This window comes from Azolla caroliniana, unplaced genomic scaffold, assembly GCF_043228905.1.
Source record: "Azolla caroliniana isolate FFs.n. ecotype wild unplaced genomic scaffold, voAzoCaro1.0.p SCAF_3, whole genome shotgun sequence".
NCBI classification, from domain to species: domain Eukaryota; kingdom Viridiplantae; phylum Streptophyta; class Polypodiopsida; order Salviniales; family Salviniaceae; genus Azolla; species Azolla caroliniana.
In genome coordinates, this window is record NW_028230438.1 from 13841931 (window position 1) to 13914019 (window position 72089).

Here is a 72089-nt window from a genome sequence, read left to right on the forward strand (position 1 = left end):
GCGAAAATGTGAAAGGATGCTTGGGGAAATCTGAAAAAGATTTTCGCCGCAAGCACCACAGCCAGAAAAGCTCAAACTCCGACAGGAGTTGAGCAACTTGTGACAATGCGATTTGTCGGTGGCTGATTACACCTCGAAGATCAAAGAGATATGTGACTCCTTAGGCTCTATCAATGTGAACATCAAGGAAGGCGAGGTGGTGCAGATCTGTCTCGGGGGACTAGCGTCGAAGTTCAGAGCGTTCCGAACTGCTGTGTGTACACGGGAGAATACGCCGTCATTTTTCAACCTACAGTCGATGCTCCTTATAGAGGAGAACCATTCGGGTGTGTCGACGAGTATGCACGCCGATAGCAAGATGTTGTACATGGAGGGAGATAAGTCCCGTGCCGTTGTGGACGAGACGAGTCAGTGCGCAATGGAGGCGGCCCACGGGATCAAGGAAGAAAGCACCGAAATGATGCCGACAACAATTCCGGACCCTCCGGAAACAGGGCGAGTCAAGGAGACGAGAACTGACAGGGGAAATCAGCCGCGGAATGCTGGTACTGTGGCAAGAAAGGCCACAAGGAGAGTGAGTGCTAGAAGAAGCGCACTGATACGGAGAGGACCGGATCCGGATCAGGTTCCAGACAAACCGACAAGGGTAATCGGCAGCGATCAGACTACACCATAGGATCTGGAAAAGCCAGAAAAGGGTCAGCCTTCGTGATGAGACATGAAGCGAACTCGATGAAGAAGTCCACCCCTAAATCGGACGAGGTTTGGTACGTCGACTCCAGCGCATCAAACCACATGACATGCAACAAGGAGTTGTTCTCATACCTTGAGAACCGATGCAACATGGGAGTAGTCGCAACCGGAGACGACACTCCGCATCCGACCGCGAATGTCGGTGAAGTTCTCCTGAGCCATGTCGGGCAAAAAGGGAAACTCATGAACGTGTTACACGTTCCAACAATCACGAAGAACATGGTATCGGTCGGACAGATCGTCGACTAGGGGATGCAAGTTCGGTTTACGCATCTCGGGTGCTTCATCGAGGAAGAAGGCCGAGTTATTGCACAAGGGCGCAGAGACGGGAGGATGTTTATCCTCGACTCTAGTGACAGTGACACCGCAATGTTCGTGAAAGGACATAAAGTCGACTCAGATATCGACTTATGGCACAAGCGGGTAGGCCACGTCAACTATCAACGTCTTCAGGACCTGCAATTGAAATAGGTGGTGTTTGGATTGCCCAAAATTAGTGGCCGGAAGGCACAAATTTGTGAAGCCTTCTAGCTAGGGAAGCAACACCAACTTCCTTTCCCTAACGAGTGTAAAAGGAGCCGGAACAAGCTCGACTTCATACATTTCGATGTATGGGGGCCGGCATAGAACGTTAGTCTTGGCGGGAGTCGATATTTCGTCTCCTTCATCGACGACTATATGCGGCACACGTGGATCTACCTCGTTGAGAAGAAGAGTGAAGTCTTCGACTGTTTCCGGAACCTCAAGGGTCTCGTCGAAAGGGAAACAGGAAGAAAGATCAAGTGCATACGGTCGGATGGCGGAAAAGAGTACTTTTCCGGTCAATTCAACGAGTATCTGCAACAGATGGGACTTCAACGCGAATTCAGTTGTAGATATACACCGGAGCAAAATGGCGTGGCCGAAAGGAAATATCAGTCGATTGTAGAAGCGGCGCGGGCAATGTTGGAAGAAAAGAGCTTGCCCAAGTTCTATTGGGCCGAGGCGGTACGAACCGCGGTGTACATCTAGAATCATATCCGAGACAAAGTGTCGGCGGATGAGCAATATTTCGAAAGCAATATTTCGATCTCGTGTCGGTTAAGTGAACCGTACGAGCGACTGGGTCGGTTTGACCAGTCCGAAGAAGAGGTGGTGAGTAGTGGAGACTCGGCCATGCATTCCCTGCGTAGGAAGCCAAGGAGACGGCTTATGCACAAGGAAAAAGGGAAGAAGAAGGTGTCGGATTACGACATGGATAGGAACGAGTCAGATCGACGCGAGTCCAACTTCGAGGGAAATGATGACGGGTCTTCGAGAGCGAAGTTCTCGTCGGCCAAGAAAGCCGCAACATCGGCTAGTGAGCAATTACGCCGATCTACCCGCCAGAAGAACCCTGTTGTGCGGTTCGGATACAATGATTACATGGCGCATCACTTTGCGTACATAACCCGGGTAGCGGAAGTGCGTGAGCCAGAGAGCTACGCATAAGCGGCGAAGGACGCGAATTGGCGTGCCGCAATGGAGGAAGAGATGCACACATTGGAGGAAAATGAAACCTCGGACCTGGTTGACGCACCGAAAGGTGTGAAGCAAATCGGATGTAGGTGGGTGTACTAGGTCAAGTACAACACCGATGGCTCGGTTAACCGATACAAGGCCCGCTTAGTAGCGAAATGCTACACGCAACAACATGGCATTGACTACGATGAGACGTTTGCGACGGTCGCAAAGATGACGATCATCCGTGTTTGGCTTGCGGTAGCTCCGGCGAAGGGGTGGCACTTACATCAGATGGATGTAAGGAATGCATTCTTGCAATGTGAGCTTGAGGAATAGGTGTACATGGTACAACCCCCCGGATTTCACTCCGGAACGAACACCTCGGCGGTGTGCCAGTTGAAGAAGTCCCTTTACGGACTAAAGCAAGCCCCACGTGCCTGGAACGCGAAGATCACGCAACGATTGCGTCGGATGGGCTTTGTGACGTCAAAATCGGACTCCTCACTATTCATCCGGAAAGGTCGGCTCGGGCTGGTTAGTAGTTTACTTTATGTTGATGACTTGGTCATCACCGACGCCGACCTAGGTGAGATTGACCTTGGGGACCTTCACTACTTCCTCGGGATCGAAGTGATCGGCACCCCCGAAGGCATACTGATCAGCCAACGGCATTATGTGCTTAGTATGCTCTTCAAATTCGGGATGGCCGACTGTAAGTCCGTCTCGCCTCCTCTGGATAGAACCGTCAAGCTTCGCGCCGATTCTGGAAAGGTATGCGACCCGACGTGGTTCCCACAGATAGTCGGAAGCCTTATATACTTGACCATCACCCAACCAGATCTCAGCTACCCGGTCGGGGTGATTAGTCAGTTCATGGCGAGACCTACCAAGGAGCACCTTCAGTGTGCGCAATGCGTACTACGGTACGTAAGCAGCACTAAGGACCGGGGGCTACTATATCGGACCGGTACAGCCCCGTAGTTGGTCGGCTACACCGATGCCGACTGGGCCGGCAACGTCGCCAATCGCTGATCCACGTCCAGTTTCGCTTTCTCTCTTGGTTGTGTCGCGATCGTGTGGAGTAGCAAGAAGTAGCCGACAGTTGCACTGTCGAGCACTGAAGCAAGAGGAGCGGCTATTGCTACATGCAAAGGCATATGGTTGAAGCAACTACTTAAGGATCTGCAGGTGGAGGTATCCGATCCAACGACAATCTACTGCGACAACCTCTGCAGCATCTAGCTAGCAAAGAACCCCGTCTTCCACGCCCAGACTAAGCACATTGAGGTGCACTACTATTTCGTCCGTGAGTGGGTCCTCTCCGCTGAAGTCGAACTTCAGTATGTTCCAACGGATCGGTAGACCGCTAACATCTTCACCAAGCCTCTTGGTCTGGACAAGTTGCGGCAATTCTCGGGTGCGCTTGGGTTGCGTCACCACGACGTGCCAAACTTGAGGGGGAGAGACGTCTGGAATAACCACGGAAGGGGGAGAGAAGTTTCGGAAGACCGCGACGCCGAGTCAGATGACGAATTCGATTTCGGATCAGTTAAAGAAGCCGAGGGCGGATCCGTGAAAGATTCCAAAATCGGACATAAGGGGAGAAGTTGAAAGAAAGAGCCGAAGCCAACCAAGCGTGGGGAGACGAAGCCATCAAGGGCGAGAAGACCGAAGACGAGTTGGAGACAACCAACTCGGACAAAAGCGAAAACCAATCAAAGGAAGCCGAGTCGGTTCGGATGTTTGATTCGGATACGCCAAATCAACTGAGGGCCAAGCGGAAGAGAAGGCAACAGAAGAAGCGCCAACACCGCGACAGCAACGGAGCTGAGAAGGGCCGCACGAGCATGCAAGCCGACCGGAAGGGTCGAGGAGCGCGAGCAAGGCGTGAAGCCAGAAGGAACTGGAGCGTAGATCCGGAAGAGCGGATGGAACCTCAAGTTGAGCTTTAGGGGGAGTGTTGAGATACAAGCTCAACATTGGCTAGATCGGCTGTGCAAGCTTAGAACCAGATCGGTTGGGATCGATCGGTTAGGCCGGACTGGTGCGTAAACTGGTGCGCAGACCGGTGCACAACGAGAAGCCGTAGCAGTGCGTAAACCGCGAGGCCGTTGGAAAGATATTCCGACTAGGAATATATTTTGGGAGTTAGTGTAGAGCTCAGTTATGAGCATTGAAGTACGTGTCAGTACTTCTGTCAATCCGTATGGACTTGTATAAAAGTGCTCACTGAGTACATCCTATATACAGACTGAGTATTATTTTTTAATTGAGTTGTGTGTATTGACTCTCTCTCTCTCTCTCTCCCGCATATTGTGTATATTCAAGGTCTCCATTAAACCTGCGTTTCTCTGTTCGGTTTTCTACTGCTTCCACACACTATTCTTTTTACAAATCTATATGAGCATATGGTGGCTCACCGATTTACTTTCATTTGATTTATTTTTGAAGGTGTATAACCTTGGACAGAAATGGTGGCATACTTCATAAAGAAGAACGGAATTAAGCTTGGAAACATGAAGGTTGAAGCGAATTGGTGGAATGTAATTAATTCTGACATGGATGTCAAATGTGCAAGGTCTATGATAGTTAATCATTTGTTGACATCTTGGCAAAGTATATATGGATTTTGTGGAATGGCATCCCCCACAAGAAAGGGGATGTGCCAATTCATTACAAATGGAGGTTTTGGTGATATCAAGGTAGTTGAGGTGGGAAGGTAAACAAATTCTTAACCTTCAATTTAATCGGATTGCTAGATTGGGTTTGGTAACAATTAAGGATGCAATGATGGTTTCACAAAGAAGATTAATGTCTTTTCGAACAATAAGATCAACATTTCGTATTCCAAAAGGTTATAACTTTATTTGGGATAATTTGCAACAAATACTATCTTCGCATGAACCAATTCCTGATTTAGATCGGTGATCTCAAGAGATTGACTATGATGTCAGCAAATGTTGCTTATCACAAGTTGATTGAAGAACATAAGTGGTTGGAAGAAAGGGCTATAAAGATATGGGGTTTTCATAAGCCCATTACTTGGTGGCTTCATGTGATCAAGGCAGGTTGTTGTTCTCAATTGATGCTACAAGCCAAGGTATTTATTTGGAGAGTTATGGTTGGAGCTTTACCATTGAGGGATGCATTAAAAAAAAGAAACATTACTAAAGGACTGTGTTTCTTTTGTTCGGTAGAATTGGAACGTAGTAGGCATCGATTTATTTCATGCCTGATGGCAAGGATGGTTTGGAGATGTATCAGTTTAGTGTGGATGTCTCTAATAGGAGTAAGTCTATCTTCCTTCAGTTGGGTTTTTGCACATATGGAGAACAATGAACCAATGCCTCATTTTCAAATTATTTTTGAGTTCTTGAGGTATTTGGGGCTATGGTTCAATTAGAATATGCGAAATTCCTTCATTTTTTATTCGCAAGTTGGGGTGAGAAAATATTCTCTAAAGTTAAAGGACTTCTTTTGTGGCAATTGACAGTGCTAGAGAAGTCACGAAATCTCAACCAAGAAGAGAGAGAACTTTGCAAGGTCACATATCATCATATTCGCCATTTGAATTGGTGTGTAGGGTGGCATTGAGTTTGGTGTCGTAGTAGTCTTTGGATCCCTAGATACAAGGGCTCTATACTTTGTAGTAAGTTAGTCATGGTGGTGTTTTTTCTTTCGTAATGAAAGCCATTATTTACGGAGAGAGAGAGAGAGAGAGAGAGAGAGAGAGAGAGAGAGCAAACTTAGAGACGAAAAACAAGAAGTTGTATGAGACAAAATGAAATACATCCAACAGTAACTAAGTTACAAAAGGTTGGTTAAAATACCATCTAACCTAGGGCAAGTGCCCTTTCTACTATTTACAAAACTAGCCTAATGTGTCCACTAGTAGTGTGAAAGTCATTTCATTGGGAAGTTGGGTTTGATTCTCAACAGGAAGATTATTTACAAGCTCCTTAGAGCTACTTTAATTAAGCAGAGAGGTGGGGGAGAATTTATAAATCCGAGAATGATAAATAATGAGGAGAGACTCCTCCATATATAGGCCAAGGGGTGGTTGTTAGGCCAAGAGGTAGCTTTTGGGCTCCCTTGTGGCTGGTCGTTGGCACTGGAACGTTGTTGTTCTTGTAGGAAGGTGTGGGACTAGATATTTCCTAAGTCCCAACTCAGATTGGGACTCATAGTCCCAACCCTCTTTGGGACAGGGACATGGACTTCGTGATTTTTGAACTTGAAATACCCATATTATTAAGAGTCTATTACTAATAAATGGACCAAAGTAAAGTAAAAAGAAGGAAAATAGATTGGATAGAAAAACCCGTTCCACCCCCGAGTTATGATATAGACATAGACAACCTACCACCAACGTCCCATACCGCCGGATATTAGGATGACTAATACCTTGGAAGAGATAAACACGATCATCTAAGACAACAACCTTCTGATGTAATGTCCTTATGAGGGTAGCTACGCCTCATATTTATACATTTTCCTAGGCCCCTTGATTAGATGTGCCTTTCTAAAAGGCTCTCCATTCATTGGTTGTCCAAATCATGATAGTGCATGCACGTTTCATTCCTTCTATCCAATCACATTAGTCCCTTCTTTAACATTAGTGAACATACCCTTCACTTATGTAAATATTAGTGACTTACCCTCACCTACGTTATGTGTACATAACATACTCCCCTACTTCAAAAGATTGCACTCTTGCAATATAAAATGAGGAAATTGTGCCTTAACAGTATGCTCATGTTTCCATGTGGCATCATCAATATGTTTATCCATCCATTTGATCTTGAATTGTCGAATCTCTTTAGAATGTAAATGTTTAGTACGAGAATCAAGAATTCATTCAGGAACATGTGGTTTGTGAGAAAAATCCTCTAATGTTATAAGATCTTGGATTGTGATGGTGTTATCACCAAAGCCTAAAAATGGTTTTAAACTGCTGACGTGAAAAACAGGATGAATACCAACGTTACGGGGTAAGACAAGGTGATAAGCACATGACCCAACTCTCTTAAGGATTTCAAATGGGCCACAATATCGTGGGGCTAACTTAGCACACTTGCTCGTAGACAATGATGTAGAGTCAGTCGGGACACACAAAAAAACTTTTTGACCAATAGTAAATACACGAGGACGTCTATCTTGATCAACATAAAATCAGCACAATCTTGAACTGTCTTGACATTGTCTTTGGCAATATACAACATTTGGTTCATGTCTTGCAAAAAATTGTGTGTACTGTCTAATGTATCATGATGAATCGTGACATCGACTAAGGCACGTGCTGAAAACCATACATAAACATAAAAGGACTATATCCAGTGGATGTATGTTTACAACTATTATAGGAAAATTCTAAGATAGGAAGGTATTGCTCCCACTTAGAAGGGGATTTTGCTATCCTCAATAATTTAATTAGCTCGTTCAGTTTGTCCATTAGACTGAGGATGATCTACAGAACTCATGTTCAACGTAGTTTCTAGCTTCTTAAAGACCTGAGTTCAAATTGAAATCTCGATCACTAACAATATCCATCGGTAATCCATAAAAACAAAATAACTCATCAACAAATTGATAAGCCAATTGTTGAGTGGTTATCGTGGTTTTGGTAGGAATAAATCTAGCCAATTTTGTTAGTCGATCAACGACAACCCAAATGGCATCATTACCCCTCTGTGTACGAGGTAAACTAACAATAAAATCCATCGAGATACTTTCATATTTGTTGTTGGGAATATCTAAGGGAGGTAAAAGACCAACAACTTTACGTCGTTCTGAACTATTAAGCTGACATTGTAAGCATTGAGTTACATTGTTGTTCCTATTTGTTGTTGGGAATATCTAAGGGAGGTAAAAGATCAACAACTTTACGTCGTTCTGAACTATTAAGCTGACATTGTAAGCATTGAGTTACATTGTTGTTCCTATTTGTTGTTGGGAATATCTAAGGGAGGTAAAAGACCAACAACTTTAAGTCGTTCTAATGTATTAAGCTGACATTGTAAGCATTGAGTTACATTGTTGTAGTGTACTTTGTACACTACATAAAATATGTGTGGAGGACCTGATTGACTAAGTATAAAAGAATCCGGGAATCAATGTAATATGGGCCGGAAGTAATACAAGTTTGAGTTTTAATTTAAGATTACGGTATCCCTTGTCTACTTGCCGTTCTATGCTTCCATTCTATATTTGACACGTGTTCTACTAAAGCGGTTGTGCATTACCCCAATCCAGAATGTATCGAGAATCAGTCGGATTACATCATTTCCTTAACCACACCTGCAAATGAATTCGCGCCAAATTCCCATTTGTTGCAGATAACTATTGAATTGGCCGGAAAAGTACTCTTTTCCACCATCCGACCACATGCACTTGATCTTCCTCCCTGTTTCCCTTTTGACAAGATTTTTGAGGTTCCGGAAACAGTCGAAGACTTCACTCTTCTTTTCAATGAGGTAGATCCATGTGTGCCGGGTGTAGTCGTCGATGAAGGAGACGAAATATCGACTCCCACCAAGACTCACGTTCTGTGCCGGTCCCCATACATCTTAATGTGTCAAGTTGAGCTTATTTCGGCTCTGATTACGCTGGTTGGGGAAAGGAAGCCAGTGTTACTTCCCTAGCTGCCAGGTTTCACAAATTTGGGCCTTTCGACCACTGAATTTCGGAAATCCGAACACAACTTGTTTCGATTGTAGGTATGAAGCCTTTGGTAGTTGCATGGCCTATCCGCTTATGCCACAAGTCGATATCCGACTTGACTTTTTTCCCTTTCGCAAACATGGAGGTGCCTACATCATTGGTGTCGAGGATGAACATCTTCCCATATTTGCGCCCTTGCGCAATAACTTGGCCTTCTTCCTCGATGAAGCACCCGAGATACGTGAACCGGACATGCATCCCCTGGTCGACAATCTGTCTGACCGACGTGTAGCACGTTTATTAGCTTCCCTTTTTTCCCGACGTGCCTGAGGGGAACTTCACCGACATGTACGATCAGATGCGGAGTGTCGTGTCCTGTTGCGACTACTCCAGGTTGTGTTGTTGGGGTGGGGGGTGAAGCCTAGAATGGCTTCACCCCCCTCCCAAGGGGGTTACAATGGGGAGAGAGCTAGAGAGAGAGACAAATAGGAAATGACACAAATGTGAGAGGGAGAAATTTGTATCTCCATTAGATGCCCCATAAGGGGTTTATATAATACATAATGTAAAGGTAAATAATGACCGTTACAAAAGACACGACCATTACACTCTTTTCACATGCAAATAATTATGCATGTGCTCACACATATTCATCCTCACATATGAAAAGAGAGATGATGATAGAAAAGAGAGAGAAGAAAGATATAGAAACCCAAATCTACAAAGATATATTAATAAGGAGTGATGATCATAGAAACAAGAGAAAGAAGATACATAAACTCAAGCCTACAAGGATGAATTGATCACTAGAAAAAACGCACTACATGAATAGGCAAGAAAAACACCACAAGAAAAAAGCTCCCCTCACCACCTCACTCTTCTTGCTTTATATGAAGTTCTCCTCTAGTAGATAATTTTCGCTTGCTTTCTTTTCCACGCTTTTTTTACAGCTTTTCCATCTCCTATTCTTAGCTATGATACAACGATCTTCTAATCGTCATATCTCCCTCGTAGAAGCTCTAAATTTAGAGCTTTAAAAACCTATGGATAGCTCTCTTCACAAACTTTCCAACCCATATTTACACATTATATTTGGCTTCCAAACGAATGAGTTATGAGCGTTCGTTGTAGACTGCATTTTGGTGCCCGCTTTTTTCTTCTTTTACTTTTCTCCACGTGACTTGCTTTTTGTTTGACTTATCCTCAAGACCTTAGCTCGTGATCTTGCCTTCCGGATGTGAACGCACCATACCTTATATTCTTGTAGACTTCAATACCTTGAATTCTAAAAACACTTTCACATTTAGCCCTCCCCCTTGCTTTTTTGTGAACCATTTATGGTGAACCCTAAGCTACTAATAAAACTAAAGGTTCTCCTTCGCCTTATTCATGGCTATAGACAAAGAAGGAGAAAATAAATAGAAAAGAAACAAACTATGTGAGTAAAACCCCCGCTAGTCGATAGGAAAAACCTCACACTTCTAAACACACACACATACACATTGACAATTGCCATCACCATCTTTCTCCTTGTCAACACAAAGAAAGAGGTTACAACAATTAGTATATCTTCATCAACTTTCCAAACAGAAGTAGGTCTATGTGATACATAACTCTTGATAGAAGTAAGCATGTTAACATATGAATAAATCTTTCGAGCGAGCGAACCTTTTGTACAAATACCTTCAAAGCTTCGAGACTTGTCAGAATTGTCATATTTTGAATTATGTCAATCTTTGCTTCATCAACATGACTTTCTTCTTGGCACACCACATTCTCCACATTACCTTGTTTTTTATGTATGACCATTTCATCTAGAATCTCATCTCGAAAAGGAAGCAAAAATAAATCTCGTTTGGTTGAATCATTCAAGGATTGGAAGTTGACGTCTTTCTCCTTTGGAACAACCACAATAAGTGAGACAAACTTCAAATTCTCCAACTTGATGTGGTGCTTGATGCCTTCTACTCTTATCTGTGAATACTCATTTATGAATAACTTTGTAAACTTAAAAAAGAGAGAAATAAACCTTAGATCCTCTTCTCCTTGGACATCGTTTGAAATCATCTTCTTTTTCCCCTTTAGGGTGATAATACTTTTCTCTTCAATGACTTCTTCTTCCTCCTTAGACACCATGTGGAATGATTTGTTTTCCCTATCCCACGAATATTCATCAATTGTTATGCTTTCCTCTTCTTGCTTGCCAATGTCGATAGATGATTCCTTCTCCTTTATACATTTGATTAGTTGTGGTGGATCCTTTGATGGTGATAAGTTAATGATACTCCAATCATGCATTACAAGTAAATCTCTTGGCTCTTGGTCAAATTGTTGTTGAAGAGTTGATGCCCACATAACTTTGTTGCTACTCAATGCAAATCCAAAACATAAATCATGCACGAACACCTTCATACACTGCAACTTGGTACTTACCAATGCTTCCTTACACGCATTGATCTCCAAAAGCCAATCTCCAGCTATCACTTCTAGGTTACCTTCTTCATCTTGCAACTTCGTTGTGGGTACTTCACCATCAACAACTTCTTTTGTCATATCTTCCATTTCATCTTGCACATATTCATCATCAACTACCATATCACTTGTTGTATCAATAATGTCCTCAACATGATGTACATTGGCATCACCATCCATAACATCGCTTCTCATAACTATCTCCTTAGATTCGTCTTTCACATCATCATTCTTTATATCATGGTTGTCCTCATGAACTAGATGGGGGGACTCCACATTCATCACCTCTTCTTCATTGTCTCTGGAATCACCTTCATAGACATCATTATAACTCCAAAAATTAGAATAATGATATGAGGGAACATGTTGAATCGGACATTGCAAGTAGGCTGGTTGTTGGCTCATGACCGATCCACAATTATTATAGCTTGGATTTATGGTATATGACGCCGATAATCCATATGCTTCACCGAATAACAACTTCTTCAATTGTTGATCATAACTTTGACATACTCGAAGCAAATCATGAAAAGACCTTGGGTACTTCATATGCACTTCATATTGAAAATATGGATCTAGCCCTGCTTTGAATCTTTCCATCTTGAAGTATACATCTTCAACGCCTCCAACAAGTCCAATCCAAGTGGACCATATATCCAAAAACGTCTTCTCATACTCGAGGTAGCACATTGGTGAAACCATACGCAATTGGAAAAGTTCTCTTCGTAGATCTGTCGCATCGCGAACTCCATATCGTGCCATTAGTTTGATGATGAATCGGTAGATCCAACCATCAATTAGTGGACAACCGTTCCTCCCGTTATACAGAAAGGATCGGCCCTCCTTGGAGCGCCAAAAATGAAAAGAGAGATGATGATAGAAAAGAGAGAGAAGAAAGATATAGAAACCCAAATCTACAAAGATATATTAATAAGGAGTGATGATCATAGAAACAAGAGAAAGAAGATACATAAACTCAAGCCTACAAGGATGAATTGATCACTAGAAAAAACGCACTACATGAATAGGCAAGAAAAACACCACAAGAAAAAAGCTCCCCTCACCACCTCACTCTTCTTGCTTTATATGAAGTTCTCCTCTAGTAGATAATTTTCGCTTGCTTTCTTTTCCACGCTTTTTTTACAGCTTTTCCATCTCCTATTCTTAGCTATGATACAACGATCTTCTAATCGTCATATCTCCCTCGTAGAAGCTCTAAATTTAGAGCTTTAAAAACCTATGGATAGCTCTCTTCACAAACTTTCCAACCAATATTTACACATTATATTTGGCTTCCAAACGAATGAGTTATGAGCATTCGTTGTAGACTGCATTTTGGTGCCCGCTTTTTTCTTCTTTTACTTTTCTCCACGTGACTTGCTTTTTGTTTGACTTATCCTCAAGTCCTTAGCTCGTGATCTTGCCTTCCGGATGTGAACGCACCATACCTTATATTCTTGTAGACTTCAATACCTTGAATTCTAAAAACACTTTCACAACATACTCATTTACTTTACACATACACATCATTGCACATACCCTTATGCCTCCTTGTATATTCTTACGGGTAACAAATGGCACGCCTGTGGGACAATGCATTGCATGGCAACTCTTCTCGACCTGAACTCCATCGGTCGTCTCAACGGTCGGAAATCCCTCGACCGGATCACTGCTCTACGATCGATAACTTCGATCAGAGCTTTGCTTGACTCGAACCTTCTCGTTCGATCAACACAAGTGGTGATTGGATCATACACCAATCAACTAGTTCAATGTGGCATGGGCGTGAAATCGTGTTGTGCATTTGTGTATTCTTTCTTTCATCATGTGAAGTGAGTTTTATATTTTTTACCCTTTGGTCTTTAAAATTTTTACCCTCAAATTTTTTGAAATTTTATTTTCGGTCCTTGTGTTTTCGAAATTCTACATTCTGCCCTCAAAATTTTGAAATCTCATGTCATGCCCTTGAGCTTTTGAAATTTCATCTTCTCTGACCTTATGTTTATTGAATGCCCCTCTCTTCTTGCTTCCATTCATATTCTCGCCTTTCACTTCTAGCGGATTGCGGCGGCAGCGGCAACGATAGCAGTCTTCCTCATAGTGAATCCCGAGAAGCACATGATTGTCACCACCATATGATCATCACTACCATTATTATCATCATCATGGGCACTCTACTCATGGACACCATATCCCTCCTCTGACTGAAGCATCATGCAAGACCTCTATAGTCGACTCGAACGAGAAGGCTGGATTCAAGAGCATCCACGCCGATTTAATCACCCTCATGAACCCCTTACTCCTTGCACAATCAGACATGTCGATGATTCTAGGTCCTTGGTGCTTCCATGGCAGCAGTGTGAGTCCTTGCTGCTCTCATGGGGTTGTATCTCCTTGCTCACATGGAGTAGACGGTTCAGCTTCTCCATCATCACGGAAGCTTTCGACTCAAGGAAGCCGGAAACGTCTTGTTGCCCTTCTGCAAGTTCTCAGGCGTCATTTCCCTGCATGTTTCGTGCTCCTTGAACCACGCTCTCTTCATTTCCTTGGGCCCCTGGGACATCAGAGAAGCATGTAGTGATGAAAAAATCTCATACTCCGAGAAGAGGACCTCACAACAGAGCGATTGGAGGATGAGCTTGCAGAGAGCGGCCCGTGTACGTTGGTCCATCTTCTTCCATCGATCATTCAGCTTATTGCTTTTGCTTGTTCTTCTCTGCTACCATGTCTGCTGCTACCTCTTTCTTCTCCTTCTCCACGGATTTTCTTCTCACTTGCTCTTTTGGATCTTGACCAAGTTATCCTCACGTTCACCATGAGCTCATAACATCAATAGAGACCTTGTACCCCTTCGAACGGACCTCAATGTGGGCAATAGGGCGCAAAGACATGGCTATAGACAGATAGAGAGGGAGAGTGACTTTTTCTCAAGGGATCGTGATGAGGAGGGTAGGAGCTTCATGCACCATGGCCATGGACGTCTTTGCTTGACTGTAGTTTTTGCTTGCAACAACACACACCACCACACCGAGGCATACACGCAAATACAAACAATAGAGAAGGTATAGAGAGGGAGATAGAAATAGAGAGATACTTCCCTCTCAAGGGAGGGTCGATGAGTTAGGGGAGAGCGACGGAGAGAGAGACAAATAGGAAATGACACAAATGTGAGAGGGAGAAAATTGTATCTCCATTAGATGCCCCATAAGGGGTTCCCTTGCATCGATTATCTTGCCGGCAAGAAAAACCGAACCTCCTTCTAGTCGAGACCACCGATGAGACGGAATGCACCATTGGAGTTGGTGCATACCTCAAGTGGACACGAAGTCACATGCCGGATCGCAGTACTTCGTGACGTTCATAGATGACCATAGTCGGAAGTTGTGGGTCTCACCGTTGAAGACGAAGGATTAGGTGCTATCCGTCTTCAAGGAACTCCACGTGAGAGTGGAAAGAGAAACCGGCCGGAAGCTAAAGGTGGTTCAAGTAGATAATGGAGGAGAATACTAGGGGCAGTTCGCGGAGTACTGCCGGTCGAAGGGAATTCAGCTCGAATTTACCATTGTCGAGGTTATCCTCGCGGATGCGTAGAAGTTGGGCAGGACCACGGGGGTCTCGAACCAAGGAATCAGGAAAGGGAGGAGGGAGGAGTTTGGAGACCACGTAGGTCTTGAGATCATGGGAGAGCGGGTAAGTCTAGCAAACAAGAGAGAGTAAGAGAGTCACGCGTAGACACAGACACGGACCAAGACACTGAGACCAAAGTATGTTAGGTAGAAAAAGTTCTATTAAAACATAGGTGCATGGTGCTATGAGTGGTTACAGCCGGATCAGAGCCGGTGATGGAGCACGGAGCTTGGCAAATAGCCAAGTACAAAGAGACGTTGGTGTGCAGAAGGTCGATCCCCAGGTCGGGAGCACTCGGGCGTTTGACACGAGCAAGGGGAAGCACCTTCTTCCGCGGTCAGTCCTCGGTCTTTCTCTGTGTATCCTTTCCCCTAGATGGCATCACGAAGACAGTCAAAGGTCGCCCCTTTTATAGCACAAGGAGCGACCATTACAAGCATTCATGACCCATCACTTATTTTTCCTAGATTCTCTCCTCGTAATTCTCCCTACTTATGCAATGTCTATATCTTCTTTAATGCTCTAACTACCTAGTACCCCTCCTTATACTCATGCCTAGTACTTATCCTATTTAATTCCCTCGAGGCGTGCACTCATGTATACCTGTGTTCCTGTGTGTTTCACCTTGTTTCCGCTTATGGCCCGGAATCTTCACGACACCGTGCTGAAGACGCCAGAACTAAACGGGCTGGCCGAAAGGATGAACCGGACCATATTGGAGAGAGTCTTGAGCATGCTTGCACATGCCAAGTTACCCAAGACGTTTTGGGTTGAGGCATTGACGAAGACGACCTACGTGATAAATAGATCACCCTCAGTACCCTTGGGAGGAGACTCACCTCAGAAAGCATGGACCGGCAAAGATGTATCTTACCGGCATCTGAAGGTGTTCGGGTGTCTCGCATACGTGCATGTGGTGAAGGACAAGAGAGCAAAGCTAGATTCGAAGTCCCCATCATGGATATTCCTTGGATACGGTGACAATGAGTTTGGTTACCGGGTGTGGGATCTGGTCGACAAGAAGGTGTTCCGGAGTCGGGACATAGTCTTCATGGAAGACAGGACCATTGCCGTATGGGAGTCGGAGAAGAAGATGATGAACTCCAGATCATCCAATGAAAACCGGCTTGGACACAAGGATATACCCGGTTGAAAACCGGATGACACTGGACGAACCAGCCGGATACGAACAAGAAACCGAACTGACCGAAGAAGAAGAAGAAGAAGACACCGGAATTGGACAAGATCCCGAATTGGATTCGGATTCGGAACAAATGGAAGAACCGGTAGTAAAAAACCAAGGACAAAGATATCCTCTCAGAGAGAGAAGAGCCCCTCAGAGATTTCCGGATGCAGAGCACGTGTTGCTAACTGATGAGGGGGAGCCGGAAAGCTTCGAAGAAGCAAAGAGAGACACCCACATCCGCAAGTGGTTGAGTGTCATGCAAGATGAGATGGATTCCCTACATGAGAACCACATGTATGAACTGACAGAGTTGCCGAAAGGAAAGAGGGCACTCTGGAACAAGTGGGTGTACAAGCTGAAACCGGAAGATGCCGGAAATCCACCGATATACAAAGCTCGGATCGTGGTGAAGGGGTTCCTGTAGAAGAAAGGAGTGGGTATCGATGAGATCTTTTCCCCGGTAGTAAAGATGACATCCATCCGGACGGTATTGGGCATAGCGGCAAGCATGGACCTCGAGGTAGAGCAACTGGACATCAAGATGACATTCCTACATGGCGACCTCGAAGAAGAGATCTACATGCATCAACCAGAAGGATTTGAGAAGAAAGGTAAGGAGCACCTGGTGTGCCGGTTGAGGAAGAGCCTATACGGACTGAAGCAAGCTCCCCGGCAATGGTACCGGAAGTTCGACTCCTTCATGACCGACCAAGGGTACCACAAGACATAGGCCGATCACTGCGTGTTTGTGACGAAATTTGATGGAGGAGGTATCTTGATACTCCTCCTATATGTGGATGATATGTTGATCGTCAGACGAGACCAAGGCATGATTTAGATGTTGAAGAAAGCTCTGAACCGGACCTTATCAATGAAAGACTTGGGGCCGGCAAGACAGATATTGGGAATGCACATCATCAGGGACCGGTCGAAGAAGCTGTTGTAGTTGTCACAGAAGAAGTACGTGACAAAGGTGCTTTAAAGGTTCAACATGTCGGAGGTAAAACTGCAAGCTGTCTAGAAAACAAAGCCCGAGGACAAAGACGGAGAAGACGGATATGATGAAGATTCCATATGCCTCCGCCGTTAGAAGCTTGATGTACGCGATGGTATGTACCCGACCGGATATCGGATATGCAGTCAGAGTGATGAGCCGGTTCATGAGCAATCCCGGAAGAGAGCATTGGAACGCGGTCAAGTGGATACTCCAGTATTTGAAAGGCCCCTCAAGTATGTGCCTCTGGTTCGGCTCCGGTAATCCCCAACTTGATGGATTCACGGATTCGGATATGTCGGCTGATGCGGATACCAGGCGGTCTACGTCCGGATATGTCATGACTTATGCAGGGGGAGCTGTTTCATGGCAGTCGAGGCTGCAGAAGATGGTTGCGTTGTCAACCACGGAGGCAAAGTACATGGCAGCTGTAGAAGCCGACAAGGAGATAATCTGGATGAAGGACTTCATCGAAGAGCTAGGGATCCAATAGGAGGAATACCGGCTCTACTGTGACAGTCAAAGTGCAATTTACCTTGCAAAGAATGTGGCCTACCATTCCCGGATGAAACATATCCAGCGGAGGTACCACTGGATCCCGGAGAGAGTAGAAAATCAAGAGTTAGTGGTGACGAAGATCCACACGGAGGAGAACGGGTTGGATATGCTAACCAAGATGTTGACAACCGACAAGTTGGACGCGTACGGAAAGCCGATCGAGCTAATGAGACATCCCATGCCAGAGTGAAGGGGGAGATTGTTGGGAAATCGGTCCCTCTGGATAGGATCCGGTGATGAATGAAGAGGACCCGGTGAGAACCGGAAGAGAGGACATATTTGTAAATATGTTTTGAGTAAGCCTATTGAGGCTATATCTATAAATAGCCCTAAGTTCATATAAGTATAAATATGACTTGGGGCAATCACTTAGTATTGTGCATAGTGTTGTTGTCATACAGTTGTAACTGTTGTACAGAGAGCGACAAAGAGAGAGAGTGTGTGAGATATAGAGCGATACTCTGTTGTAACTGCCAGTTGGCGAAGATACAGAGGTCAAGGTCGTTGCCTTTGAGGCTCTGAATGTATCTTTCTCATATAGTGATAGTTTGGAGTCTGTGGCCTCCCATGGTTTTTCCCTATTAGGGTTTTCCACATAAACATCCTGTGTATTTCCTTGTGTACTCTCCATTTCCCTTTTCGGTGTTTCATTCTCATAGAAGTGATTCAAGACTCGGTTGTGGCCAAGCAATATTCCTCTACCAACGCACGAGTAGGTGGAAACCTGGAAGATTTTGGTGGATTTCCAAGTCTCATTACCTTTGACAGGATTACTAAAGTTAGTACCCTGTTTTACAGAAAAGGTGGCAACTCTTATTGCACAAAAAGATGTACAGCAAGTATCAGTCAATTATAGTCATCCAAGCAATGGTCTAACAGTCATGGATGAACAAAGTCCTTCAATAAAAGTGATAATTCGGGGTCAAGAAGTAGCAGGGACTATCGTCGACGGTGGGTCAGGGGTCAATGTCATCAACGAGATCACCTGTGATAAGCTTGGAATTACCAAATGGGATGTGTGTCCTTTTTTATTACGGATGGTCGACATAAGCACAGTTTGGACACTCGGGTTAATCCGACAATTGGATGTCATTCTCGGGGGACATACTTTTCAAATATCAACAATAGTGCTTCATATGAATGCTCCTAGAGTATATCCATTACTGTTTGACCGACCATGGTTAAAAATGGCTAATATTAAGCAAAATTGAACAAGAATGTGCTAACATTCAGCAAGGGCAAAACTAAAATTCGGATATCAAATCAAGACAAAGTCAGTACGGCTCATCAATGTCTACCAGTCCATGCAGAATCAGTCAATATGATGGAAGGACTAGATGAAGCAGAGGAAGATGAATATTTTAATGACAACCCAAAGATCATTCCACTTGTTGAAATTGACATTTTGCAAACATGCACTACTTATATAGAAGACAAGGAAGATGAAATTCAAGTGGATGAGCGGACATTAAAGGAGATTCGACTACAGTAGGAGGCCATAGAAAAGGAAATGAAGGTGTCCCAAAGAGTACAAGAATCTTCTCTTTCTTGAATCCTTTTCCTTGTACTTCAACTATTTTCCCAAGCTGGGCCTCAATAGCCTCCATCTTCATTCTCCAATTCTATTTTTCTTTTTCAATCTCCTCCATTGTAGTCTTAGACAATTAGCCACATCATCCTAAGCGATGGATTGGACCTGTTCATTGGTGTATAAGAGTAGGAAATTCTCACATAGAAGGCTAAGAGACTTCCCCTTACGATTGTAGGAGTCGGTATTGGCTTGGAGAGGGTGACAAGAACTGCACGCTCCGTATACGCAACGCTTGTAGTCTTAGACAATTAGCCACATCATCCTAAGCGATGGATTGGACCTGTTCATTGGTGTATAAGAGTAGGAAATTCTCACACAGAAGGCTAAGAGACTTCCCCTTACGATTGTAGGAGTTGGTATTGGCTTGGAGAGGGTGACAAGAACTGCACGCTCCGTATACGCAACGCTTGTAGTCTTAGACAATTAGCCACATCATCCTAAGCGATGGATTGGACCTATTCATTGGTGTATAAGAGTAGGAAATTCTCACACAGAAGGCTAAGAGACTTCCCCTTACAATTGTAGGAGTCGGTATTGGCTTGGAGAGGGTGACAAGAACTGCACGCTCCGTATACGCAATGCTTGGCCACAACCGAGCTTAGAATCATACATAGAAAACGGGAAATAAATGCACGACACAAAGAAGAGAAGAGTACACAGGATGTTTACGTGGAAAACCCAAACTAGGGAAAAAACCACGGCAGCCCACAGGCTGCAAACTATCACTATGCTAGAATGTACAACAGTGAGTTCACGGAGGCAACGACCTCGTGCTTACGATCTTCGCCACAGGCGGCGGTTACAATAGAGGCAGTGACCTCTTCGTCTCTCTCTTTCTCTCTGTACACTGTTACGCGCTCTGTCTCTCCTTGCACCAACAAGAATGATAACCACTACTAAAAGTTTGCCCTAAGTCATATTTATACTAATATGACTTTTCAGCTATTTACAAATATAGCCACGATGGACTCTCAGAAACATATTTACGAATATGTCTCTTCATCCGGTGAGCACTCCTCACCGGGTCTGCACCATCCGGCTCTCCGTAGCCGGGTACTCCTCATCCGGTTCTCACTGGGTCTGCACCATCCGGCTCTTCGTAGCCGGGTACTCCTCGTCCGATCCTCACCGGGTCTGCACCATCCGGCTCTCCGTAGCCGGGTACTCGTCATACGGTTTCGGCACTGTTCTTCTCCCTTCCCATCCGGAGGGACCTGTCTCCCAACAAACTCCCCCTTCACTCCGGCATGGGGTGTCTTACTAGTCCGATCCTCTTCCGGCATTCATCCAGCTTGTCGGGTATCAGCACTTTGGTCAGCATATCTGACCCGTTCTCGGCCGTGTGGATCTTCGTCAGTGCGAACTCCTGGTCATCTACTCTTTCCCGGATCCAGTGATATCTTCGATGTATATGCTTCGTCCGGGAATGGTAGGCCGCATTCTTAGCAAGATGGATGGCACTTTGATTGTCGCAATAGAGTCGGTATTCATCTTGCCGGATACCGAGCTCTCCGATGAAGTCCTTCATCCATAATATTTCCTTGCCGGCTTCCACAACCGCCATGTACTCCACCTCCGTGGTTGACAATGCAACCGTCTTCTACAGCCTCGACTGCCACGAAACAGCTCCCCCTGCATATATCATTACATACCCGGATGTAGACCGGCTGGTATCCACATCAGCCGACATGTCCGAATCGGTGAAACCGTCAAGTTGAGGTTTTCCGGAGCCGAATCGGAGACACATATTTGAAGTGCCCTTCAAATACCGAAGTATCCATTTGACCGCATTCCAATGCTCCTTGCCGGGATTGCTCATGAACCGGCTCACCACTCCAACTGTGTATCCTATATCCGGTCAGGTACACACCATTGCGTACATTAAGCTCCCGACGGCAGAGGCATATGGAATCTTCATCATATCCGCCTTCTCTGCTTTCGTCTTCGGGCTTTGCTTACCGGATAACCTGCAGTTTGCCGGAAGTGTCGATCCGACCGGTTTCGCATCTGACATGTTGAACCGGTGAAGCACCTTTGTCACGTACTTCTTCTGTGACAGCCATAATTGCTTCACTCACCGGTTCCGGATAATATGCATCCCTAGCATCTGTCTTGCCGGACCCAAGTCTTTCATTGAGAAGGTCCGGTTGAAGGCCTTCTTCAACATCCGTATTTTGACTTGGTCCCGTCCAACGATCAACATGTCATCCACGTACAGAAGGAGTATCAAAAAGTCGCCTCCTTCAAACTTCTTCACAAACACGCAGTGATCGGCCTACGTCTTGTGGTACCCTTGATCGGCCATGAAGGATTCCAACATCCGGTACCATTGTCGGGGAGCCTGCTTCAGTCCGTACAAGCTCTTCGTCAACCGGCGTACCATGTGCTCCTTCCCTTTCTCCACGAATCCTTCCGATTGTTGCATGTAGATCTCCTCTTCGAGGTCGCCGTGAAGGAATGTCGTCTTCACGTCCAGCTGCTCTACCTCGAGGATCATGCTTGCCGCTATACTCAGCACCGTCCGGATGGAGGTCATCTTTACTACCGGGGCAAATATCTCGTCGAAGTCCACGCCCTTCTTCTGTTGGAACCCCTTCACCACGATCCTGGCTTTGTATCTCGGGGGGTTGCCGGTGTCTCCCAGTTTCAACTTGTACAACCACTTGTTTCGGAGTGCCCGCTTTCCTTTCGGCAACTCCACCAATTCGTACGTATGGTTTTCATGCAGGGAATCCATCTCATCCTGCATGGCACTTAACCATTTGCGGATGTGGGTGTGATCCTTCACTTCTTCGAAGCTTTCCGGCTCCCCCTCATCGGTCAGCAGCACATGCTCTGCATCCGGAAATCTCTGGGGCGTCCTTCTCTCTCTGAGAGGATATCTCTGTCTTCGGGCTTCGGTAACTGGCTCCTCCATTTGCTCTTCATCCGAATCCGATTCGGGGTCTTGGCCGGTTCCGGTTTCAGCTTCCTCTACTTCTTCTTGAGCCTGTTCGGTATCCTCACCGTAACCGGCTTGTCCCTCGAGTGTTAACCGGTCTCTTGCCGGTTGGGTCTGCTCATCGTAGAGTCGATCCTTACCGGTCGACTCGGAGTTCATTATCTTCTTCTCCGACTCCCAATCGGCGAGCGTCTTGTCCTCTATGAAGATAATATCTCGACTCCGAAATACCTTCTTGTCGACCAGGTCCCACACTCGGTAGCCGAACTCATCGTCACCATAACCGAGGAATATGCATGGCCTGGTCTTTGGATCAAACTTTCCTCTCCGGTCCTTAGCTACATGCACATACGTGAGACACCCGAACACCTTCAGATGCCAGTAGGATACTTCCTTACCGGTCCACACTCTCTGTGGCGTGTCTCCATCCAAGGGTACTGAGGGTGATCTATTTATCACATATGTCGCCGTCAACAATGCCTCAGCCCAAAACTTCTTGGGTAGTTTTGCATGCGTTAGCATACTGCGGACCCTCTCCATTATGGTCTGGTTCATCCTCTCGGCCAGTGCGTTTAGTTCTGGCGTCTTCGGCATGGTAAATTCGAGGCGGATTCCCTTCGAGCGGCAGTGCTCCTCGAACTGCCCCTGGTATTCTCCTCCGTTATCTGCTCGAACCACCTTCAGCTTCCGGCCGGTTTCTCTTTCCACTCTCACGTGGAGCTCTTTGAAGACGGATAGCACTTGATCCTTCTTCTTCAACGGTGTGGCCCATAGCTTCCGGCTGTGGTCATCTATGAACGTCACGAAGTACTGTGCTCCGGCATGTGACTTCGTGTCTACTTGACACACATCCATATGCACCAACTCCAGTGGTGCATTACGTCTCATCGGTGGCCTTGGTCGGAAGGAGGTCCGGTTTTGCTTACCGGCCAAACAATCAATGCATTTCTCCAAGTGCACGTTCTTCACTGGAATGAGGTTGTCGTCTGCAAGCCTCTTCATCCCCTTCTCGCTCATATGACACAGCCTCTTGTGCCACAGCTCACCGGCAGTGTCGGATGCCACGTTCACTTCTTCCGGACATAACCGGGCATTCATCAGGTACAATGTGTTGACCTTCCGGGCCCGAGCCACAATCAGGCTCCCTTTGCTGAACTTCATAGCACCGTTCTGGATGCTACCCGTGTAGCCTTCATCATCTAGCCGACCGGCAGATATCAGGTTCAGACGAACCTCCGGAACGTGTCGATCATGCTTCAGCAGCATCTTGCAACCGGTTGGTGTTGTCAACCACACGTCTCCTATGCCGACAATTCGGCATGTTCCTTCATTCCCCATCCGGACACAGCCGTGATCACCGGCTGAGTAGGATGAGAAGCATTTCCGGTCCGGGGTAAGGTGGAACGACGCTCCGGAGTCTACCACCCAGGTCATCTCGTCGCCGGCAAGGTTTATCTCACTCTCCTCGGTGATGAGCATCAACTCTTCTTCACTTTCCGCGATTGCCGTTGTTCCCTTCCGGTCCGGCCCCCTCCGGTCTTTACCGTTCCGGTCCGGGGTCCGCTTCGAATCGGTACCATCGGTTTCCTTGTCTTTTTGGAAATGCCAACAGTTCTTTTGGAAGTGTCCCGGCTTGCCGCAATAGAAGCAAGTAGGCCTCCCCCTTGACTTTGACCGTGTCCCCGACTTCTCCCGGTTCTGGGGACTACGGTTTCTATGTCTTCCGCGTTCTGATTCGGTAAGGAGCGCTTTGGAGTCGGAGCTCGTATCTTTATCTTTCCGACACGCCTCCTCATCTAGCAAGCTCGATTTTACTCTTGCTAGGGATAACTGTTTCCCTTCCGGCCCAGCGTTGCCCAAAGTGACAACCAACGTCTCCCAGCTATCCGGGAAGGAACCGAGCAGGAGTAGCGCTAGTACCTCGTCGACGAGAGGTACTTCCAATGATGTTGCCTGGTGTATCAGACCCTGGAAGGCATTCATGTGCTCCGCCATGCTGGAGCCATCTTGGTACCGGACTCTTACTAGCTTCCAGAATACCGAAACCTGATTAACAACATCTTTGTTTTGAAACATTATGCCGATCTTCTCCCAGAGCTCATGAGCCTTGCTCTCTTCATTGAAGTTGTTGTACAGGCTCATGTCGATGAAGCACCGTATGTACGCCGTTGTCTTCATGTGCATCACCTCCCATATCACGGCATCGATTTTGTCCGGTCTCTTGTCCCCGAACTGAACCGGCAGCCAGAGGTCTTTAACCACGAGCATATCCCTCATCGTCGACTTCCACACTGAATAGTTGGAGCCGGTGAGCTTGAACATGCCTCCCAACGAATCGTCTATTTTCTGTGTCATTTCGCTCTGATACCACTTGACGAGAACTGCACGCTCCGTATACGCAACGCTCGGCCACAACCGAGCTTAGAATCATACACAGAAAACGGGAAATAAATGCACGACACAAAGAAGAGAAGAGTACATAGGATGTTTACGTGGAAAACCCAAACTAGGGAAAAAACCACGGCAGCCCACAAGCTGCAAACTATCACTATGCTAGAATGTACAATAGTGAGTTCACGGAGGCAACGACCTCGTGCTTACGATCTTCGCCACAGGCGGCGGTTACAACAGAGGCAACGACCTCTTCGTCTCTCTCTTTCTCTCTGTACACTGTTACACGCTCTCTCTCTCCTTGCACCAACAAGAATGACAACCACTACTAAAAGTTTGCCCTAAGTCATATTTATACTAATATGACTTTTCGGCTATTTACAAATATAGCCACGATGGACTCTCAGAAACATATTTACGAATATGTCTCTTCATCCGGTGAGCACTCCTCACCGGGTCTGCACCATCCGGCTCTTCGTAGCCGGGTACTCCTCATCCGGTTCTCACCGGGTCTGCACCATCCAGCTCTCCGTAGTCGGGTACTCGTCATACTGTTTTGGCATTGTTCTTCTCCCTTCCCATCCGGAGGGACCTGTCTCCCAACAGTGGCTACGAAAACTCCCAAGTCTGTTACAAAGGTGGTTTTCTCCTGGTCGTCTAGGTGCATACGTATTTGGTTGTACCCACTAAACCCATCCAGGAAACTATACATTTCGTCGCCCGCGACGATATCAAGTACGCTATGCTAAACGACAATGGAAAGATGCATGTGATCGCAACTGCATATAGTCGATGCAAACGTGGATTTTGCCATTTCTCTTCAGTACGACCACGATCAGGCTAAGCCATGTGGCTTGTTTTACCGATCGAATAAACTCGATTTTTAAAAGTTTATCGATCTCTTCCTTTACGCGTGCCCCATAATTCGAGTTCATGCGGTAGTGTCATTGCTGAACTGGTTTCACATCCGTTGCCAGATTGATCTGATGTTGGTAAAACTTTGGAGATAGTCCCTTTATGTTGTTGTGTGACCATGCGAACACGTTTTTATATTCTCACAATAGGTCAATCATTTCTACCTTTTCGTCAAGTGTCGGGTCCTTCGCTATGGATAGCGGTCGTGGTGCCTCGATCGTCCCTACATCGATTTCCTCCATGGTTGACGTTGTGACCCGTCGAGAGATCTCCATTTCTCAATCAAACGCATCACACACTCTACTTAGTTCCAACACTAATTCTAGATCCGGTTCGTATTCCTCCCCATTTGGTGTAGCCGACGCGACGTAACCGTTATCCGTCTCGAGGACGTCTATCTTGAACAACGGTACGATTTCGTGGATTCTCGTCTAGGTATGCCTCGAGTTTCGTTTCATCCAGCCCTTCCAGCATGTTGAACTCTTCCGCATATAGTGGCATTATCGCTTTTACGGGTGATGCAGTCTCCTACATCGGCACCCAAACCTTGGTTTGGCCCCCTCGGAAGCTAATGCAATTGTACTGCCAGTTTTGCTTGATATTGGTTGAGCGTAACCATGGGTGTCCTAATACGATGGGGTACGTGCCTGGAGCGTCGAGAGCCAGAACCACGACTACAATTTCAAAGGCATGGTTGTCGATCACGACCTTTAATTTCCGGACCAACCCTAAGCGTCTGACGGAATGAGTATCCGCCATATGGAGCTAGAATGGGCATGCTTCCCACTCCGTAATGCCGAGACGACTACACGTGGTCTTACTGATGACGTTCACCCCAGAACCTCCATCTATAATGCAACCAATGACTTCCTGTCCGTGTAGAACCACCTTGATGGCCGGATTGTGGTGATCAACCACGGTCGGCCCTGTGGCAGACTCCGTAAAATTAGCCGAGATTTCTATGCTACCCATGCCCCACATTCGGGTTTCCACAACCTGCCTGCTCCTCTTGCGATCTCTGGTAATTCCTGTTATTACGGGGTTTCCGTCGATAATCGTGACAATTATCCTGACGATGCTCCTCCTCCAAGCTCTCGTCGTGGATTTGTTGATTTCGCGATTGGTGGTTTCCTCCATATGAGCGTGGCTCACCTTGGCCACCACGATTGTTGGTGGAACTCCGGTTAACATAGTGTCGTCCTCCCCGACGATTATATCGGTCATGTCTTGGGTACTCCTCTTCCTCCCGATCCTCTTCGTCCGAATATGGATCGTTGTGGCGGTGAGGACGGTTGGGACGGTCTGAACGATTACTTCGCTCCAAATTCCAGTAGCGCTCTTCTTGTCGACTCTGGTCGTGTTGTCGGTGAGGGCGTTGTGGATCGATACAGCGTACTGGTGCGACGGGGTGATTTAACATATTATACTCACATTGGTTCACCGTATGCGACCAGGAGTGGCAGATTGGGCAGTGGGCCCCCGGGGACTCCACTATATATAAGACAGTTGTATCATGTGCGTTCATGACATCATTTATAAACCCCTTATACGTATGGTTTTTACTATTTTAGTGACCCTTTCGTAGAAAAAAGATTAATAAAAATACCCCTTACTACCAATATATTTTTTGATAACCACCCATTTTAAATACCCTTACATGTAAAATATACATGCACACATAGTTTCCAATCCTAGAAGGGATCAATGATTGCCTTTACAATTGATGACTCACAAAATTATGAATGAACATTAAACATCATACGCAATTCTTAGAAATGCTTCATCAAGTGCCACATAGATTGAAAACACAATGTGTAAAGTACAAAGTAATGCACACACACATTAGGAAACATTACCAAAAAACACTAGAGGTATAACATATATAAGCCACATATAAGTTTTTTTTTTAGTTTATTGAGACATATGAAGAATATAGAGTGATAAAAACTATGTAATTTACAATAAAACAATCTTGAACTTGACATATATATCTCAAAGAGCAGACATGGAACAATCCAACATGCATATCAATAATGAAATTACTAACAAATTAACATTATGTTTGGTTTCATGGATAGACTCATATGAAGCCATATGAGGCATTAAAAAACGCTTCATTCTAATGCTTCATCCTCATCATTATGCTACGGATGATTCTAACTCCACTCCTTCCCTTTCTTCCACCTTTTCCCACTTAGGCCGACTTAGGCGGACAACAACTCCGAATACAACCGGCTCTACCGGACAACAGGAAAGCAGAACCTAAGGAAACACATAGATAGGTTTACAGTATGTAGGAGTGGGAGAGATAGAGAGAGCAGAAGAGAAAAGTTCAATTCAAAATAATCAACACTTTGTACATACAATGTGCTCAGTGAGCACTTTTATACAAGCCCTGACAGCGGGTTGACACACGTACAATCAATACTTTAATGCTCACATAAGAGCATCTAACACTAACTCCTAAAGATATTCCTATCTACTAAAATAGGAGCATAGGCCTCTAACAGTCTGCCGACTCCTCGTCGATCCGGCTCACCACAAATCTAGTTCACCGCCAATCCAACTCCCGATTTCTTCAACCGATCTGGGCCTAGTTGATCGGTCTTCATCCGATCCGACTCTCGGCTTCTTCAGCCGATCCGGCCCATGTTGAGCTTGCTTCTCAACAATCCCACGATATTGTGGCCCCTTTGAAATCCATAAGTGAGTTGGATCATCAGCTTATCACCTTGTATTTCCCCATAATGTTGGTATTCATCTTATTTTTCATGTCAGTTATCCGTAAGAGAAATCCTCCAATGTTACAAGATGCTTCAATGTGATGGTTTAATCACAAGAGCCTAAATATGGTGTTTTAGAACACATTCTTGATTCTTGAACTAAACTTTTACGTTCTAAAGAGATAAAGAATTCAAGATCAAATGCATGGATAAACATATCGATGATGCCACATGGGAACACGAGCATACTCTTAAGGCACAATTTCCTCACTTTATATTGCAAGAGTGCAATCTTTTGAAGTATAGGAGTATGTTATGCACACATAACGTAGGTGAGGGTAGGTCACTAATATTTACACAAGTGAAGGGTATGTTCACTAATGTTCGGAGGGGACTATGTAATGTGATTGGATAAAGTGAATGATAAGTGCATGCAATATCATGATCTTAATAATCAATGAATGGAGAGTCTTTTAGAAGGGCACATCCATTCAAGGGGCCTAGGAAGAGGTATAAATAGAAGGCCTATCTACCCCCATAAAACACATTACGACGGAAGGTTGTCATCTTAAAACACCGGTGGTATGGATTAGGTTTTCTTCACTATAATGATCATGTTATCTCTTCCAAGGTATTAGTCATCCTAATATCTGTTGGTGGGGGGTTGGCTATGTCATGATCATAGCTCGAGGGTGGTAGGGTGGAGCGGGTTCTTCTATCCAATATATTTACCTTTATTTTACTTTAGTTGGTCTATCGTTCTTAACACATAGTTTTCATGCCGAGATCACGAAAAAGATGTACTAGAAAGAGATGTTGTATTGTCAATAGTGTGATTGATATGTATGTAAAATGTGGCTTGACCTATGTAGCATATATATTGCTCGATAAGCTTTAGTATCAAGATATATATTGCTTACCAAAACAATGTGAAAGCATTGCTTTTATATGTCATGTAAGTTCTCTTGTAGATTCATGAGCAACAAAAAAAAACAAAGGTTGTGCAAAGAGTGATAAGCAATGTGGGTGGGTATCACACCCCTTGAATCACCATTAACTTATTTTGGGTATCACAAATTAATCAATTTCCAATCCATCCAAATGACATGCTAGAAGGTTCCATCTTGTGAAGAGTTATATCATGTGTGAATTCATGATAAAACAAACAACTTAATGTTGAAACCGTAAAAATGAAAGTAGTTGAAGAAGAAGAAAACCTAGACAACCCCAAAATTGACCAAGAGATTTGAACTTTGCTCCTATTGAACCAAGGGAATGGCTCTTAGAAACTTTTCGCCTTACATATGTAAAACTCGAAGATTTTGATGTCAGATATTTTTTTACACTTCGAATTTTTTTGAACTTTTTGATGTCAAGCTTTGAATCGGGCTCTTGAGCTGAGTCGGCCAGGCTCCTAATTTGAGTTAGGCTCCTACTCCGACTCGGTGAAGCTCCTCCTATCATCTGGAGTCGGTCAGGCTCTTGGTGACATAAGCTATAAGAGAATGGGGCTCTTGGTGATAGAGGCAATCAGAGTCACGCTTTTTGAGATAATGATATAATGATGCAAATCGTGAGCGCCCTCGGCTACGCACCTTGCACCGTGAGTGGCAACAATTCCCTCGCGAAGCCTCATAATGATTTGGTACAGATGTTAGACACAAGCGGGTTGATGGATGGATGGGGATACATACATATATATATGTACATATCATCATCATCATCCAATGGATGGATGGATGGATGAAGATATGTGATGAGTGAAATGTTCAACAAGTGGGAGTGCGTTGTGAGTAGTTGTGTGTGTGGTTGTTGGGTGGTTGGTTGGTTGGTTGGTTATGGAGATCCTTCCTTTCCTTTCCTTTCATATGAAGATGAAGACTTGACTGACTTATTCTCAAATGTTATGAATGAATTATATATTACATACATATGTATATGTGGTGGTGCGGAGGAGGAGGAGGAGGAGGAGGAGGAGGTTTTAGTGTTCCAACTTCCAACCACCTGTGGTGGTCCTGGTCCTGGTCCTGGTCCTGGTCCTCTTCCTCGTCAGGACTCTCGGTTCACGGATCCATCCTTTCCTTGTCATGGACGAAGTCTTGGAATTGCTCCGGTCGAAGCCTACAAAACAAAGGATGGCTGGAGTGGAGCGACTGCAGGTCCTTCTGGGGGAGGAAGGGAGTCTTTCGGCTACTGAGGTAGCCAACATGGTGGATGCCTCTATCGTGCTCCTGAAAGATAACAACTTTAGGGTATGCCAAGGAACGCTTCAGGCACTAGCCTCTGCCGTAGCTTCGTCAGGTGAGCATCTGAAGCTATACTTGAATGCACTGCTCGCCCCCATTGTCGAGCGCTTGGGTGATGGCAAACAGCCTGTGAGAGATGCAGCACGACGACTACTTCTTGCGCTCATGCAGGTATTACCTTGCCTACCATCTCTTTGATGCATCCATGCATCTAGAATTTATCTCGTAAAAAAAAACTTTAACCATTAGATGGATCGTGTCGAAACCAATCCTACCAAGCAGGTGCAATGATGCAATACTTGAAGTATATGTGGGTGTTAATGGGGTTGCTGAAAACAGGACTAGAGGAGAGCATTGCATATGATCACTCTGGTTTCAAGAAAGGATACCCTAATGTATGAACATGTGAAGGAATCAATGAAATGAATGTATGAAATGGGAAAGGACATCTATGAATAACCAAGTTCTATGGTTTATGCCCGTTTTGATTTGTGATGGTTTGCAATGTTGGTTCAAGCCATGAGTAGAGGGCAAACGCCCTAGAGGCGATTAATTGAAAGGGATGTACGTGAACTGCTACCTACCTCTGTCTCATCAAATCGGTAGGAGATGGCAGTGCAAATGCTGCTGCACACTTTATTATGAGATTTGAGAACATGTCCACTCCGTGTTTAGTTTACTTAAGGATTTGACCAAATATTTTGGGGCGTTCTTACCGGACATTCACAAATTTTGAGCATCTCTCCAGAGGAGTAGATGGCCAGCAGGGTCTGCGCAAGGAAAAAGTCAGACTTCTTCAGAATTTAGAAGGCATACTGAGAGGCCCTAGAGCAAGCCCAACTAGTACCCCATAGAGAGATATTGCTTAGTTCCTTGATCACTATTGGGCTCCTGCATCTCAACATGGATTATAACAAGGGAAACTGATGCTTTGTTCCTTATCATATTGGCAATATTCAAGACTAAAGTTCTGTCCAAATCTCTCCAGTCTTGTAAATTATGAAGTGTTGCCAAGTTTCTAACCCTTAGATATGATTTCATGTGACAATTGTATCAAACCACCACAATTTTGTTTCTGGTTCTTGGAACTATATATGTGCATATTGGTACCAAGTGCCAAATACCCAGCAATCAAGTAGCTAGAAATATAATTTCAGATTTGAGCATTTCGAAAATATAAGCGAATGTTTATAAAAGATCCTATACTAAGAATGACACAACAATAGAATTAGAGAGCGAGAGCATTCCTACTTTTCTGATATCTGAAACATAGGACATTTTTTTATAAAATCTCATGTAATATAATATTTTAAGTGCTATGAATGCATCCTTCTCTTACCATTTTCTGGATTCTCTCATAAGTAAACCTTGGTGACTTTTAGGTTGTTCTTGCATGTGCTCATCTGGTCATCAGGGTTATGGCATAAGTGATCTGGTGAGCCAATATCTGAGATACTCCTTGGACATCAGCAAATGTCAAATAGTCACATGGCATGGCTATTTTTCATCCATTTCTGAGCTTTGCATTATTGCTCTCATCCTATTACTTTTGGTCAGCCTATCTAATTCCCTTGCTTTTGAGCTCCCTCAGATCATAAGAAGGAATACCATTTTGATTCTGCTTCCGTCTGCAAAATACATCCTATGTGATGTGAGCTTAACATGCCCATGAAAGTGAATCATCAAAAGGAACATGGTAGGTATCTAATTTCACTTATTTCCCCTTTGTAGACATTCTGTTCTCAATGCTACTTATATAAGGATAGGTTTTCATTATCTCTCTAGTGTTCAAGCTATGTTGTAAATGAGTAATCATGGTCTAGTCTGTCTAAGAAGCAACATGGATATGCTCTGACAATGCATAATTGTTGAGATATGTTCATGTGTTGAGAGTGAAGGTCTGGTCCAATTTCTCTAGATTTCTCATCTCTGTTGATCACAATTTAGAATCTATCCACAAATGGCCTCATGATGCACAAGTACTTTGCTCTCCACTACCCAAGATGGATAGTCGTAAGGAAGGTGTTTTGAGTCCCTGATTCACTGATAAATTTTTCTGCATACTTTTTCATTGATGTAGGGCTCATATTTGGAATGCCCTGCATCTTGGACTAACTATGCTCTGTTCATTGCATTGTGTCTTTTGAATCTCTAATATCAAACTGAAAGTAAAAGGGCTTGCCTCTTTACCCAGATTTCATCGCCTACTATTATTGTAGAGAAAGCTGGAAGCCATGCATGGGCACACAAAAATTGGAGGGTAAAAGAAGAATTTGCACGCACTGTGGCATCTGCCATCAATCTTTTCGCAGTGACAGAGCTTCCATTTCAGCGCTCACTGCTGGCATCGGTGAACTATAGTTTTGGATTCTAAGAATTCATAGCTTACGTATTATTTGTTCAAAAAAATCATATGCGGCATTGTTCTTACAGGTATTGCGTCTTTTAGAAGATCCAAATAGCAATGCTAGGGATGCAGCTATGGTCTGTTTAGAGGTAGAAATTTAATATAAAATTTCTGATCATGCATACAATGATCGTTGCAAGATCTCACATTTAAGCTTCATATTACTTGTGTAAGAGGAGTCTATCACAGATTCGTAATTTTCTATCAATGCTTTTGTAACAGATATGGATGTTTGTCGTGTAAAGTTTATGATCTTGCAGTCTATGGCTGCGAGTTTAAATTTTGGAATGCCAATATATAGTTTCTGATAACTTTGTTTTATGTTTGTTTAGAATATATTTTACCCTTATGATGAGCTTGATTGAATATCCCAAAGGTGACTAGTAGCATATAGGCTTGCAACATATTTTTTCTTGGATTTTCTTGTTTTGTATGGCATCTATTCAAAGTTGTCAACATGAAATTTTAATCAAAAACAAAACTTTTGGTGTTTCTATAAATACTACATGTTTAGATTTCATGGGGCTAAAGAAATTTGTGATTGTTCTATGTGAAAGATTACGTGCAGAAGCGTTATGTGTGAACACAGCCGGCTTGGCCGGATAATAGAAAACAGATAGTTAGGTAAACACAGAGTAGGAGATAGAAAGATAGATTATATTATTGTCTTCGGAGGTCAAATATGACCTATAAGACCAAAAATATTACATTTCACGTGATACGTGTGAAAGTGAGTAGTGACTCTCGATGTTCAAGAACTTTACCAATGAATGTTGCAATCAAGTGTGCACATTGTGGTTGTGAGAGGATTTCATGCAAGGATTGGGCTTGGTCAAAGAGATGTGGAAAGCATGGTCGAATATGATCAAAGGCAGAGCATTGTATCAAAGTGTGATACTCAGACTCGTGAACATGTTTAGGGCTAAGTGTGCATAGCCGACCACTCTCATCACTTGTGCCCCAACGCCTTGTCTCACATCGCAATGCATGTGAGCTAAGTCGCATGGAAGCAATGGTTCGAATGGTAGGTAACGGTATGGGCTCTAACATGTATCGATGTGTACGGTTTCCCCGTTCCACAAAGAATATGGTTTTGTTGTTAGGTGCGACATGTGTAGAATAATGTGTGAAGCGTGAGCCTATTGTCATGATACATTGACGTTGCAAAAAGGCCTCATTTACAAAGGAATCTAGTGATGCATCATGAAGCAAGTGTCTTGCATCCCATCTATCAAACCATTTTTCTATATCTTACATCCAACCGGAACACAAAATTTTGCTTTTATGCGTCTTTTGGATCTTTTTTGCTTCCTTCCCATGCAATTCTAGGAAGTCGATGTGAGGGACTTTTTTGAACCTTAAGCATGTATTCAACAACCCTTCCCATGGCCAATTGAGTAAGCAGATAACCAAAACTTCCTTATTACAGAATGACTCAGTGCTCTGTACATACAGTGCTCACAGAGCACTTTTTATACAAGCCCTCTGACAGGGCTGACATGAAGTATTGATAGGTACTTCAATGCTCATTAATTGAGCCTGACACTAATTTGCCTATAATAGGCCTATTTACTAAAATAGGCATGTAGGCTCCCTAACGGCTTGTCGGATTCCATCCGACTTGACCAGCTGATTCGGCTTTCGGCTTACTCAGCCGATTCGGGCCTAGCCGATCGACCCATGTCTGATCCAGCTCTCGGCTTATTCAGCGGATTCGGCCCATGTTGAGCTTGTCCACTCAACATTCTTTATTGATGTACAAGAATTATCTAGCCAAAATAGAGTCACAATTTAGACTAATGACTCCTAGAGTGGCTCTTTCTTGTAGATGTTACCTGCACCTACGTAGAATATGCGTTTTTTAGAATATTCTAAACATAGAGTATTCTAAAACATATTCTAAACAATGCTTAAAATCCAACTGAATAACAAGTATTCAGAGGCATAGTTCCAAATTCCTATGCAGGAAATGTATCGAGAAGGAGGTGTGCAACTACAAAGTGAATTACAACAGCATTCAGTACGACCTACACAGGTAGCTGCATCACCAATTTGAGACAGATTCATGGCAACTCGTTTGTTATTTAACTGTTCCTGATTTTTTTATGGAAAATCTTCTTGCTAAATGGGTACTTACTGATTGCAGCTGAAAGAAATTCTTAGCAGGTTTGAAAAGATAGAACCTAAACTTGTTCCCTTTTATGATAACGTTGAAAACCAATTCGGAGCTGATTCCAAAGTACATCCACATCTAGGAAACCGTCGAAGCACTCCAAAAACCAAAGCTTTTAGCTCCGACAGCAATTCACATGGAGGTCAGTTAATTTGCTGAATAAGTTTTTTCAAAGACTTGTTCACAATCTGTAATGTGTAACCTTGCACATTCCTACCTAAGGGATGAAATATCTATCCCCTCCCCTCAACCCCATCCATATAATCATTCAAAGTATGATATAATCTCAAATGTGAGCTATTGTGTCCAAGTCCCATGAATTTGCAGCTGCATCCATGCAAGCAAATCGCCCAAAGAACTTGCTGAAATTCTGTGGAGGGTAACATGTTTGTGAGTGATGCATGCAGGTAAATGCATGTTATTTAAAGTATTAAGGTTAAATGGCAAGAATACTGGAGGTATCCAATCGTCAATATACTAGGGACATCTTCTGCTACTTGAATGGAGGAACTTCCTTTTAAATTAATTTCTGCATTTTTCAATACTAATCTCAACATATTAAAGGCATATCACAGTAGTCATATTCTGTCTTTTTATCTTTTTTTTGTAGCGTCATCCTAATTCTGCTGCTCTAGCCATATTGATTTCATGTAGTTCCTATTTATTTTGGGTCTTCCATGGGATTGTTCAAGCTCTTTGGGAAGGAATTATGCCTCTATGTAGAGTGATGGAGTACAATAATCAAAGATATAGAGAGAGCCTCTTGAGGGAGAGGATGCACACACTAATCCACCTAAGCAGCGCCTTGACAGATTTTTTCTGTATTGGTACTACTAGGATGCTCCACATGGTGTGTACAAGCGAACGTCTTGGCCAAAGTGGAAGAATCAAGAGAATTAAAGTCATTTCTCTTTGTTGTGGACAGTGCCGTCACAGGGACTAACTGGGACCATGATTTCAATGTGCATATTCTTCAAAGCCACCATTATATGATTCCCTGCTTGTCTTACTGAACTTTCCATTTCGGATCACCCCATGATGGATATTGTCAGAGAGCCACAATTTCAGCATTAATGGTCAGGCAGCAAACGTGATTAATGATTACATTTGAAACTTTTTGGCTTTATAAAGCTAGAATAGAAATATGTTTTTCTTTCGTGACTTACATTGAATGGTTGGCATAAAGAATTGTAATCTTTAGTGACATAAAATATCTTTCTTTCTTTATATTCTCTGATACCATATGACACTATTCTTTCTTCAATCTTGATATATAATTTTATCATCTCAAAATTTGATTCAAATCTAGAAACCACTGCATAATCCAGCATTGATAATGTGTATCTTAGAAATGTATATAATTGTTGCATCAGTTTTGTAGGAAGAAGATAAATTTGAGCCTATTGGTGTAGAATGTTTTAATTGCTCCTTTACATCCTTAATTTTGTTTATATATATGGGATGTTGGTTAGCTAAAAGAACTGGAGTTTTTGTTTGAAGGTGAGGGCGACACATCAGACAAACCTGTGGAACCTGTTCGAGTTTGTTCTGAAAAGGAATTGACCAAAGAGATGGAAAACATTTCTGCTATGCTTTCATCAGAGCAAGAATGGCTAGTAAGGATGGCTGCTATGCAAAGAATAGAAGGCCTTACAGCTGGAGGTCAGTTTCTCATGTTGGAATTCCTATGGATTGTTGTGACGTCTTGTTCTTTATTGGTTTCTTTCATTGTGTATAGGTGCGCCTGAATATGCTTGCTTTCCTTCACTTCTCAAGCAATTAGTAGGTCCACTAAATCTTCAACTTGCTGACCGAAGATCAAGCATTGTGAAGCAGGTCTGTGCTGCATAGTGCTTCCTAAAGTTTTAATGGAGAGCTTAATTACATTGTCTATAATCTCAAGCTCCAAGAATAGTATGCCATATATAATTCATAATCTATTATAGATTATCTCATGGTCATAATATTACTAAAATAGGATAGTATGTAATCTATGATCATACGAACCCAAAAAAACGACAACACTGGTAGCTGATTCACATTTCAAGTGGAAGGCTAATCCTATGAAAGCATGCATTGAACTGTGACTAGTAAAGCTGTTTTCTTGTGTTTGCAATACTTCATACAACGAAGATTCTTGTATTTTTTTTAAAGCTCTGTAACAGAAGTTAAGCGACTTGATAGCCTAATTTGGATCTTGTCCTAAAATACCTGGACATATGAAGATCATTAAATATAGTTGCAGATGTATGCTTTTGTAGAGCCTATATTTGGTTATTTAGGTGACTATTCAACTTCTTAATACTTTCATAGATAAGTGACAGATTTGGCAGCTCTAAAAGCCAAAGTACTTATGACAGATTCAACTTGTTATGAATTGTTTTCATCTATTTGTAGGGCCAGCCTCCAAGTTATTTTACTTATTTGCTATAGACTTCCTCTTCCTCTTTCTCGACCTTCAAATGTTGTGTGATTCACGGGTATGGCCACTATAATGCTATATTTTTACATGTCACAGGATGTATTTATCATCAGACTCAAAAAAATTACGATTCTGCTTGGTAGGAGGATGACCTACTATAAGGTTCTATTTGTACACTTTCCACGGGATGGGTTTACTATTTATTCGATGAATACACATGACAGAGGATAGGTGATGCACCTTGGATATATGGATATTCATCTGTCTCTTGGATAGAGATGCACCATTGGATTCATCCTCACGTCCTTTGGAGATGGAGATAAGTAGGTATAAAGATGTACCTCCCAAGCAGAGGACATCTGTTATGCCATACAGAACTGGAGTCCGAGAAAGAAAGAAGAAAGATATATAAAGGTCTTTTAAGAAACCAAAATGGCCTATAAGACCAAACAAGAGGTTACATCTTTAGTGTTGTCTCATTGTTGAGAACAAATCAAAATAAAATAAATGTTACTAAGTAAACATAAAAGTAAATAAAGAATCTTGTTATCGGCACATGTAAGATTCTCAAGTCATATATATTAAGGTCTTTTAAAGGCCAAAATGGCCTATAAGACCAAACACGGAATTTCATCTGAAGTGTTGTCTTTGAAAGACCGTTAACATAGGTTGATCTAGAATGGAGAGGTCTCTGAAGCAAGGGGAGCACTTGCGATGGCGGGAGATAATGACCTTTATTTGTCAATGACAAGGGTGGTGAGATCGTGGTCCATGGGGCCGGGGCATATGTGCACGACAAATTGCTATTGCCCGACCTATTGTAATCCCTTTGTTATGTGCTGGTTGGGAGCCCATTTGTGTAGCCCTTGATTGACTTCTAGCATTTGTGTGATGGGGAAAAAGAAAGTTGTGATTGTTCTTTGTGGATGAGCTTGTGCGGCTGTACTGTTGTCCTTCAACAACTTTTTCCTATGTCTCTTGAGTTCCAGCAAGAAAAGTCATAGGCACTGTTGGTCCTCATATTCCATTACCTTGCATAGTGGGCCAAGACCTTGTTTAAAGAGGCAATGGTGTCTCCTTATTTCATAAGACCTCCCTCTTATTTCATAAGACACTACAGTGGCAAACATAGTGTTCGTTGGATTCCACTCCTTGATGGCACAATTGGCAAATTATTTCTTCTAGAGGTATTCATGCATATCTACCTACCTCAATCTCTAACTGATGTGATGAAGTTTGCAGCTTCTCTATCACACTGCGCAACACATAGGATAGATGTATGTCAAGATGACTTGATTCGAGTATGCTGCCACATTGCTTATTGAGAGATCTGAGTATGTTTTCACTACCTTTTTTGTGAGGGATTTGAACCATTTTGCTAAGTCATGGGCTTCTTTGATCAAAGTCCTTTGGACCGTTTCTACTAGAGATACGTAGTGAGTCTCTCCTAAAGAGTAGCCTCTTGACAGGACCTTAGAAGATGTGGTTTATCACATTGAAGATGAAGCTTGCATTGGATGATTACTGTTAGAGATTATTTCTAATGTAAGCTTAAGACAAGGAATAGATGATAGATAGTAAAGAAAGAAAGAAAGAAAGAAAGAAAGAAAGATATATTAACGTCTTTTAAGAGGCCAAAATGGCCTATAAGACCAAATAAGAGATTACATCTTAAGTGTTGTCTCGTCTTTGAGAACAAATCAAAATAAAATAAATATTACACAGTAAATATAAAAGTAAATAAGATGAAAAGAAAAGAAACGAGGGAATCTGGTTTTTGGCACATGTGAGATTCTCAAGTTAGGTATATTGTAGCTTTTGTCTTCGAAAGAAAGAAAGATGTATTAACGTCTTTTAAGAGGCCAAAATGGCCTATAAGACCAAATAAGAGATTACATCTTAAGTGTTGTCTCGTCTTTGAGAACAAATCAAAATAAAATAAATATTACACAGTAAATATAAAAGTAAATAACATGAAAAGAAAAGAAATAAGCGAACCTGGTTTTTGGCACATGTGAGATCCTCAAGTTAGGTATATTGTAGCTTTTGTCTTCGAAAGATCTCTAGCATAGGTCTATCCAGAATGGAAATGTCTCCAAAGTGAGGGAAGCACCTACGATGGTGGGAGATAATGGCTTTTATCTATCGATGACAAGGGTATCGAGGTCGTGGTCCATGGGTACGAGGCCTACGTGCACAGCAAATTGCCATTGCCTGATCAAATGTAACCCCTTTGTTATGTCCTGGTCTGAAGCCCATTTGTGTATCCCGGGGTTGACTTCTAGCATTAGGAGTGATGGGGCTAAAGAAAGTTGTGATTGTTCTTTGTGGATGAGCTTGTGTGGCTGTATTCTTCAACAACTTTTCCCTATGTCTCTTGAGCTCTAGCAAGAAAAGTCCTAGGCATCGTTGGTCCTCGTATTCCATTACCTTGCGTAGTGGGCCAAAGCCTTGTTTAAAGAGGCAATGGTATCTCCCTCTGATTTCATAAAAGACACTACAATGACAAACATAGTGTTCTTCAGATTCCACTCCTTGATGACACAATTGGCAAATTCTCTCTTCTAGAGGTAGTCGTGTATATCTGCCTACCTCAATTTGTAGCTGATGTGATGAAGTTCGTGGTTGCTCTATCACACTACGCAATGCATAGGATAGATGTATGTCCATATAAGGTGGCATGATGACAAATCCATCCTCCGATGTATGTAAGAAGTGTGTCTTATAGTGGGCCATCCTTGTACCAAGTGGTATTTTGGGGCTGATCCATATTATCTTGTTTTCTAAGTTAATAATATCAGTTCAGATCACTCTATTCTTTTCCACTTTGGTCATATTTAGATGGGGACAGTCCAAGCTATATTGGAACGGGGGTAGTGCATTTATATTCGTGCCATGTGACTCGAACCATTGCTGCATTTCAGCATACCAACAATGAGTGTCTCCATTTTCAGCTAGTTGTTTTGATGGCATAAGTGCCAACCTTGGGTACCTTCGTTTAGTGAGCTCCCAAAGACGTTGGATAAATGTCACTGATCGGAACAACGCCTTGGTTATTATAGGTGCCGCTCCCATCTCTGCCCGGATTATATCGTGGGGCACCGATGCTTTGCTCCTTATCATGCGAGCAATCATTGACACTAAAGGTCTCTCTAAATCTTTCCAATGATTTGCCTTGTTAAGATTTGGTCCCCATGTCTCTACTCCATAGAGAAGAGTTGGCGTGACAAGTGTATCAAATAACCATAGCTTAGTCCGTGGCTCTTGGAACTGTAAATATGCACATTGTCTCTCGAGAGCACCAAGGGCTGCATATGCACAAGAAAGTAGGGCACAAGCGGCCTCCTATAAGGAGAACCTAGGTCCTGTAAATGTTACTCCTAGGTATATATGTAGGAGCGTGTGTATTCCACCTTTTCCTCTCCCAAGAAGAATTCTAGTTCTGATCTTGTTACCCATGCTTGGGTGGTGTTAAACACCATCGCTTTAGTTTTATTCATGTTGATTGACAAACCTTTGTCCGTACAAAATAGTTTTAAGGCATTTAGATGTCTTTGTAGTCCCTCCGGAGAGTCAGAAATCAACACAATATCATCAGCATATAGTAATATTTGTATAGCTATACCTGCTAGGTATGCTCTGGAACCCCCAAATCTCTCTATGTACTGTGATACCTCATCTATATAGAGACCGAAGAGTGTGGGGGATAGTGGGCATCCTTGCTTCACGCCAATTGTGCTAGCCACCGCCTTTGACAAGCCCTTAGAAGACCGCACTTTTCCTAACACAGATTCATAGAGTGCATAGATTTCCCATTGCATATCTATAGGAACACCAAGGGCCTCTAGCCGCTGCATAAGCTGAGCACGTGGCACTATGTCAAAGGCTTTTTGGAAATCCACAAAGCAACAATAAATCCTCTTATCGTCGGCTCTGCCCTCCTCAATAAGGGCCCGGAGGGTGAATATGTGATCCAAAGTTGTGAACCCCTTCCGAAAGCCTGCTTGTCCAATTGAACTCCCAAAGTTCTTCAAGGGGTGCGAAAGGATCCAAATCTAGCATGCCATTGTATACACCACAACAATACACATCAATTGTCTCGCGAGTGAATAGATACTTAGCCAACCCACTCTCCTTAGCATATACATCCTTTGTGCATCCATCCTTTACCTCAAAGCGTAGATATGCATGATTAGTTGCCAAGCTAATAGGTCTTCCCGATATAGTGAACACTTTTATTTCAGGTATAAGAGATGGAGATCCCATTAGATAATCGATTGTGCTTGCACCCCCTTTTGGGTTCCAACATGTCAAAGCATCTGATCCAGGCCATTGTGACAAGCCATTATATATCACAAATCCATGCGCGCTTCCCAAGGCTAGAAAGTGTTTTCCATATTCAGTTATAGCACTCATATCTTAAACTTGTCGCATAGAAGATGAAGCTTGCATTGGAGGATTACTATTATAGATTATTTCTAATGTAAGCATAAGATGAGGAAATAGATGATAGATAGTAAAGAGAATGAGAGAGAAAGAAGGGTGCCAATGCACCCGACCACCCCAAACGAAGGGATTGAGACAGACCCGACCCTTGAACGGTATGCCATACCACCACAATGCTATCAAGTCATACCTAGTACTGGTGTGCACTCGCCACAATAGTTTGTTCACCACACAATCAAAGTCTCTATGTCGTTGAATAATGTGTCTAATGAGGATAGCTAGGCCTCATATTTATAGCTAGACCTAAGGCCCACATGCATATTCACACCTGGCCTCTTTATGGGTTATCTCAATTCCTAGGATTAAAAGGTGTCCTCTCTTCTTTACACTCTCGATTAACCTTCACACTTTTATCCTTGTGTGTAGAATATTATTGTACAAACTACCACTGGATAAATTATGGTTATGCACGTAACATACTGCTCTCTTGAAAACATTGCACTCTTGCAATGAAAAGTTAGGGAAGTTAGTTTTAATGGTGTTTTCTCATTCCCATGGAACATCTTTAATGGTTTCATCAAGTAGTTCTTGTTCAAAGTAAGATAAATAATTTGTGAGACTATTGATATAATAAATGTGAATTTCCGAATCAACTAGACAATAAAATAAAGTAGAACAAGACAAGTCGGATACCAATGGAGAGGAAACAATTGAAGGAGATTGTTTTTTAACACATTGAATAAAATGGGTATAATTGTTTAGTGTAAACATTATTGAATGGTGAACCCAATCAATAGATAAAGAACAATTTTTCTTAAGGAACTAGGGATAACCCCGTATCCATCGGTGATATGAAGATTCATTACATGGAAATCTACTTTTTCTACAAAAGTATTATTTTGCTCTTCCATCACCCAAGTGCACCTTCTAGGTGTAATCACTTTTGGAGGGTTGGATTCACAATATTTGAACCGAATGATCATTCATGAAATTATGTGAGATCTATTTATATACCCGTTTGCACATAGTAAACCATTGGGTCCCAATATATGGTGAGGGAAAGAGCATTTACATTTACTTAAATGATGTGCATAGACCTCAAGGACTTTAAGAAATTGAGCTTTATGGTTAGCTACTTTGTTTTTATTGTCGTGCTCTTTGCGTTGGAGCTTTCGACATTGCTCTTTTGTGTGACCCTTCTTTTTGCAAAACTCACAAAAAGGATTTTGTCACTTGAAATCACAATCCAGAAATTCCTTGGGTGTCATGCGTTTCCTAGCGAATTGCGACTGCTGTGATGGCCACCATGAGATGGCTAGGCTTGAACTTGTGACCTGTGTACATACGTCAAGGACTTAACCATTAAGCTATCTTATATACATATTTATTACATTGTAACATAATATCATAATTGGTAGAACCCTAGAACATTCTAGAACTTCACGGAACATTCTAGAAAACCCTAGAATGAAGCCACCTATAAAATGAAGCCACCTCACTCTTGTCGAACCATTCCAGTTGAAATTGTTAGAACTAAAACAAGTTAGCAATAGAAAGAGCAAAAGAAAGAGTGATTGATGAACGGATAGATGAGATAGCGGTGGATAGAGTGAGCAAGAGAGAATGAGAGTAACTATGAAAGGAAATATGTATTCAGATAAAGAGATACAAGAGAGAGCTTACTTGGAGAACTCGGGAACCTGCTGAGAATTTAGCCAATGCTTCAGATGTGGTCAAAGAAATTCATCGTCAATACCCCAACAAACATAGTTCTAACCATGACGACTTTTACGAGTCGTCATTTTAGGAGGGGGAAGTGTGATGGCTATGCTTGAACATGTGACCAATGTGTACATATGTCAAGGACTTAACCATTAAGTACTCATATAGATATTTCTTACACTGTAACATAATATCATATTTGTAAAACCCTAGAACATTCTAGAACTAGAACTTTCGAGAACATTTTAGATACCATAGAATGCTCCATGATCCACTATATAATGAAGCTCACTCACTCTTGTCAAACCATTCTGGTTCAACACCAATCCCAAGTCCTCCAAGTAAGCTCTCCCTTGTATCTCTTTATCTTAATACATATTTCCTGTCATAGCTACTCTCTCTCATTCTCTTGCTCACTCTATCCACTGCTATCTTGTCTCTTCGTTCATCCATCACTCTTTTTTGCACTCTTTCTACTTTTATATTGTCTCAATTCTGACAACTGCTTATTTCCAGGTGCTTCAAGTTTATTATGGTACTTCTTTGAGTGCGTTGATATGGAGAACAATTTCAACGGCCTCTTCGAAAAATTTTGGATCCTTATCATGCACTATCCAATGATAGTCCAAATTCGGGATGTCATTGACAAAACAAGCAATTAACCAATTGTCCCCTTCAAGACCCGAGTTTTGAATTTGGGTTCTAGCATGGTGAACATAATCCCCGAGTTTTGAATTTCCAGCTAGAGAGGTTTTAGTGCTTGTGCCGCCTCAGTATGGTGGAGGTTGTAGAAATTGACCCTCGAAAACTGTGACAAAATATGTCCAAACCCTTGATATCAAAGATATACTATGTTTGATATTAAGTTCAATCAAGAGGAAGAAACCTACAGCATTATAGTTGCTCATAGTTATTTCAGCCGTGTGATCTTCCAATATGCTAGATTCAACAATTCTCATTCTATACACTTCTTTTTAGCTGATTGGCCCATAGTAGGCATCTGGTTCACCCCTCTGGATATCAGCACCATGACATTCAACTTGAATGGTTTTAACTTCAAGCAATCTGTGTTGATTGCCAAGGTTGTGTGTTTGTGGGGTGGGAAGAGACGTTCATACTCAGCTACCAAATTTGTTCTATATACAGTTGGTGCTTCCATTTTCCTTTTATTAGCTGCATTATCTACAGATTTCTATGGAATGGAGACACCCTCCTTCGACATTCAGGCCTCGTCTCGTAAGGAAAGTGGAGATAACGAAAGTTTGTTACTATTTTAAACCCCTCCACTTAAAATTTTATCTTACTGAATGAACCTCTTTTATTTATAAGGTTATTGTGAATAAAAGTATCCATAGTATCTATGTCAGTTTAACCTTGTGTTTTCAAGAATACAAACTTCTTAGATGATCCTGCTGGTTTGGTCTATATTTTTTAAGATATAATCTCTTGTTCAGTCTTATATGCCATTTGCTTCCTAAAGACGTTGGTACATTGTTAAACCAAATTGGAACTAGCACAGAATGCATAGACTAAGTATTCTATATTATAGACATGCAAAAGATGAATTCATTTATTTAGTTTTGATTTGTTGTTCTCAAAGATGAGACAACACTGAAGATGTAATCTCTTGTTTGGTCTTATAGGCCATTTTGGCCTCGTAAAAGACATTAATATATCTTTCTTCCTTTCTTTACTGTGTGGAACCTTAATTCTGAGGTGGTCTGAACCTTTAAATAGTCATTGAAATTATGAGGGGATCTGAACCTTTACATGGCATCTTGTCTATTAATTTGATAACTTGAACCTTTTATATGAATATGTATCCTTGTGGTTGTATTGAAATTATGTTTATCTGCAGAGTTGCCATTTACTGAATCTATTATCCGAGGAGCTGTTGGGTGATTTTGAACAATGTGCTAAAGCTTTTATTCCTGTCAGTAACAAATCGTTGATGTCAAAAAAAAGCTTTTACTTCATCTTTTTGGGTCAATGCATGGTGTGAGTTTTGTTTTCTTTGTCTCCAGGCACTATTGAAACTTGTGGTCATCACAGTATCAGTTATTGCAGAGTCGTCAGACAACTGCATCAAAACTGTAAGTATTATGTTGCTTATTTTTATCAGTATGCCTGTTGAATGTACACAGCACTTAAAACTTCTCTAATATCATTCTATTATCTACAGTTGCTGAGAAATTGTCGTGTTGCTTGTATTGTGCCTCGCATCATAACCATGGCAAAAAGTGACAGGAGTTGTGTTTTACGGGCAAAGTACCGAACTTCTAGTTAATCTTACTTATGTACTTGTTGGTATGGCTTTTGAAACATGTTGGCTTGTGTGGCAGATGTTGTGACTATGCAGTCCTAGTTTTGGAACAGTGGTCGGATTCACCAGAAATACAGAAACTGGCAGATATCTATGAAGACCTTATCAAGTGCTGTGTAGCAGATGCTATTAGTGAGGTATGAGGAAAAAGATTTTGAAATAACCCTTAACTCTGCTCATTGCTAATGTTTCTGACGATGTGAAGGTTTTTCTACATATGACATGATCAGAGTCTACTATTGTACTGATGTACACTTTCATGCTTCTGAAGGTTCGTTCTTCAGCACGGGTATGTTACCGGGTATTTTCCAAATGTTGGCCTGATCGTGCACGCAGATTATTTGCAAGTTTTGATTCTGTAATCCAGAAGGTATGTGAATCTCAAAAAATCTTTTATGGCGCCTGTGTCAAGTCAAGTAATTTTGTTCATCATAATGAGTAACATGCATAATATTGTTATTCAATGCAATATGAATGTTCTATCTTTAAGTATGATTCAACATCCATGAAATATGTCCTTTTATGTAACCGGTGTGTAATATGCTACCACGATCCACAATAACAATGTAGATTGATTGATTGCAGCTCCTCAATGAGGAGGATGGGGGTATCCACAAAAGATATACATCACCTTCCTTGCGTGACAGGGGTGTTCAACAGCAACACCATTCAACATCAGCTACAGCTGGTGCTCAATCTGCATCTGCTGGAAGTCAGTTAGTATCATTGAGATCTGCTCCTATTGTTCCAATAGAAAAACCTGGTAGCATTTTGACCACTCAGAAAGAACCTTCAGGGAGAATCTTGGAGAGTGTACTACAGGCTAGTCAACAGCAGGTGAATGCAATTGAGACGATTCTTGAGGGAATGGATATGTTGGAGAAGAATGATTTATTAAGTGGTCGATCTAATGGAAAAGAACAAGGTAAATATTTTCAAAGAGTTTTGTGAGTTGCTAAATTTTATAACAGTTATTTTGATGATTTCGCAACCGCTTTACAGAAATTGAAACAAGTTTAGTGGATTACATAATTTCTCCCTAAAATTCATGGTGTGGGTACAGCCAGTAGAAGTTACACAAGAATACATGCTTCAACCACTGCATCACAGGTTAGTGTTGATCCTCCTTCAGCACGAGATCCACCTTTTCCAGCATCCACTCCAATGATTCAACAGGTTGATATCCGCAATTCTTTCACTGCTAATCCAACAAGTTACCTGAGAGGCATTCAAGCTGGCAACCCTGTACCACCTAGTGCTAATAATATAGGAGCCATACAAACCAGCACTGCTGATATTGTTAGGAGTACATTCTCAAACGGAAACACTACAGCATCAATTCTCCCGTTGCATTCTTCCAAATGGGTGCCCATCAATTCAGACGCCTATTACAATGAAAATTGTCATAATTCAATGCCAGGTTTTCAAAGATCTTCATTAAGGAACACAACATCAACACGATCTTCTAGCAGGAACAGTTTGGAAGAGGCACAGCTTCCATTTAGTGATGCATATAACTACATGGATAGTTTATTGTCTATGAATGATGCTTTGTCAGAAGGTTCCAGTCCAAATGCAGACTGGTCCGCAAGAGTTTCCACATTCAGTTATTTGAAGCAACTTCTACAGCAAGGTCCAAGAGGTGTTCAGGACATACTGCAAAACTTTGAGAAGATTATGAAACATTTTTCAATGTATTTAGATGATCCACATCATAAAGTTGCACAAGCAGCACTAACTACTCTAGCTGAACTTATGCCTGCTTGCTGCAAGCGTTTTGAGTGTTACTTAGAAAGGATAGCCCCTCACATTTTCTCACGTTTGGTAGACCCTAAAGAGTCCATTCGGAAATTGGCTACTGTTGCACTAGAAACTGTGGGCAATCTCTATAGCATTGACTCTTTGTTGCCTGCTCTATTGAGATCAATTGATGAACAAAGGTCACCCAAAGCAAAGATTGCTGTTATTGAATTTGCAGTAGCTACTTTTGCTAAGCTCGCGATTAACGGTGAAGCTGCAGCTGGAAATAACTTATTAAAGATGTGGCTTGCTAAACTTTCCCCCCTTGCGAATGATAAGAATGCTAAACTCAAAGAAACAGCTGTTAATGGCATTATATCTGTCTATACACACTTTGACTCTTCCACAGTTCTGAATTTTATCCTTGGTCTTACTATTGAAGAGCAAAGTAGCCTTCGGCGAGCTTTAAAGCAATACACTCCAAGGATAGAAGTGGAGCTGATGAACTTTTTGCAAACTAGAAGCCAGAGATCTAGGTCAAAGATGAACCACGATCAATTTGATGCTTCTCCTACTTCAGATGATAACTATGGATTATCATTGGCAAGCAAAAATCCTTCTGCCATTCAAAATCAACCGCGAGGAAGTTACTCGTCTTCTATTGGTAATGAGGGGATGAGGAAGTGGAGTAGTGTGAATCTTGGAGAATCTGCACAATATGGAGTAGTTACTGATTCACATGAATCAATGATGCCTGCCAGGTCTAAGAATGATAGAAATGTTCTTGATTTAAGTCCAGAGGGTAGGCTTGGTCAACCATCAACTATGGTGCATAACAGTATCGAGGCAAAACAAGAGTATGGTAATGCCACGTTGACACAGGTAATTGCACAACATCATCCAAATAATATCTGTCCTGGTGCAGCTGCACAACAAGGGAAAAAGATGAATGAACAAACTCTTGACAATGGTTTTCAGCAAAAATCCAGTAAAAACCTCTCTCCAGAAGGTATAGCTGCAAGCATACCAGCGTGGTTAGACCAGGTATATTGCTTTATTCATTGCTAATGGAAGCATTAGTTTATGCACTAACCTTCTCTGTACCCTGTGCAGTTATCATCTGGATCTGATGAGAAGGCAGTTGGAAAAAAATGGTCTGCCTTGCAGGAATTTCTTCGACTATCCAAGGCCAATGCAGCTTCCATATGGACACAGGTTGACCCATTTATAATATTCTCTATTTCTACCATCGATGAACTATCATAAACAGTTGAAATTTTGGTCTTTTAGAGGTTACGTGTACGTGTATGTGCATGTGTATATGCATGTGCATACAATCTGGTATATACAAGCTACAGTCTGTAGTAGGGTGGTAGCTCTATAAGTAGGGCGATAAGGTATGCAATGAACCATTGAGGTGTGACCGTATATAGAAGTACATGTGTCATACTCAAGGACTCTATGGAAGTATCTGACCAGCTCCATGGAGTATGGATCAACACGGTTTAGATGACAGATTTCATTATGTGAAAAGTGGGTGGTTGTCAGGTATATGTGTAGTGAGCCTTCCAAATGCTATGTTTTAAGTAAAACACTCTGCCAACCAAACTCTGTTTGTAGGAGGCACCAATTTTACTAGCTGAACATCGTAGGGAAATTTCAACTCGGCTTAATCATAGGTTTCCCATGCCTTCATCTCAATCCCGTAAGCCGAGTAAATGTGTGATGGTTCTTTGTGCACATAGTTGTATATCAAACCCGTTGAACTTTTGAAAAGTGTACTAATTATATGCAGGAAGTTCATTGGAAAGGCTGACTTTAAGATAATGTTCGCAGTTTCTTAATCAAATTTTAACAGGCCTGATTGAGGCTATTGATGATGTGGATCCATCAGTTAGGGAGCTTGCCCTACTGACTGTATTGGAGATGTTAGGAAATCAGGTTGCTACATATTGTTATTTTTCTCCCCATTTTTTATATACTGTTCTTCTTATTTTTTAATTGCATTTCTTCAGAAGGAGATGCTGGAGGATTCTGTAGAGGTGATGCTTGAGAAGCTGCTTCATAGTACTCGAGATCTAGTAACCAAGGTATGTCTTTATTTTGCAAACCTTGACACTGTTTTGTAATCATTGTTGGGATGTCACCTAACTAGTAGTGGACACTGGATACATGCTGGAGCAGGTTGCTGCAACTGCTGAACGTTGCCTTTCATTGGTTCTATCTCAGTATGATCCATATCGTTGTCTTTCGGTTAGCTTTCTTACCTGTGTTCACTCATTGGGAATGTGACGTGTACTGCAATTGAAAGCTAACCAGGGTTTATGCTGCATCAGGTGGTGACTCCACTTTTGAATAGTGAAGATGAGAAGACACTTGTAACATGCATCAGATGTATCACAAAGGTTGTATTCTCATATATTTACATTTCCCTAAAACAGCATTAGTCTTGATTGATTGTGTAAGATTACATTGAAGAAGGGAATAGAAAGCTTCATTCCACATCAAAGTGAATGAGATAGATAAAAAATTAGGTGTTGCATTATGAATCAAGATAAATAATGAATTTCTGGATTGAACTTTTTTCCATTTCTCTCTATTCTCAGCTTGCAGGCAGACTTCCATCCAAGGATTTAATGGAACAATTGCCATCTTTTCTACCTGCACTGTTTGATGCTTTCGGCAACCAAAATGCAGATGTGAGGAAGGTAAGTCTTTCAAAATCTAGCCATCTTACTTCCGTTCCTCTATAGCTTAAGATCAATTCTAGTCTTTGCATATGCAGACCGTTGTATTCTGTCTAGTAGACATATATATTGTCCTCGGAAAAGCTTTCTTACCCTACTTGGGGCGGTTGAGCAGTACACAATTGCGGCTTGTTACTATATATGCTAACCGCATTTCAAAGGTATTAGGTTATTTCGGTTACAGAATTGATTTTGAATATCTATCTGATTGTATTTCGTTTGTGTTGATAAATGTGAACATGAAAGCAGGCCCGATCTGGAGCACCTCTGGATGCGTAGCATGGTCATAGAAAGCCAGCACGTCATTTCTATTTCTGCACTGATTCTCTAAAATCCCTTAGCATTGTCATTCGATGATTTTGCGCATTAGATAGAATGGCTCATAATCCCTGCATGACTTTGGACATTTGTATACTATTTTTGCATACATAATTGTACTCGTAAGGCATGTAATTGAAGCGGTTTGAAAGTAAAGTGTATATACAAATGAGGTCAACAATATTCCTGAGAATCTCAATTCTAAATGTACAGCAAACAATGATATTTTTGAAGTTTGTTTGTTAAAGGGGGTATGTGGGTTCGTTTATTTTCTGACACATTGATGTCCCAAAGGTAAAATCTGCACCAAAGTTTTTATTGTGTTAAAACAAGTTTTAGTCCATATTGCATTTTTTGGATGGTTACTCCATGCAATTCAGGTGTACAGATGCTTTAAATTTGTTGTGAATGTTGCAAATAGTGCTTGTGTATTGTTGAGTAATGTTGTAACTGTTCACCACCTACCAACTTAAATTTCTTCCCTTTATTTTTGTTTTTATTTCATCTTGTTTTTGTTCTTGATTATTTTAATTGGATTACCATTAGTGAATCTTACTTGCTCATATTTAACCTTTTATTTTTCTATTTCTCAATTAATCACACTAATGACCATTCCATGTGATGCTAATTATCCATTATTGCTAATCGATCATTATACATCTTAAATTTATTCTCTTCCCAATATAATCCAGATATAATCCAGTCATTCGAAGAGAATATAAATACCATTTAAGAGCTTCAAGTGCATCTCGAAGAATCTCATAAAAACTCTTCAAAGTTTGCATAAACCACATTTAATGTCAACTAATTGATAATTGATTCTCTTAGAACCTTTTAAGAGACACTTTTTGGTTTATTCATTCATCAACCGGAAGAAGTGGTAAATAGGGTTGCAAGAGAAGGATTAGATGTGGCAAAACTCATGTAACATGTTATCACATTGATTTTATATGCAAATGATTTGGTTGATAATATACAATGTTTACTTAGAGCATCATAAGCACTTTGCCAAACATTGGGCAACTCTAGATTTTGATAGCCCAAAATTGATACCAATTTGGATGATCTAAGTATCTTGGTGTTGATGTACTATCCACAAAGTTATCATCTATTGGAGAATCAATGCAACCAAAGTAATACTCATGGATGGTAAGTGAAACTATTGTTATTTGATGTCTGCCATTCCGAAATGGTGATTTGATATCTATATGATAAATCAACCAAAGGTTTCTTGTACATCGAACCCTTCAACTTCATAGGATCTCTTGCATTACTAGCCTACCCTTGAACTTCTCTGAAGAATTGTAGGATTTATATTTTACTTCACACCCAATTCCCATGTGCCATTCTTCATGATGTTGTATTCTAAAAGCATCGCCTCTTTCCACTTTAGGTCGGAGATGGCTTTCTCCACCAAGTTTGGTTCGCTCACAAAGCCTATGATGTTGACCATCAAAGCCATGTTGACGATGTGTGGTAGGTTCTTCATTGCACCTCGATTCTTCCTTATCTTTGAAATCCATCATTCAAAGTTTTAGGAAACTTGATTCGAGGATTAAGATCATCAAAAAGTTGTTTAGCACACTTAGATAGTTTCTTTGTTTGTGGAACTACAATACCCGTTACAGCAGTGAACCTGATGTTGAGGCTCACACACGATCTTTTCTTAATGTCTGGAATGCGAACCATGTGTCACAGCGGCTCCCGGAGGCCAACGTCAATGCCTCTAAGATTGTGGAGTTTGGGCATACTCTCGACGGACAAGCAACGTGGTGGCATTCACAGCTCGATCTCTCGACTTTCACGACTTTCGACCAGCTCCGCACGACGTTCCTTCGACTGTTTCACCGGAGTGTTCCACAACGCGAAATGATTGGTCAATTCTACTCTAGCCAGTTGTTCAATCAGGAATCTATCACCGATTTCGTCATCCGGTTCCAGAACTTTAAACCCTAAACCCTAAACTTAGACTGAACTATTAATGAAACCCTAATCGGTTACTAATCGACAAGATCATTAGTCACAATACACGTGTAAGATGAATTACACTTAGCATAGAACGGTAATTAACACTGATTAAGATACAGAACAACAACACTCTATTAATTATCCGCTATTTCATTATAAATAGACCCGGTCCTTTTATAGGTCACCGGCTCTAGGTACAAACCAGTGCCAACCGGCAACCGGCGACGAACCGGTCCAGATCCGGATCGTCATACCGATTCCGGGTCCATCCGTTCGCTTCTCAAAATAATAATTATAGATTAATTATCCCTTTCCCATTCTGGACTTTATCCGGCTTTCAAGTCTTTGCCGGCCAACACATGGCACGCTTGTGGGACAGTACCTTGTACGTCGAATCCCAAGGTTCGCCCTTCACTCTTCCTCCAAAATGTCCAGAATGCTCTTGTCCAAGGGTTCTAAAGGCTCATTGGGTAGCCGCTCCGACGTCTGTTGCTGCTCCTGCTCCCGCTCCTACTGTTGCTGCTTTTGCTCCTGCTCCTCTGGTCTCTCCGGTTCCACTTGTTTCTCTGGTTCCACTGGTCTCTCCGGTTCCGCTAGTGTCTCCGGTTCCACCAGTGTCTCCGGTTCCACCAGTCCCGAGGCTTCCGATTCTAGTTCTATTGGTTTGGGCTCCTCCTGTTGATGGTTTCCTATGTGTAGGTTTCCATTTTTCGGCTGCTCCTCCGGAGTTATGTTCGGTTGGCTTCCCCGAACTTCGGCTTCATTTGGCGCCTGCTCCGAAGACTGCTCCTCATCACTTATATTGATCGCCGCAATTCTTCTGACCACTTCTTTCCGTCGCCGTTCTCGTTCATACCGCTCGAGCTGGAGTTGGGTATCCAACTGGTCGTCGTCCAATTGTTCAACCAATCGCCTCACTGCCGCCAATTGGTCCCCGGCTAATGATAGGAAGTCGTCCGACAATTCCTCCCTTATGGCTACAATGTTTTCTTCGTCCAGTTTATAGAAATCGTCGTCCTCCTTCTACCGGTTCTCCGCATCCGCTTGCAACAATTGTAACTCCGCTGCCTGCTTAGCCCATTGAGACCACCATTGAGCCGAACTTTCTTCCACCAGTCGCTTCGTCCGGTCTCTCCATGTTTGCACCAGATCACGTATTCGCCCTAGCCCCATCTTTGATTTGATCTCTGCGACTTGTTTTTCATCCTTCAATTGTTTGATCAGGCTCGCGGTTGCCACTTCTTGGCTTCTGTAGTGCATGAGATGGGTCTGATAGGTCGTGTGAACTTTGTTCAGAGCCATTGTAGTGCGCTCTGTTGCCTCTGAGTGCTACCGGGTCTGCTCTACCCATTCTTTCACCGCTTTCGTAGTTGCTTCGCTGCTTCAACCCCCTTTGACTCTTCTTCTACCAAGGCTACCACGATCCGGTTAACCTCATCCCGAAGTTCCCGTAACTTCTCCTGCTTCCGGTCACTTTCAGTGATCAATTTCTTGTGTTCTGCATCCAAGTGTTTGTGATCCCGGTGTAGCCGATCAAAGTTCTCCATTTTCTATTTCAGTCGTTGGTTGATCAGACGGTGAGCACGTTCTTCCTGGTCCTTTTGTTGCCAGAGTTCTTCCTTGAGTCGCTCGATCTCTACTTCCGCCGAGCGCCGAAGTTTGTCCTTTTCCTGTAGGAGTCTTTCTTTTTCTTCCTTCAGCCAGTCATATGCTTGATGACCTTTTCTCAAGCTTTCCTCTGCTTGGCGGAGGCTGTGGGCCATCTTCCTTTGTTCCTCCTCCGCCGCTTTTTTCAATTCTCGCTCCCTAGCTCGTAAGGCTTCTTGTGCTGCCAAGTCTTCCAGTAATGTGGCGAGCTCTTGTGCTGGCGTTTTATTAGTATCCGGGCTTGATTTAGTCACCGGGGTCTTATTGTTCTGTAAAGATACCGGAGCCACCGGTTCCGATTGCTATGGTCCTTCTATGACGAACTTGGCAATTTCTGTTCTGGCCTTCTCTATGTCTTGCTCCATGCTCCGGATTTTTGACCGGGCCGTCTCTAATTCCTCGGTTGTGGCTAGCAACAAGTCTTCATGCGCTCTCTCTTCCGCTTCTAACTGGCAGACGACCCCGACCACTTGTTTTGCTATCCATCGTAGCCATTGACTGCCGGTGCCTTGTTGTCGTGCCGGTTCTGGTCGTGGGATGGTTTCTTCACTGGCCATGAGCCTATTATGGATGGTTACGTCAAGCGGCCACTTCGGTTCTGGCTGTTGCTGCTGCAGAGGCGACACCGACAATTCAATGTCCGATTCTTGATCCATCGGTATTGCCGTGTCCTGGACCGCTGATTTTGCTATGTCCTACCGCACCAATTGCTCTATCACCGATTCTTGTTGAACCAGTTTTGACGTCTTCCTTGGTTGCGACTCCTTAGGGAGGGGTTCCAGTATAATGTCCTCCATCAGACTTGATTTGTACCCTTTGTGGTCCTTGTCACTTGTCTGTCGACGATGTATCAAAGTCTCGGTAGGCTCGTCTTCCTGCTCTTCTTCCTCCAGGGTCTTGCTATTGATTAACGCCGCCAAGGGGTCCTGCCCCTGTGGTTTGTCCGGTTGCTGTTCTGCTTGTTGTTCCGTCTGGCGCAACTTGATTTTCACAGGTCTCACCAGGGTGTCCACCAATGCCTCCTTTGCAGACCGCTTCCGGTTAGGCCACTTCTTCGCCTTTTGTGAAGTGTCGGCCTCCTTCCAGCCTATTGCCTGGGTAGCTAGGAGTTGCTGCCGTTTTGAAGCTGTTTTGGGGGTCGATTCTATCCGTCTTCCTCGCTTCCTTTGTTTCATGGGCTCCACCGGCGGTGCTAACAGAGTGAGCCATTGTGCCACCGTTGTCCACATCTTTTTGCCATCTTTTACTAAGATGATGGTAGTGCTCAGGCCGTCGACGATGATTACCGGCCAATCCACCTGTACTCCCTTGTAGGTGGCTATGATCAAACCGTCTCTATTCCTGGGCATAACCGGTGGTCGGGGGTATACATGACCATACTCGTGGAGTACCCGAGCAATTTCTTGAAACAATAGGTCTTCACGTGCGGTACGCCTTGCTGCCTAAGGAGTATTCTCTGAAATACTTCGTCAGTAGCTCTTGTGAAGGGTTGTCGATTGAGTATATTCCCCCTTCTGGTAAGCTGGTCAGGGCTCGAATGGCTTCTTCGGTGATGACCTCTGTGTCGATGTCTTTGACGACATTTTCCACATCTCCGTGCGGCGGTGCTTCAACTATCCTCAAGAATCCCTCCAGGTCGTGTTGCTTAAGCCATTTCTTGGCCGCTTTTGAGAGTACCATGCATTCCATGTTGTCGTTGGAGTCGGTAGGTTGTGGTAGGATTAGTGCACCTGTGTGTTCTGCTTGCTGTCGCCTGATCACTCGTAATCGCCTGTGTGCGTTGAGAACTCTGTGTTCGCGAAATGAAAGGGACTCTGTGCGGTGGAGGTTTTCTTTCTCCATGCGTGGCGTCTTTTCTCAATTCCCACGCATGCACGTCTTGTACTATAATAGCAGTCGGTTGACACCTGGTGGGCTTTTAAAGAGGCTTTAATTAGCCACCTACCACACCTTTTCAAAGTGCCTGTTCGCTCCTCGCCTATGCATGATGACTTTTTTTTTTTGCAAGTTGAGTTTTAGTTAACTGGAAGCATTGGTCCGTATCCCGGTTTTTTCCCATATTCACGTTTGCTGGCCACCTCTTTGTCGCTATTCGGTAACGCCGGCTCCGCTTGATTGTCGGGTACTTGTTTACCGCTTCCTAATGTTGCATCATCCTCCGTCTGCTCGAACGGATTCTGTGGCATGGGTCCACAATTGATACCAGATTGAAAGGAATACGGTTTCCTAAGCTATGCTCGGCCACAACCGAGACGTCGGATCAAGCACAAAAAAATAGGGATGTGGTGAGATGTATTAATGCACGGAACAGTAAAGAAGAGAGTGCACTGGATGTTAACGTGGAAACCCAAATTTGGGAAAAAACCACGACAACTCTTAGACTGCAAAATATCACTATATCAAGATTACAACAATGGGGCACAGAGGCAACGACCTCTTCCTCTCTCTCTCTCTCTTCTCTGTACGCAGTTACACTCTAAATTATCGCAACAACGATAATAATACAACCAGCTCTACATCATCATCATTAAGTTTTCCCTAGGTCATATTTATACTAATATGACTTTCGGCTATTTACAAAATATAGCCCCAGTGGGCTCTCTGGAACATATTTACATATATGTCCCTTCATCCGATGAGAGGTTCTCACCGGGCCTGCAACATCCGGTTCTCACCGGGTCTTCCTTGTCGGGTACTTGTCATTCGGTTCTCATCGGGTCTTCCGTTGCCGGGTACTTGTCATCCGGTTCTCACCGGGTCTTCCGTTGTCGGGTACTTGTCATCCCATCCGGAGGGACCGAGATCCTAACAAACTCCCCCTTCACTCCGGCATGGGATGCCAAGTCAATCCGATCCGCTTCCGACATGCATCCAGCTTGTCGGGTATCAATACTTTGGTCAGCATATCTAACCCGTTCTCGGCCGTGTGGATCTTCGTCAGCGCAAACTCTCGATCTTCTACTCGCTCCCGGATCCAGTGATACCTACACTAGATGTGCTTCGTCCTGGAATAGTACGCTGTGTTCTTAGCAAGGTGGATGTCACTTTGATTGTCGCAATAGAGCTGATATTCATCTTGCTGGATACCGAGCTCTCCGATGAAGTCCTTCATCCATAGTATTTCCTTGCCGGCTTCCATAACCGCCATGTAATCCGCCTCCGTGGTTGACAACGCAACCGTCTTCTTCAGCCTCGACTGCCATGAAACAGCTCCCCCTGCATATGTCATTACATACCTGGATGTAGACCGCCTAGTATCCACATCAGCCGACATGTCCGAATCGGTAAAACCGTCAAGTTGAGGTTTACCGGAGCTGAATCAGAGACACATACTTGAGATGCCTTTCAAGTATCGGAGTATCCATTTTACTGCATTCCAATGCTCCTTGCCGGGATTGCTAATAAACCGGCTCACCACTCCGACTGCATATCCGATATCCAGTCGGGTACACACCATTGCATACATTAGGCTCCCGACGGCAGACACATATGGTATCTTCATCATATCCGCCTTCTCTGCCTTCTTCTTCGGGCTTTGCTTACCGAATAACTTGCAATTTTCCGGAAGTGTTTATCCGACCGGTTTTGCATCTAACATGTTGAACCGTTGAAGCACCTTTGTCACGTATTTTGCATGTGACAACCACAATTGCTTCTTTGACCAGTCCCGGATGATGTGCATCCCAGTATCTGCATAGCCGGGCCCAAGTCTTTCATTGAGAAGGTTTGGTTGAGAGCCTTCTTCACCATCCGTATTTTGGCTTGGTCCCGTCCAACGATCAACATGTTGTCCACGTACAGAAGGAGTATCAGGAAGTCGCCTCCTACAAACTTCTTCACAAACACGCAATGATCGGTTTGCGTTTTGTGATACCCTTGGTCGGTCATGAAGGAGTCAAACTTCCGGTACCATTGTCAGGGAGCCTGCTTCAATTGGTACAGGCTCTTCTTCAACCAGCAAACCAGGTGCTCCTTCCCTTTCTCCACGAATCCTTCCAGTTGCTGCATGTAGATCTCTTCTTCGAGGTCACCGTGAAGGAATGCCGTCTTCACGTCCACCTACTCTACCTCGAGGTCCATGCTTGCCGCTATGCTCAGCACCGTTCAGATGGAAGTCATCTGTACTACCGGGGCAAATATCTCGTCGAAGTCCACACCCTTCTTCTGCTAGAACCCCTTCACCACGATCTTGGCTTTGTATCTCGGGGGTTTGCCGGCATCTCCCGGTTTCAACTTGTACACCCACTTATTTCGGAGTGCCCGCTTTTCTTTCGGCAACTCCACCAATTCATACGTATGGTTCTCATGCAGGGAATCCATCTCATCCTGCATGGCACTTAACCATTTGCGGTTGTGGGTGTCATCCTTCGCTTCTTCGAAGCTTTCCGGCTCTCCCTCATCGGTCAGCAACACATGCTCTACATCCGAAAATCTTCGGGGGGCCCTTCTCTCTCTGAGAGGATATCTCTGTCTTTGGCCTTCGGCAACCAACTCCACTATTTGTTCTTCATCTGAATCCGATTCGGGGTCTTGGCCGGTTCCGATTCCAGCTTCCTCTACTTCTTCTTCTACCGGTTCGGTATCCTCACCGTAACTGGTTGGTTCCTCGATTGTCAACCGGCTCTTAGCCGGGTGGGTCAATTGTTGGAATTTCGGTCCCTCCGGATGGGATGTCCGGAGATGAATGACGGCAAGCCCGGAGGCTGTTACGGAACCGTAGGATGATGAAGACCCCGGTTACGGAGCCGGATGCTGAAGACCCCGGTTACGGAGCCGGATGCTGAAGACCCCGGCTACGGAGCCGGATGCTGAAGACCCCGGTTTCGGAGCCGGATGCTGAAGACCCCGGCTACGGAGCCGGATGCTGAAGACCCCGGTTTCGGAGCCGGATGCTGAAGACCCCGGCTACGGAGCCGGATGCTGAAGACCCCGGCTACGGAGCCGGATGACGAATGTACCCGGTGAGAGAGATCCGGATGCGGGGACATATTTGTGAATATGTTTGCCAAGAGCCCTTGTGGTTATATTTGTAAATAGCCCGAAAGTCATATGCGTATAAATATGACTTAGGGCAAACAGTTTTACTGTTGTTGCTCATTTTCTGTTTTTCCACTTAGAGGGAGCGAAGTGAGAGCAGCCGAGAGAGAGAGAGAGAGAGAGAGAAACGAAGAGGTCGACGCCTCTGTGTAATACCGTCGCCTGTGGCGAGGACAGCGAGCTCAAGGTCGTCGCCTTGCAGCTCGCCATTGTATGTTCCAGTGTATAGTGGTAGTTGGAGTCGTGCACTCCCGTGGTTTTTCCCGTTTAGGGTTTTCCACGTTATACCCTGTGTATTCATCTCTCTGTGTCTTTGTTTTTATTTTTCCTGCTGCATTGATCCGTGTTGTCTCGGTTGTGGCCGAGAGGCGAAAGATTTGATAGCGTCAATTCTTTACAAAGTGGTATCAGAGCGACGATAACACAGAAGATGGAAGGCGGCGGTAGCGGGCAGCCGGGAATGATGGTGCTGAATGCGCAGAATTACGCCGACTGGAAGATCAAGATGGAGGATCTTCTGATTGTTCGGGACCTGTACGAACCGATTGACAGGTCGGAAATACCGAAGGGAGTACTTGAGTCGGAGTGGAAGCTCCTGAACCGGAAAGCAGTAGCGACGATCCGGCAATATGTCGATGTAAGTGTCCTGCAACATGTGGCGAACGATACGAACGCCTATGAGATGTGGAAGAAGCTGTCGGGCCTCTATGAGAGGAAGAATGCGTTGAACCGGACCTCCCTGATGAGAAAGATAGTGAACCTCAAGTACCGGGACGGCGAGAGTATGGTGGAACACGTAAGCACGTTCATGGGATTCGTGAACCAGCTTGCGGCGATCAAGTTCCCGTTGGAGGATGCAATGCAAGCCATCATCCTGATGTGTACATTGCCGGACAGCTGGGAGAATTTGGTGGTGACTCTCAGCACCTCCTCCACGGAAGACAACTTGTCCCTACAAACGGTAAAGACAAGTATTCTAAATGAAGAAGCGCGTCGGAGAGATAAAGAACCGGCCTCCGACTCGAAGGCGCTGCTTACCGAATCGGAACGGGGAAGACACTGGAACCGGAGTCCGCAAAGACGGGAGAAGTCGGGGACCCGGTCGCAGTCAAGAGGAAGACCCATTTGCTTCCACTGTGGGAAGCCGGGGCACTTCCGGAAGAATTGTCGGCATTACCGAAAGGACAACGGAGCCGACGACGCCGATTCGAAGAAGTCACCGGAGAGAAACGGTGCATACCGGGGAGCCACGGACCGGAGAGGTCCGGATCGGCGAGGGCAGGACCGGAAAGGAACGACGGCACTCGCGGCAAGTGAAGAAGAGATAATGCTCATTACCGAAGAGAGGGAGCTGAACCTTGCCGGCGTAGAGATGACCTGGGTGGTCGATTCCGGAGCGTCGTTCCACCTGACCCCGGAGAAGAAATACTTCTCATCCTACACAGCCGGTGAACATGGCTGTGTCCGGATGGGAAATGAAGGCACATGCCGGATTGCCGGCATAGGAGACGTGTGGCTGATGACATCAACCGGATGCAAGATGCTGCTGAAGGATGTGCGACACGTTCCGGAGGTCCGATTGAACCTGATCTCGGCCGGGAGGCTAGATGATGAAGGCTACACGGGTAGCATCCGGAACGGTGTCATGAAGTTCAGCAAGGGGAGCCTGATAGTGGCTCGGGCCCGGAAGGTCAACACACTGTACCTGATGAATTCCCGGCTATGTCCGGAGGAGCTGAACGTGGCAGCCGACACTGCCGGTGAGCTGTGGCACAAGAGACTGTGCCACATGAGTGAGAAGGGGATGAAGAGGCTTGTAGAAGACAACCTCATTCCAGTGAAGCATGTGCACCTGGAGAAGTGCACCGATTGCCTGGCCGGTAAGCAGAACCGAACCTCCTTCCACTCAAGGCCACCGACGAGACGTAGCGCACCCTTGGAGCTGGTGCACACTGATGTGTGTCAGGTAGAAACGAAGTCACATGGCGGAGCCCAGTACTTCGTGACATTCATTGATGATCACAGCCGGAAGCTGTGGACGGCACCGTTGAAGACAAAGGACCAAGTGTTGTCCGTCTTCAGAGAACTCCACGCGAGAGTGGAAAGAGAATCCGGCAAGAAGCTGAAAGCGATACGAGCGGATAACGGAGGGGAATACCGGGGGCAGTTCCAGGAGTACTGTCGCTCGAAGGGAATCCGGCTCGAGTTTACTGTGCCGAAGACGCCGGAACTGAACGGGCTGGCCGAGAGGATGAACCGGACCATAATGGAGAGGGTCCGGAGTATGCTAGCGCATGCGAAACTACCCAAGGGATTTTGGGCTGAGGCAATGTCGACGGCGACGTATGTGATAAATAGATCACCCTCAGTACCTTTGGACGGAGACACGCCGCAGAAAGTGTGGACCGGTAAGGAAGTGTCCTACCGGCATCTGAAGGTGTTCGGGTGTCTCACATACGTGCATGTGGCAAAGGACCGGAGAGGAAAGTTAGATCCAAAGACCCGGCCATGCATATTCCTCGGTTACGGCGACGACGAGTTCGGCTACCGAGTATGGGACCCGGTCGACAAGAAGATATTCAGGAGTCGAGACATCATCTTCATGGAGGACAAGACACTCGCCGACTGGGAGTCGGAGAAGAAGATGAAGAGCTCCAAGTCGACCGGTGAGGATCAACTCTACGAGGAGCAGTCCCGACCGGCAAGGGACCGGTTAGCACTCGAGGATCCGGCCGAAGACGGTGAAGAAACAGAACCGGCCGAAGAAGATGAAAACGATACCGGAACCGGCCCCGATCCCGAAATAGATTCGGATGAAGAAGAATCGGAAGAACCGGTTACCGAAGTTCCGGAACGGAGATATCCTCTAAGAGAGAGAAGGGCCCCCCGGAGATTTCCGGAACCAGAGCACGTGCTGCTAACCGACGAAGGGGAGCCGGAGAGCTTTGAAGAAGCAAAGCATGACACCCAGAGCCGCAGGTGGTTGAGTGCCATGCAGGACGAGATGGATTCCCTGCATGAGAACCACACATATGAACTTGTGGAGTTGCCGAAAGGAAAACGGGCACTCCGTAACAAGTGGGTGTTCAAGCTGAAACCGGGAGATGCCGGAAACCCCCCGAGATACAAAGCCAGGATCGTGGTGAAGGGGTTTCAGCAGAAGAAGGGCGTCGACTTCGACGAGATATTTGCCCCGGTAGTGAAGATGACCTCCATCCGGACGGTGCTGAGCATAGCGGCAAGCATGGACCTCGAGGTAGAACAGATGGACGTGAAGACGGCATTCCTTCACGGTGACCTCGAAGAAGAGATCTACATGCAGCAACCGGAAGGATTCGAGAAGAAAGGGAAGGAGCACCTGGTATGCCGGTTGAAGAAGAGCCTTTACGGACTGAAGCAGGCTCCCCGGCAATGGTACCGGAAGTTCGACTCCTTCATGACCGACGAAGGGTACCTCAAAACGCAGTCTGACCACTGCGTGTTTGTGAAGAAGTTCGAAGGAGGAGACTTTCTAATACTCCTCCTGTACGTGGACGACATGTTGATCGTCGGACGGGACCAGGTAAAGATACGGATGCTGAAGAAGGCTCTTCACCGAACCTTCTCAATGAAGGACCTGGGTCCGGCGAGGCAAATACTAGGGATGCACATCATCCGGGACCGGAAGAAGAAGCAGTTGTGGCTGTCACAGGAGAAGTACGTGACGAAGATGCTTCACCGGTTCAACATGTCGGAAGCAAGACCGGTCGGATCGACCCTCCCGGCAAACTGCAAGCTGTCCAGCAAGCAATGTCCCAAGACAAAAGCTGAAAAGGAGGATATGATGAAAGTACCGTATGCCTCAGCCGTCGGGAGCTTGATGTACGCCATGGTGTGTACGAGACCGGATATAGGATATGCAGTCGGAGTGGTGAGCCGGTACATGAGCAATCCCGGCAAAGAGCATTGGAACGCGGTCAAGTGGATACTCCGATACCTGAAGGGCACAGCGAATGTGTGCCTCCGATTCGGCTCCGGTAAGCCCGAACTCGACGGCTTCACCGATTCGGATATGTCGGCTGATGCAGATACCAGCCGGTCCACATCAGGGTATGTGATGACGTATGCAGGGGGAGCCGTTTCGTGGCAGTCGAGGCTGCAGAAGACGGTTGCGTTGTCAACCACGGAGGCGGAGTACATGGCAGCTGTTGAAGCCGGCAAGGAAGTAATATGGATGAAGGACTTCATTAGAGAGCTCGGTATCCGGCAGGAGGAGTACCGACTCTACTGCGACAGTCAGAGTGCAATCCACCTTGCGAAGAACGCGGCCTATCACTCCCGGACGAAGCACATCCAGCGAAGATATCACTGGATCCGGGAAAGGATAGAAGACAAGGAGTTCGTGCTGACGAAGGTCCACACGGACGAGAACGGGTCGGATATGCTGACCAAGGTGCTCACACCCGACAAGCTGGAAGCATGCCGGAAGAGGATCGGGTTGGAGAGACATCCCATGCCGAAGTGAAGGGGGAGTTTGTTGGAATTTCGGTCCCTCCGGATGGGATGTCCGGAGATGAATGACGGCAAGCCCGGAGGCTGTTACGGAACCGTAGGATGATGAAGACCCCGGTTACGGAGCCGGATGCTGAAGACCCCGGTTACGGAGCCGGATGCTGAAGACCCCGGCTACGGAGCCGGATGCTGAAGACCCCGGTTTCGGAGCCGGATGCTGAAGACCCCGGCTACGGAGCCGGATGCTGAAGACCCCGGCTACGGAGCCGGATGACGAATGTACCCGGTGAGAGAGATCCGGATGCGGGGACATATTTGTGAATATGTTTGCCAAGAGCCCTTGTGGTTATATTTGTAAATAGCCCGAAAGTCATATGCGTATAAATATGACTTAGGGCAAACAGTTTTACTGTTGTTGCTCATTTTCTGTTTTTCCACTTAGAGGGAGCGAAGTGAGAGCAGCCGAGAGAGAGAGAGAGAGAGAGAGAAACGAAGAGGTCGACGCCTCTGTGTAATACCGTCGCCTGTGGCGAGGACAGCGAGCTCAAGGTCGTCGCCTTGCAGCTCGCCATTGTATGTTCCAGTGTATAGTGGTAGTTGGAGTCGTGCACTCCCGTGGTTTTTCCCGTTTAGGGTTTTCCACGTTATACCCTGTGTATTCATCTCTCTGTGTCTTTGTTTTTATTTTTCCTGCTGCATTGATCCGTGTTGTCTCGGTTGTGGCCGAGAGGCGAAAGATTTGATAGCGTCAATTCTTTACATCAATTTCATTAGAGTTCATTATCTTCTTCTCCGACTCCCAGTCGACAAGAGTCTGGTCCTCCATGAAGATAATATCTTAGCTCCGGAAAACCTTCTTGTCAACCGGATCCCACACTCGGTAGCCAAACTCATCATCGTCGTATCCGAGGAATATGCATGGCCGGGTCTTTGGATCCAACTTTCCTCTCCGTTCCTTAGCAACATGCACGTATGCGAGACACCCAAACACCTTTAGATGTTGGTAGGACACTTCCTTACCAGTCTACACCTTCTGCGGTGTGTCTCCATCCAAGGGCACTGAGGGTGATATGTTTATCACATACGTCGTTGTCGACAGTGCCTCAGCCCAAAACTTCTTGGGTAATTTTGCATGCACCAGCATACTCCGGACCCTCTCCATGATGGTCCGGTTTAGCCTCTTGGCCCGCCCATTTAGTTTCGGCGTCTTCGGCACGGTAAATTCGAGCCGGATTCTCTTCGAGCGACAATACTCCTCGAACTGCCCTCGGTATTCACCTCCGTTATCTGCTCGAACCGCCTTCAGCTTCCGGCCGGTTTCTCTTTCCACTCTCGTGTGGAGCTCTTTGAAGACAGATAACACTTGATCCTTCGTCTTCAACGGTGTGGCCCACAGCTTCTGGCTGTTGTCATCTATGAACGTCACGAAGTATTGCGATCCAGCATGTGACTTCGTGTCCACTTGACACACATGGGTATGCACCAACTCTAGTGGTGCATTACGTCTCATCGGTGGCCTCGATTAGAAGGAGGTCCGGTTTTGTTTACTGGTCAGACAATCAGTGCACTTCTCCAAGTGCCCGTTCTTCAGTGGAATGAGGTTGTCGTCTGCAAGCCTCTTCATCCCCTTCTCGCTCATGTGACACAACCTCTTGTGCCACAGCTCACCGGTAGTGTCGGAAGCCACATTCACTTCTTCCGGGCATAACCGGGCATTCATCAGGTACATCGTGTGGACCTTCCGGGCCCGAGCCACAATCAGGTCCCTTTGCTGAACTTCATAACATTGTTCCGGATGCTACCTGTGTAGCCTTCATCATCTAGCCGACCGGTTGATATCAGGTTCAGACAAACCTCCGGAACGTGTCAGACATCATTCAACAATAGCTTGCATCTGGTTGGTGTTGTCAACCACACGTCTCCTATGCCGAGAATTCGGCATGTACCTTCATTCCCCATCCGGACACAGCCGTGATCATCGGTTGAGTAGGATGAGAAGCATTTCCGGTCCGGGGTAAGGTGGAATGACGCTGCAGAGTCGACCACCCAGGTCATCTCGTCGCCGGCAAGGTTTAGCTCACCCTCCTCAGTGATGAGCATAAACTCTTCTTCACTTGCTGCAATTGCCGTCATTCCCTTCTGGTCCGTTCCCCTCCGGTCTTTACCGTTCCGATCCGGTGTCCGCTTCGAATCGGTATCATCGGTTTCCTTGTCTTTTCGGAAGTGCCGACAATTCTTTTGGAAGTGTCCTGGCTTGCCGCAATAGAAGCAGGTAGGCCTCTCCCTTGACTTTGACCGTGTCCCCAACTCTACAACGATAATAATACAACCAACTCTACATCATCATTATTAAGTTTGCCCTAGGTCATATTTATAATAATATGACTTTCGGCTATTTACAAAATATAGCCCTAGTGGGCTCTCTGGAACATATTTACATATATTTCCCTTCATCCGGTGAGAAGTTCTCACCGGGCCTGCAACATCCGGTTCTCACCGGGTCTTCCTTGCCGGGTACTTGTCATCCGGTTCTCACCGGGTCTTCCGTTGCCGGGTACTTGTCATCCGGTTCTCACTGGGTCTTCCGTTGTCGGGTACTTGTCATCCCATCCGGAGGGACCGAGATCCTAACACCTTCGTCGCTGCTCCAGTTCCAACTACATGAGATTCGCTATCCGATGCTCTTCTTGTTCGCATAATGCGGCTAACCGGATTTTTTCCGATTCCTTTTCACTTACTCGTTCTCTAACCTGTATCCGCAAACTCAGAACCTGAAATTCGATCGGCATTACTACTTCCAGCCCAAATGCTAACCGGAATGGTGTTGACCGGATACTCGTTTTGTATGTCGTCTGGTATGCCCATAGTGCACTATGCAGCTTCGTGTCCCAATCGATCTAATTTTCATTGACGATCTTTCGCTGGATGTTCTGGAGCGTTTTGTTTGTGGATTCTACCAGTCCATTGGCCTGTGGATAATAAGGGGTACTGCGCTTGTGTACCACTGCATAGAATGTTGTTAAGCTCTCCACTACTTGACTGAGAAAATGTCCGCCTTGGTCACTAATTAACTCGATCGGGCATCCATACCGGCACGAGATGTACTCATATAAGAACTTTGTCGTTGATGCCGCAATGTTGTCCCGCAAAGCCTTGACTTCTACCCACTTGGTACAATAATTTGTGGCGACTATAACATATCTGTTGCCGGTTCTCATTGCCGGAGGTTTAAATGGCCCAACAAAATCCAACCCCCATTCCTGAAATGGCTCTAAGGATAGCACCGGTTGGTGAGGCATCTTGCCTGTTCTGTTGTTTGGCCGATCCGTTGACATAAATCACAGTCTTTTGCGTACCGGACCAGGTCCTTCAATGTCGTCGTCCACCATAGCCCGTCGTGCCATATCTTTCTTGCCGTAGCATCCCCGACATAGTGCCCTCGTAATATTGTGTCCTTTTCGTCGCTTCGCACTGCTCACCGCCATATGCCGTCCGCACCTTTGTGGTACAGGGTATCCTGTAGTAGACAAAAATGTCGGATTTGTACCGCTAACCGCTTCCGCTCATCCCGGTTCATCTCCTCCGGTGGTAGTCCCGTGCTTAGGAATTGATGCATGTTGGTTAGCCACTTGTCTTCGTCGACTACCGTGCTATTTGTTGCCGTTTTTGCTGTTACTTTAAACAACTCAGCATCCGGAAACTCATCTGGGACTCCATCGACGGTCTCGCCGGGTCAGATAATCAGCAACCGCATGTTGTATTCTCGACCAATGATGTATTTCGAACTCAAACTCTTGTAGCAACAATGTCCATTGGGCCAGCTTACCGGTGAGCGATGCCTTTGAGAACAAATATAATAGCGCTGAGTGGTCGACATGAAATGAAAATTTCCTTCCCAATAATAGTGCTTGAACTTGGTAACATTGTAAATCATCCCTAAGGCTTCTCTTTCCGTTGTTGAATAATTTCGTTCCGCCTAGGATAGCTTCCGACTGGCATAATAAACCGGTCGGTACCATTTCGGTTCAGTCAGTTGCATTAGTGCGCTGCCGATTGCTATGTTGAACGCATCGACGAACACGTGGAACTCTTTTGACCAGTTCAGTGGTTGCACCACCGCTGCTTGTGATAGCAGTACTTTTAGTGCCCAGTAAGCCTTATCCTCCGTATTTGTCCATTGAAACAGTGTCCGGTGAACTGCGGCATGCAACGGTGTAGCAAGATTGGCCAAATACCAGAGCATCCGGCTATGCCACCGGATTTGCCCTAGAAACCGACTCAAAGCTTTGGCGGTGGATGGTGCCAGTGCTTCTAAGATTGCTTTGACCTTATCGGGATCTACTGCGATCCCATCCTTGCTAAAGATATGGCCCAACAATGCACCGCTTGTTACTCCGAACACACACTTTGCTGGATTCAGACTTAACCTATAACTCCTGCATTTCTCAAGACATAGTCGGAGGTGTTGGAGATGTTCTCTTTCTCGGCTATACACAACAATGTTATCCAGGAATACCTGCATAAATGCCGGGATGAACTCACCAAATATTTCCATGATTATGACGAGAAATATGCAGAATAATCTCCGGCCACAACTGAAGCGTAGATCACTTGATGACAATCAAACACAGAAGAAATGGGAATGAAGGTAAGTACACAAAACAAAAAGAGAGTACATAGGATATTAACATGGAAAACCCTAAGAGGGAAAAACCACAGGAGTCCACAGACTCCAAACTATCACTATGTCAAGTAATACAACAAGGAGCACAGAGGCAACGACCTCTTGCTAACAATCTTCGCCTAGTGACAGTTACAACAGAGACACAATCTTTGTATTTCGCTCTCTCTCTCTCTGTCTTACACATTGTACAGGAGTTACACCAATAACTCTATCATCCCCTACATTGAGTTTGCCCTAGGTCATATTTATACTAATATGACTTTAGGGCTATTTACAAATATAGCCCCAATGGGCTCTTTGGAACATATTTACATATATGTCCCTTCATCCGGTGAGAGTTTCTCACCGGGCCTGCAACATCCCGTTCTCTGTGGGTCTTCCTTGCCTGGTCTGCGTCATCTGGTTCTCACCGGGTCTTCCTTGCCGAGTACTTGTCATCCGGTTCTCACCGGGTCTTCCGATGTTGGGCCTTCGTATCCCATCCGGAGGGACCGAGATCCTAACAAACTCCCCCTTCACTCCGGCATGGGATGCCGCGTCAATCTGATCCACTTCCGGCATGCATCTAGCTTGTGGATGTCAACACCTTGGTCAGCATATCCGACCCGTTCTCCTCCGTGTGGATCTTTGTCAACACGAACTCTCGGTCTTCTACTCCCTCCCGAACCCAGTGGTACCTCCGTTGGATGTGCTTCGTCCTGGAATGATACGCTACGTTCTTCGCAAGGTGGATGGCACTTTGACTGTCGCAATAGAGCCGTTATTCCTCTTGCCGGATCCCTAGCTCTTCGATGAAGTCGTTCATCCATAGCATTTCCTTGCCGGCTTCCACAGGTGCCATGTACTCCGCTTCTGTGGTTGACAACGCAACCGTCTTCTGCAGCCTCAATTGCCACGAAACAACTCACCCCCCATATGTCATGACATATCCGGATGTTGACCGGCTGGTATCCGCATCAGCCGACATATCCAAATCAGTGAAACTATCAAGTTGAGCTTTACCGGAGCCATATCGGAGACACATACTTGAGGTGCCTTTCAAGTATCAGAGTATCCATTTTACCGCATTCCAGTGCTACTTGCTGGGATTGCTCATAAACCGGCTCACCACTCCGACTGCATATCCGATATCCGGTTGGGTACACACCATTGCGTACATTAGGCTCCCGTCGGTAGAGGCATATGGTATCTTCATCATATGCGCCTTCTCTGCCTTCATCTTCGGGCTTTGCTTACCGGATAACTTGCAGTTTGCCGGAAGTGTTGATCTGACCGGTGTCGCATTTGACACGTTGAACCGTTGAAGCACCTTTGTCACGTACTTCTCTTGTGACAGCCACAATTGCTTGGTTGGCCGGTCCCGGATGATATGCATCCCCATCATCTGTCTTGCCGGACCCAAGTCTTTTATTGAGAAGGTCCGGTTCAGGGCTTTCTTCAGCATTCGTATCTTGACTTGGTCTCGTCCGACGATCAATATGTCATCCACGTACAAGAGGAGTATCAGGAAGTCTCCACCTTTGAACTTCTTCACAAATACTCAGTGATCGGCTTGCGTCTTGTTGTACCCTTGATCGGTCATGAAGGAGTTGAACTTCCGGTACCATTGCCGGGGAGCCTGCTTCAACCCGTAGAGGCTCTTTTTTAACCAGCAAACCAAGTGCTCCTTCCCTTTCTTCACAAATCCCTCCGGTTGCTCCATGTAGATCTCCTCTTCGAGGTCGCCGTGGAGGAACGCCGTCTTCACGTATAACTGTTCTACCTCGAGGTCCATGCTTGTCGCTATGCTCATCACCGCCTGGATGGAAGTCATCTTTACTACCGGGGCAAATATCTCGTCGAAGTCCACGCCCTTCTTCTGCTGGAACCCCTTCACCACGATCCTGGCTTTGTACCTTAGAGGGTTGCCGGCATCTCCTAGTTTCAACTTGTACACCCACTTGTTTCGGAGTGCCCTCTTTCCTTTCGGCAACTCCACCAACTCATATGTGTGGTTCTCATGCAGGGCATCCATCTTGTCCTACATGGCACTCAACCACTTGCGGCTATCGGTGTCATCCTTCGCTTCTTCGAACCTTTCTGACTCTCCCTCATTGTCTGCAACACATGCTCTGCATCCGGAAATCTCTAGGGGGGCCCTTCTCTCTTTGAGAGGATATCTCCATCTAGGCCTTTCGGCAATCGACTCCTCTATTTGTTCTTCATTCGAATCCGATTCGGGGTCTTGGCCAGTTCCGATTTCAGCTTCCTCTACTTCTTCTTCTGCCGGTTCGGTATCCTCACCGTAACCGGTTGGTTCCTCAAGTGTCAACCGGCTCTTAGCCGGGTTGGTCCGAATCTCATCGGAGTTCATTATCCTCTTCTCCAACTCCTAGTCGGCAAAGGTCTTGTCCTCCATGAAGATAATATCTCGGCTCCGGAAAACCTTCTTGTCAACCAGATCCTTGAGATGATGCCCAACATATAAGATTCGTGATACACCATCCAAATTTATTAGGTGTTTGGATATCTACATATAGGTGCAAATCCAACCAATCTCACAATCTCTTGATCCAAAATGCCAATATCATAATTACTCGATTCCAAAATGCTAATCTCACAATTTCTTGATCCAAAATGCCAATCTCACAAATTCTCCATCCCAAATGCCAAGCTCACAATATGTGGATACAAAATGGAAACCTTAAAAAGCACAAGCATTAGAACAATCCTTGTCTTGAGTGACGGGTTAAAATAAATATGTCCATATAATTTTTTTCCACCAAATTTCTAGGCAAGAGAGAACAATCCAATGTTGTTATAAAAATAGTACAGAAATAGGCATTCGTACATTGTATATAGAATGGGAGGATGTGAATTGTGGAAGGAACTATAACAAATGTTTGAAAGAATATAGAATTAAGAAACACATTGAAAGGGGATGTAGAGAAAAGAAGGGATACTAGATCCCACACTCGGTAGCCGAACTCATCATCGCCGTATCCGAGGAATATGCATGGCCGGGTCTTTGGATCCAACTTTCCTCTTTGGTCCTTAGCAACATGCACGTACGCAACACACCCGAACACCTTCAGATGCCGGTAGGACACTTACTTACCGGTCCACACCTTTTGCGGCGTGTCTCCATCCAAGGGCACTGAGGGTGATCTATTTATCACATACGTCGTTGTTGACAGCGCCTCAACCCAAAACGTCTTGGGTAGTTTAGCATGTGCTAGCATACTTCAGATACTCTCCATTATGGTCCGGTTCATCCTCTCGGCTAGCCTGTTTAGTCCAGCGTCTTCGACACGGTAAATTCGAGCTGGATTCCCTTTGAGCGACAATACTCCTCAAACTACCCCCGGTATTCCCCTCCATTATCTGCTCGAACCGCCTTCAGCTTCCGTCCGGTTTCTCTTTCCACTCTTGCGTGGAGCTCCTTG

The 72089-nt window shown here is 44.5% G+C and overlaps 1 protein-coding gene across 1 annotated transcript; it reads left to right on the forward strand.

The window, feature by feature from the left end:
• Positions 1-30380: 30380 nt before the first annotated feature.
• On the forward strand, positions 30381-51030 carry LOC147866268 (CLIP-associated protein-like). The gene is made up of 22 exons (XM_087316638.1): positions 30381-30710; positions 32734-32889; positions 32973-33035; positions 34913-34981; positions 35093-35261; positions 36620-36781; positions 36858-36955; positions 45568-45642; positions 45734-45802; positions 45892-45977; positions 46052-46169; positions 46304-46402; positions 46618-46957; positions 47096-48816; positions 48886-48987; positions 49609-49713; positions 49788-49862; positions 49957-50025; positions 50109-50177; positions 50379-50480; positions 50558-50680; positions 50769-51030. Exons 1-22 carry the CDS (start codon positions 30381-30383, stop codon positions 50796-50798), a joined length of 4230 nt encoding a protein of 1409 aa, XP_087172764.1. The 3' UTR covers positions 50799-51030.
• The last annotated feature ends 21059 nt before the right edge of the window (positions 51031-72089 follow it).

Excerpts from the sequence above, each read along its gene's own strand:
- LOC147866268 (XM_087316638.1), top strand. The coding sequence starts at position 30,381 with ATGGACGAAGTCTTGGAATTGCTCCGGTCGAAGCCTACAAAACAAAGG. Across the intron at positions 45,643-45,733 it reads GTGCTAAAGCTTTTATTCCT|GCACTATTGAAACTTGTGGT; the intron begins GTCAGTAACAAA and ends CTTTGTCTCCAG. Across the intron at positions 48,817-48,885 it reads TACCAGCGTGGTTAGACCAG|TTATCATCTGGATCTGATGA; the intron begins GTATATTGCTTT and ends TACCCTGTGCAG.